Source organism: Phocoena phocoena, chromosome 2 (genome assembly GCF_963924675.1).
Source record: "Phocoena phocoena chromosome 2, mPhoPho1.1, whole genome shotgun sequence".
Lineage (NCBI taxonomy): Eukaryota > Metazoa > Chordata > Mammalia > Artiodactyla > Phocoenidae > Phocoena > Phocoena phocoena.
Genome location: NC_089220.1, coordinates 10,092,219 through 10,161,094, shown reverse-complemented (window position 1 = coordinate 10,161,094; position 68,876 = coordinate 10,092,219). Strand labels below are relative to the sequence as shown.

At 47.1% G+C, this 68,876-nt stretch overlaps 3 protein-coding genes across 3 annotated transcripts; 2 read left to right on the top strand and 1 right to left on the bottom strand.

The window, feature by feature from the left end:
* The first annotated feature begins 10,463 nt into the window (after positions 1 to 10,463).
* LOC136118694 (interferon alpha-inducible protein 27-like protein 2) lies at positions 10,464 to 22,469 on the top strand. The gene is made up of 5 exons (XM_065871952.1): positions 10,464 to 10,536; positions 10,935 to 11,084; positions 20,505 to 20,534; positions 21,558 to 21,719; positions 22,261 to 22,469. The coding sequence occupies exons 1-5, from the start codon at positions 10,464 to 10,466 to the stop codon at positions 22,467 to 22,469; spliced, it is 624 nt and encodes a 207-aa protein (XP_065728024.1).
* A 1,857-nt stretch (positions 22,470 to 24,326) lies between these two features.
* LOC136118322 (interferon alpha-inducible protein 27, mitochondrial-like) lies at positions 24,327 to 29,212 on the top strand. Its single transcript, XM_065871632.1, has 5 exons — positions 24,327 to 24,465; positions 25,365 to 25,502; positions 27,285 to 27,317; positions 28,135 to 28,302; positions 29,136 to 29,212. The coding sequence occupies exons 1-5, from the start codon at positions 24,327 to 24,329 to the stop codon at positions 29,210 to 29,212; spliced, it is 555 nt and encodes a 184-aa protein (XP_065727704.1).
* Positions 29,213 to 39,271: 10,059 nt separating this feature from the next.
* On the bottom strand, positions 39,272 to 40,974 carry IFI27L2 (interferon alpha inducible protein 27 like 2). The gene is made up of 4 exons (XM_065871557.1): positions 40,944 to 40,974; positions 40,763 to 40,792; positions 40,027 to 40,188; positions 39,272 to 39,490 (listed from the first exon to the last, which is right to left on the bottom strand). The coding sequence occupies exons 1-4, from the start codon at positions 40,948 to 40,950 to the stop codon at positions 39,288 to 39,290; spliced, it is 402 nt and encodes a 133-aa protein (XP_065727629.1). The 5' UTR covers positions 40,951 to 40,974; the 3' UTR covers positions 39,272 to 39,287.
* Positions 40,975 to 68,876: the final 27,902 nt, after the last annotated feature.

The window sequence follows — 68,876 nt, the reverse complement described above, 5'->3', positions numbered from 1 at the left end:
TGCAATAAATAACATTATGTAAAGCATGGAGGGTGAAGCCTGCCACACCCAAGCCATTTTGAAGGCTGAATACGTATCTGCAGGGGGTCGCTGGAGGATGGCAGCTTAAGAGTGCATAGAGCTTTCTTCCTTCTCAAGCCTTGCCCCAAGAGGGCAGAGGCCTCTGCCACGACTCTGGCCTTTGCCAAATGGCTTAAAACCCAACCAGCTTTTTCATTACCTTTTAAGTGATTTAAAAACAAGTGATCTATGCACAAGTCGTCAGACTGGAACTCGAGCCACGCTCTCCCTTTTCAGAAAGGCCGAGAAAACTAGATCCTGTGGAAAGACAAAGGGAAATCTTGGTTCAAATCTGAACCCGTCACTGGCCAGCTCTGGGTCTGGGGTGCATGTATTAATCACTGTGAGCCTCAGTTCCTCGTCTGGAAAATGGGGATGATGAGGGTCTGCGTCTCCTTGGAACGTCACGCGAAGACAAAAAGATGACGCAGGTCCAGAACCGCTCAGCATGGCGCCCCGACGGCAAAGCAAGCCAGAGCCAGAGCGCAACGAAGGTTCACCCCCAGCATCGGCTACGCCGCGATCACAAGCAACCCGGATCAACGACGAGGGGGGAGGAGGGAGGCACATGGGGGCGAGGACGCGGACTGCGACCCGCAGAGCAAGCAGGAGGGGTCCCTCCTCCTGGCGCCCGGCCAGGCGCCCGGCGCTGGCGCCTCGTGTCAGGCACGAACCGGCTCACGAAGCTGAGAAACCGAGGGGACCCCGGCGCAGGGTCGGCCAGGCCGCTTGACGAGGCCGGCGGCCGCCCTCTCTGGTCCCGAGAACCCAACGGCCTGGAGAGACCCGCGCTGGGTGGCCGCCTCCAGCTCCTCTCGGGTGCCGGGTCCGGCCCCGGCCCCGCTCCAGCCTTGGTACTCACCGCGTAGGGACGCCGACTAACCGCTTCAGACACCGCTGCTCCAGCCCTCCTCGGCCGCGTCCACCGCAGTTCCGGGGAGGGGCTTGCGCCCACGCACGCGTGCGCATTGGGAAGGAAGTCCCGCCCCCATTCTAGACCCCGCACTTAATTCGCTGCGCGCGGCGGGCTTCCGCAGTGCGGGTACCAAGAGCGCAGACGGTGAGAGCAAGGGGCCGCGCTGATAGGTCCTCCTCTCGGGCTTAGGGAGCGGGAGCAACAGGTGGAGCCCGCCGTACTTCCTCTGAAGGGGCTCTGTTCTAGCTCAGGTATGGGAATGTAAGTTCTTGTATTCTTGCTTTGGTTTTAGTGCAGTGGCTGTTTACGTACTGGCTGTATGCCTGGAGCCTCGCAAAAGTTTTAGCATTTAATTTACAACTCAACCAGCCTGTATTGGAGGTGTTGTTTTCCCTAGGTTTTCATGCCTCGCCTGTTGCTCACTGATGGTTGGGGAAGGTCGGGCTGCCTCCAATAATCAAGCTAAACTGGGTCCTTTGTTATATGCAGAGAAATCAACTTCACGGTAGTTACTCTGTTTTTCGAGGTGGGGATCACCAGACCATCTGGGAAACCTTTCCCATACACTGTCTCTATGTCCGGTGACTTTGGGAAGTCCTAAAGGACAACGGGGGAATTCACCAAGCTTAGGTCGAGTGAGCCTCCCCACCACCCCGGAGCCACCATGGGACACAGCTCAACTCATTTCTTGGAGGAACTTGCCAGTGTGTCCCCAAGAGCCTGGGTGGCATAGTCTGCGCCCACCTGGCGCCTGAAGTCCACGGGGACTGCACTTCCTGTGCTCCGGACTTCCTCATAGGTACTTTTCCATCTGGCTGTTCATTTGTATCCTTTAATATCCTTTGTAATAAATCAGTAATGGTGAGTTAAGTGCTTTCGTGAGATCTGTGAGCCTTTTGGCAAATTATCAAACCAAAGGAAGAGGTCATGTAACTGAACGCAAGTCTGTGTGCCTGACGAACAGTGAGGCCAAACTAATACCAAAACGTCATTTTGGAGCAGAGAAAGGTATATTGCAGGGCCCTGCAAGGAGACGGGTGACTCATGCCTTAAAAACCCAGAACTCCCCAAGCTTTCAGCAAAGCCCTTTTATAGAAAACGTGAGGGAGGGGCGTGGTTAGTGTTTGCAAACTTCTTGGTATCGCATCCTTTGTTCTTGAGGTCAGGTCACGGTCACCATGTTCCTGTAAACCTCCACCAAACAAATGTTATTCTCTGTTCTGACAAGGAAGGGCAAGGTCCCAAGGCACAACTTTCACCTTCCGAGGTCCAGGCAGTGCTTAAGAGGAGGGGGTCTCTGTGCAGACAGGCTACCCTGCCCGGGAGCCTTAGTCCAGCACCCAGTCTGGGTTCTCCCGCGAGTGCCCAGGCCCTGCTAAGGAGGCAGATCTCAGCTGGTGGCGCCCTCTGGGCCAGGTCCCCAAACCCTGCCCAGCCGTCATCACTGAGGTACCCAGGCGCCCAGAACCCCAAGGGTTCGACCAAAACAACCCACAAAACCTGTTCTGCTTAAGTTACCTGGAGTGACTTCTGTTATCTGCAGCCAAACCCTGACTAACAGGTGCATGGAACACACACACACACACACACACATACACACAGAGTTTTCTCTTTTAAAAATTATTTTTAGTATTAGCAGATTGAACACATTTTCAAATATTTATTGGCCATGTATAATTCTTTTTTTAGGAACCACCTCTTCTAGTCTGAGTTCCTTTTTAAAGACAGTTCTTTTGAAAAATTGTTTCATAAGAACTTTCTTTACATTGGGGATTCTAATGATGCAAAGGGTATCGTGTTTTTCTTTCCGCCCTCAGTAGATTACATGTCTCTTACCCTTGTTTGTGGTGTTTTTAATGTCACATGTGGTCTGATGGTACCAGTCTCTCCTGTTCCATAGGTTGTCTTTCTATCTGTCTTCCAGTGACAGGAAATTCACAGAAACCAATAGGCCTGTTTCTCCAGGAGGGGGATGCCTCTCATGCCTTGAATTCCGCCAGGAAAGTAGATTGGATACCAAGTGACGAGGAAGAATGTTGTAGTTTATCTTATGACGGGGCCGAAAGTCAGCTCATCACACGAGATGAACTGTGCCGAAGCCCAGCAGTAGAGGGCTGCCGCTCGCTCAGGCAAAACAGCGCCGTCTGTCCTGCTGTGGTAACTGTTATTAAAGCATTATCTAGGTTTACACTTTAAGACTTGTTTTCTTAACATTTCAGAAGTGCCAACGCAGCAACCTATGTTTTTATTAATTATAGAAGCAATAATTGGCTTTCGTGAGCACCTGCCGTGCTTCGTCCTTGAGCGCAAAAGCAGCACAGGGTTCCCGCCATTATTCTGATTATACTGAAGCAGCACAAGGACATTTCCTCGCGTTCCCACCACTCTGATTATACTGAGGACATCTCATGGATCAGTGCCCAAAGCACTCAGTGCTTCTTCGCAGGCCCCCGGTTTACCGGGGTGGGGGGCGGGGCTCAAAGCAATCAGGACTGTTTGCAGTTCTGGCTTATTCGCCAGCCCCCAGTTTGCTGGTGGGGGTGGGGCTCATGGGTCACGTCCCCTTTCCATGCCCTCAGTTGTTCCACTACATTTCCCCCTTTTTGCTTTGTAATTTTTGTAGCATCAAGGAGAACGGCAGCTTGTTGCGATGTTGCATGGCGGGTAGCTTTCACTCGTCGTCGGGCTACAATTAAACATATGATTATTATTATAATAAGCATTAGCAGTCCTGCAGTAGAAGCTGTTGTGGCTCTAATACCCATGACGCTGCAATCAACATTCCTACAAATCTTTACGTCTTGTTAACGCATCAGCTAAATATTGCAAAACAGCCATAGGAAGAGATTCTTGCCATTCCCTTCCAAGATTGACAGGAAGCCAAAGACCTGTCCGAGCTCATAAGATATACAAACTTTTAGTAGATATGTTAAAAGATATACTAGAGTTAATACAGGTATACAGAGAGCAATTTTTACACATTATAATACCTTGAGTCTCATTCCATACAGCTGGTCCCTTTAACAATATATAAGGTAATTTCATACAGCTACGAGTATACCGAGTAACATCTTTATGAAAAATCAAACTATGATTTTCAGATTTATTAACCATATGCCCTACCCAGGCATTAATCTTTCTCAGAGCTGCCATAAGCTTCCACAAGTCCTTTTGGATAGGATATCCATTTAAATGAGGACCAGGAGGAGAAAACCCTCCAGCATGCCATACTATGGTATCATTAATAGTATCGCTATAAATAGTGTTGTCCTCTTTATGCCAGTATAAATTCTTCAAACCCTTTTTTCCTCGGGCGGAGCCAAAAGGGCTCCAATCAATGACACTTCCCCAAGAAGTATTAACAAGAACCCGAGCCATTTCTCCTCGGCATCGAGTCCAATGGACCCAATCCGATAATCGATCCACAAGAGGCACCTGGCATGGAGGCAAATAAGGTGCAGAAACATTTTCATTAAGAGTGGAATTAGAACTTCTAAAACTATAAGCACTCAAAAGATATAACCCATGATATCTGCTTTCATTTTTGACAATACTTAACCATGCCTGATAATTCATTTTAAGGCAATGATCTCCCTTTCCCATACAAATAGGAGGTCCATTAACACCCACCGTGTAATTCTCTATTACCCTTCCTTCTTCTTCCAGCTTCAAAGGGCCTCTGTCATCAAAAGGACCAGGCAACCATGCAGACTCATTTACGTATACAAAAATTGGGGCATCCCACCAGGTAACCCCCATATTAAGAGGAGGGTTAGGAATATAAGTCCAATAAGTATGGTTAGTACCATTTATCTCATTGGCTGATATGCTTATTACCTGTGCAGACAATATTGCCAACATAGTTACAAAAAGATTGGTGCTAGTGAGGGGTTTACCCTGCGAAATGACAAGATTTTCAGCAGTGCCTGCAAACTTTTTCACTTGCCCCCAGGTCAATGAAGGTGCCTTCTTTGTTCGATCTAATGGCACACGGAATGCTCTCTTGCTCAAATCCATCTCCGCAAATCCCTTCGTCATTCCTGTCACATCAAGGCTACGCTTAGTTGCCATCCCGAAGCTTTATCTTCTTAGCCGGCACCCAATAGGATTCAGCTCCTGCGGAAACAAAAGCATATCCTCGGCCCCAACGAAGAACCTCGCCAGGTTCCCAAGTGTTAGTATTTTTATTTAATATAAAAACAGGCTGTCTAAGTTCTTGTGTACTTATTTTTGTCCAATGTCTGTCAGCTGCACTAAGATCATGTTCTCCATGATTCAAAAAATTAAGAGTAAATAAAGCAAGACTTTGTACCTCATCTCCCTCTTTTTGTTTTATAAGCATTTCTTTCAAAGTGCGGTTTTGTCGTTCAATAACCGCTTGTCCCGTACTGTTTCCTGGGATACCTGTAACATGCCTTATATTATGTGTGACATTTTTGAGAATGATATGCAGAAGCATTAACAGTTTTTATGCTGTCGGGAATTCCCATAACAGCAAAAGCTTCTAATAAATGAGTTATTACAGCATCAGCTTTTTCAGAAGATAATGGAGTTGCCCATGAGAAATGAGAGTAGGTATCTACAGAATGATGAATGTATTTTAACTTTCCAGAACCAGGATATTGAGTTACATCCATTTGCCAGATAGCATTAGCAGATAAGCCTTTAGGGTTAACTCCAATATTCAAACAAGGTTGATTAATAGCAGCACATTGCGGGCATGTACAGAGAATAGTTTTTGTTTGTTTCTAAGTAAGATTAAATTTATTTTTCAATCCTCTGGCATTAGTATGATGTCTATGATGTTCTGCTGTAGCTAATTGTACGGTACCCACTAAAGTATCAATAAAATCATTTCCATCTACCAATGGACCGGGTAAATGAGTGTGAGCACGAATATGAGTAATATAAAGTGGTGCAGTACGTAGTCTAATTGTATATTGTATTTGCAAAAATAAAGAATGCAGCTCTGATCCATTATCTGGGATAAAAGCGGTCTCAATATTTTTAACTGTAAATTCCACATACTGAGAGTCTGTAATTATATTAAGAGCCATTGGATAATCTTGTAACAATAGTATTACAGCAAATAGTTCTGCTTTTTGAACTGAAACATATGGAGATTGTAACACCTTTTGATCATGACTGTTAGCATATCCTGCTCTTCCCGTTTTATTGGCATCAGTAAAAAAAAGTTGGTCTTATAACAGGATCTAATTGAACTATTTTTGTCAAAATCCAATTAGTCTTTTTCAAAAACTGTAAATGTTTATCAGAAGGATAATGATTATGTATTTTACCTGTATAATGGGCACAGGCAATTTGCCAGTTATCCTCTGGTTGAAAAAGAGTTTGTATTTCTTTGTTTGAAAAAGGGACTGTAAGTTCATGTGGGTCCTGACCACATAGTTTGCCTTAATCGTAACCTACCTTTAATAATAATATCAGCTATTTTTTGTACATAAGATTGTAATTTCTTTTGAGCTTTATGAGCTAAAAATATCCATTCTATGAGATTATCTTGTTGTTGTAGTAAACCAGTAGGAGAATGAGGAGTATGAAATACAATAAGTCGTAAATGATCGAGAGATTCAATCCGATCCAATTGTGCATCATGTATATGTTTTTCTATCCATTTAAGTTCTTGTTCAGCCTGGGGAGAAAGTTCACGGTGACTATTTCAAGGTCTTTTATCTAGGTATGCTTTTGAAGACATATTAATTTCTCAACATGTTTTCAGTAGCATAACCAGACAAAAGTCCCCAAACATAATTAGAATGCATTCCATACGCATTAATGGCTTCTTTTAGCATTTAAAAAAATTTTTATATCATGATGGTTATACTCAACATTTACATATCCATTTGGAAATTGATCCTTAGCAGGCATAGCTTGTCTAACAATAGGGAAAGCAAAAAATGATTCAGAATATTGCTTTTCTTGTTTATTCATCTCTTCTTCCAACAAGTCTATTAGATTCAGGTTTTAGAGGAAAGCGAAACTGACGAGAGGCTCCAACAGGATAAGCTGCTAATTCTAAAGGAGGAGCCGAAGGAATAGTAGGACATGGCTCCTGATATGAAGGAGTGGTAGCATTGCTTTTATTTTCTTCCAATTTAGTCATCAAATTTTTTAACTTGGAAAGTATATCAGAAATCTCATTCTGTTGAGAAAGTGGCATCTCATTTTGTTTGCTAGTCTGCTCCTAACCTTTATCATCATCAGAAAAAGCCCCTTCATCACTGGAATCTGAAAAATCCTCTCCTGTCTCAGACACAAGGGGAGGAGGAGGCGGAGGAAGGTCCTCTATAGGAGACTCACTGAGCAGCCGGGCTGTGAGGAGGCCTCGGCGCGGGGGGAGAAAAGTAGCAGAGTGATCCGGAGCAGAATTCGGTCGCTGAGGACGCGCCCCATTCTCACTTTCCGTTTCAGACTGTAATGGTTCCAGGGCAAGGGAAATTAATTTACAAAGAGACCAAACACAGACAGATATAGGGTCTCTATGTTGATGAGCTCTTCTTAAGGCTCGCATAACCTGTTTCCAAACTTTTAAATTCAACTGGTTATGACCAGTAGGTCGAAACCAGTAACAATGTTTACGAACCAGCGCAAACAATTCATCAAAAGATTCTGGTTTCACTTTCACTCCTGAACTCCGTAATAACTGTTTCAGGAGTCTAATGTATTGAAATTCTACTGAATGGGAATTCCCCATTACAGTTACTCTACTGTTGCCGAAGGTTTCGCTTACTCTGAGCGGACCAATTTCCCCTTCGGTCCCGCGATCACGCGATTACTTACCTTCAAGTCCCTGTTCGGGCGCCAAGTGTTGTAGTTTATTCTTATGACGGGGCCGAAAGTCAGCTCATCACACGAGATGAACTGTGCCGAAGCCCAGCAGTAGAGGGCTGCCGCTCGCTCAGGCAAAACAGCGCCGTCTGTCCTGCTGTGGTAACTTTTATTAAAACATTATCTAGGTTTACACTTTAAGACTTGTTTTCTTAACATTTCAGAAGTGCCAACGCAGCAACCTATGTTTTTATTAATTATAGAAGCAATAATTGGCTTTCGTGAGCACCTGCCGTGCTTCGTCCTTGAGCGCAAAAGCAGCACAGGCTTCCCGCCATTATTCTGATTATACTGAAGCAGCACAAGGACATTTCCTCGCGTTCCCACCACTCTGATTATACTGAGGACATCTCATGGATCAGTGCCCAAAGCACTCAGTGCTTCTTCGCAGGCCCCCGGTTTGCCGGGGTGGGGGTGGGGGCTCAAAGCAATCAGGACTGTTTGCAGTTCTGGCTTATTCGCCAGCCCCCAGTTTGCTGGTGGGGGGGGGGGGGGGGCTCATGGGTCACATCTCCTTTCCATGTCCTCAGTTGTTCCACTACAGAAGAGGGGCTCCTGCAACCTTGCTCTGAAAACCTCTCCCCTCTGTGTCCCATGGACAGTGTCACCCAGCATCCCAGGGAAAACTGGAGCAGTTTTTGCTGAGCTGTTTGGGGCTGTTGTCCTAAAGCTAAGCAGGGGTGGGGGTGGGGAACAGACAGGTCATAGGTCTGGTCCCTCATGTCCTTGTCTTGCATGAGGGACAAAGCCTCATTTCCCAGGACATTCAAGCATATTCCAAGCAGAGCCCTCTTCCAGCCCCGATTCTGCCCCTTCTTTCACTTCCTGCTCCTCCTTTTCGCCCCAGCTTCACACTGAGATTCTCACTTCCCCCTTTTTTCTCTGTATTCATTCTTTCATTCAAAACACATTTACTGGGACTTCCCTGGCGGTCCACTGGTTAGGACTTCGCCTTCCAATGCAGGGAGTGCGGGTTTGATCCCTGGTCGGGGAGATAAGATCCCACATGCCTCGCGGTCAGAAAACCAAATCATAAAACAAGAAATATTGTAATAAATTCATTAAAGACTTTGAAAATGGTCCACATCAAAAAAAATCTTTAAAAAAAATATTTACTGAGCTCCTGACCCAGGGGAATAAGACAGACAAATCTACGTTTTTCATGAGACTTAATCCACTAGGGGTAAGGAACAGAAAGAAGTAAATGTAATAATAAAAATAAAAAATAAAATAAATAAAATAAATAAATAAAATAAAAATAAATAAATAAAATAATAAAAATAAAAAATAAAACCCATACTACCTCCTTGGTTATTACAGATATGAGATTAGGGAACAAATCTGGAAGCAGAGTCCTTTTGCTCTCTCCCCTCCCCCACCTCCTACGCCCCTGCCTACCCTGGGAGGTCACTGTCTGGGAAGGAAGAGCAGTGTCAGAAGTTCTGCAGGTAGTGAGGCTGCCGAGGACACCAGCTGGGTGTTAAAGTCCCCTACTATGATTGTGTAACTGTCAATTTCCCCTTTTATGGCTGTTAGCATTTGCCTTATGTATTGAGTTGCCCCTATGTTGGGTGCATAAATATTTACAACTGTTATATCTTCGTCTTGGATTGATCCCTCGGTCATTATGTAGTGTTCTTCTTTGTCTCTTGGAAGAGTCTTTATTTTAAAGTCTATTTTGTCTGATATGAAAATTGCTACTACAGCTTTCTTTTGATTTCCATTTTCATGGAATATCTTTTTCCATCCCCTCCATGCTGCATGACGTCTAAGCCCAAAAGTCCAAGGAGGAAGTGAGTCTATCTCTTCCCAGGTTTGGTGCCAGGTAGAACACACCTTGGCATGCTAATGCAAGGATGAGGCCTGCGTGGGTGAGTCATTCTGCGGGAGCATTATTTTCCCTCTCAAAATCCCTTCTTGGATATGTGAGAAATCCATAGTCCTCCTTTTTTTAAAACTCCACTGCAATTCTTGTGAACTTTATTTTGTATGAGATCATCCTTCCCCTGCCTGCCATGATTTACAAATTTATAGCCCAAAACATTTTACCTTGGCTGACAAATGGCACAGAGCCCTAATCTCATATCTGTAATAACCAAGGAGGCAGTACGGGCTGATGGTTAACAGCATGATCTCTGACCAGTGCGTGGGTTGGAATCCTTAGTTGTGACCTTTGGCAAGTGAATTACCCTTGACGTGCCTTAGTTTGGACGCACATAGGCACTCACAAAATAGGTGCTATTATTACATTTACTTCCCTGCTTCCATCCAGGGCAGCTGTCACTGTGACCAGAGGTGAGTGTGCTGGGAAGGGGCTTGAGCCCACCTTTACCAGGAGACTTTGGGTACCTCCAGTCTTGTATCAACCCAGGTCACTCTGAAGCCCTAAGACTTAGGCTGGCCGGGCAGTGGGTGGGGCAGAGATGGATAACCAAGGAGGCAGTATGGGCAGAGATGGAAGTGCCCACAGGCTCCTATAGGACAGAGGGCAAGGCTGGGGCAACAGACAGGTGCCCCGGCCCTCCCCCCACCAGTCCATCATAAATCAGGCAGAACACTTCCGATTTTCATACTCTGTTTCTCAGAAAGATAGTGGTGTCCTTGGCTCTGCACCTGGTGTTCCCGCACTGCCTCCAAGATGTCAGCTAAAGCCATAGAGAGCGGGGATGGAGATGCCACTGACCTCAGCCCGCTGGAATATCCCTCTGATGGTGAGTGCTCTAGGGAAGCTCCAGAGGGCGGGGTGGCCCAGAGCTTGGGGTGCCTGAACGAGGGCAGAGGGGGTCTTCTAGGTTCTGGCCTGGACCTGCCACCGGGTGCACTGTGCCCCGTCAGGTCTCTAACCTCGTGGGCCTCAGACTCCTGCTCTGTGAAGTCTGGAACCTGCCAGCTCCGCGTTGGTGCTGGGTCTCCCTCTCTCTGTCTTCTCCTTGGGTTCACCTCCAAGCATCTTTGTCGCCTCTTAGCACAGCTGCCGTTGAGGTCCCCTCCCAACATCAGAGTTCTTGGGAGTTTCGGGAGATGGTCGAGGGCGCCGTGTGGGGCCTCTGGTCCCTCAGCTGCCCACCCCGCTGGGAGCTCCCCCTCCTCTTTTTTTTTTTTTTTCCAGAGGAGGACGAACCTTCCCAGTCATCCGACCAGGCCTCTGATGGTTCTCCCGGGAAGCCACCACAGGGGCCACCCCAAGGGCCAGATGGATCTGGCTCTGACCCCAGAGACCCACCCAAGGCTGGAGGCAGCAATTTTGCCCATTACGCAGGTAACTGATCCCTGAGCATCAATCCACGGGCCCTCACCCAACTCCCCACTGCTCAGTTCAGCCTTCTGAGTTGTCAGTGTCAGGCCCACGTTCCTGATAGAATCTCTCTGACACTCACATTGTCAGAAAAAGGGCACAGTGTACATGAGAGATGAAATCAATGATGCTCTAGAATCAGAGGACCCACACTTCAGGACTTGGCTCTGCCTCTGACTTGCTGAGTGACCCAGAACCAGTCACTTGCCCTCTCTGGGCCTTGAATGGTTTGCTTTTAAGAGCAGGGTAGGATGAGGTCCCTCTTAGGGCTTTCCCAGAGCCAGGTCATATTCTGTTAGGAGGGACGGAGTTGCCGCTCAGGTTCCTGGGCAGCTGGCAGGCGCAGGCTCAGGCACGGCTCCTTGCCAGTTAAGTCCACTGGCCGTGCCCGACCTTTTGGCCCCATAGCTCCCAAGGCGGGTGAGTACCATTTCTCCATTTCCGCCCCTCCCGTGACGCCCCAGGGCCTGGTTGCTAAAGTCCACCCAGGACATACCTTCTCAGAGTAATGTGTCGTGTAAGGGTGGGGCTAGCCCGGGCCAGGGCAGCAAAAGACACCAGCTTTTTGGTTTTTTGGTGGGGGGCGGGGAGGGCCGGTGGAATACACATAGCATTAAATTTACCAACATAACCATTTGTCAGCGTGCGGTTCAGTAGTGTTGACTATATTCGCATTACCGTACGACCAACCTCCGGAACTGTCTTCACCTGCCCAAAGTGAAACTCTGTACACATTAAACATTAACTACTCATATCCTCCTGCCCCCAGCTCCTGGCAACCACAGTTCCTTCTGGCTCTATAAATACAACTAATCTAATCTAATATCCATGGAGGTGGTATCATACAGTGTTTGCCTTTTGGTGACTAGTTTATTGTACTTAGCATAAGGTTCCCAAGGTTCATCTATATGTCAGAACTTGCTTTGTAAGGCTGAATGATATTCTGTTGTGTGTATATGTCACATGGTGATCATCCATCCGTTGATGAACACCTGGGTTGCTTCCGCCTCTTGGCAATTGTGATCAATGCTGCTGTGAACACGGGGGTGCAAATATCTCTTCAAGACCCTGCTTTCAATTTCTTTGAATATATATCCAGAAATGGGATTGCTGGACCATATGGTTTTCTATTTTTAATATTCTCAGGAACTGCCATACATTTTCCATAGAGGTGATGGTGACTAGGGTGGCAGTGGTGGAGTCAGAGACAGATTGGAGTCATGCAGCCACAAGCCAAGGATTGTTGGCAACCCCTAGACAATGATGCTAGAAAGAGGCAAGGAAGGATCCTCCCCTAGAGCTTTCAGAGAGAGCCTGGCCCTGCCTACACCTTGATTTTGGACTTCTGACCTCCAGAACTGTGAGGGACCATGAGAGAATCAACACAGTTTGTGGTAACTGGTTACAGCAGCCTCAGGGAACTAACATGGGCAGACCTCATTTTATTGTACTTTGCACATACTGCGTGTTTTACAAGTTGAAGGTTTGTGGCAACCTAGCACTGGCAGATATTGGCTCACATTTTTAGCAATAAAGTATTTTTAAATTAAGGTATACTCCTTGTCTTTTTAAACAAAAGGCTATTGCACATTTAGTAGACTACAGTATAATATAAACGTAACTTTTTTTTTTTTTTTTTTTTGCGGTACGCAAAAACAGTGAGGCCTCTCACTGCTGTGGCCTCTCCCGTTGCGGAGCGCAGCCTCCGGACGCGCAGGCTCACGGGCCTAGCCGCTCCGCAGCATGTGCTATCTTCCCAGACCGGGGCACGAATCCATGTCCCCTGCATCGGCAGGCGGACTCTCAACCACTGCACCACCAGGGAAGCCCCCAGACATAACTTTTATATGCAGTGGAAACCAAAAACTGCACGTGATGTTCGCTTTCTTGTGGTGGTCTGGAACCGAACCCTCAGTATCTCCAAGGACAGAGATTGAAAATCCCATTGTGGTTGAAGGCTGTATTAGAGTCAGAGTCTGTACAAGGAGGAGGTGGGAGTCTCTAGGGGGGTGTGGACATTGGTAATAGAGAGGGGGCAGTTTTTGTTAGTGACAGGGTCTAGGGGCAGCTTTCTGCAGTGATGAGCTTGCCCTCTGCGTGATCCAGTATGGTAGCCACTAGCCACATGTGACTATCGAGTCCCTGAAATGTGGGCCGTGGGACTGAGGAACTGAGTTTTAAATTTTATTTCATTTTAATTAAGATTTAAATAGCACACATGGCTAGTGGTTCCTATAATGGGCAGCGTGGGCCTAGTGTATGACCTTGGGTGTGTGTGGCATAGAGTTGAAGATCCTTGGAAGTGAGGCGTGAGAACTTCAAGGCCAGTTTGTTGGAAATATCATCTGTGCAGAAACGGAAACCCTCAAGACAGGTCAGGGGTACTGATGGAGGGAGAGGTGATGGTGAGCCATGAGCTGCAGCCTTCAAGAAATGACTGGAGGTCTGAGGCTAATTTCGTACCTTCTCTCCCTTGCCTGGGACCAAGGCTCCTCTTCGTGGGGAGCTGGCTGAGCTCACTCCTGCAACTCCTGAAATCTCCGGAACTCCTGGTCCCAGCTGCCCCAGCACCCCAGTCCCTGCCCCTGTCAGATGTCCCTGCCAGCCCCAAGAGCTCTCAGCAATTCGACATGGTCCAGGCATGCTCTGCCCCGTGGTGCCAGGGGCTCCAGCCACAAGGCAGGACACACAGAGGAAGCAGAGTGACTTCTCTCTCTTTTTTTTTTTTTTTTTGAATTTTTGAATTCTATTTTATTTTATTTTTTTATACAGCAGGTTCTTCTTAGTTCTCCATTTTATACATATTAGTGTATACATGTCAATCCCAGTTGCCCAATTCATCCCACCAGCACACCCCCCACCTCTTTCCCCCCCTTGTTCTCTACACCTGTGTCTCTATTTCTGCCCTGTAAACTGGTTTTTCGAGGTTCCACATATATGCGTGAATATATGATATTTGTTTTTCTCTTTCTGACTTACTTCAGTCTGTACGATAGACTCTAGATCCATCCACATCACTACAAATGAGCCAATTTCGTTCCTTTTTATGGCTGAGTAATATTCCATTGTATATATGTACCACATCTTCTTTATCCATTCATCTGCTGATGGGTATTTAGGTTGCTTCCATGTCTTGCCTATTGTAAATAGTGCTGCAGTGAACATTGGGGTGCATGTGTCTTTTTGAATTATGGTTTTCTGTGGGTATATGCCGAGTAGTGGGATTGCTGGGTCGTGTGGTAATTCTATTTTTAGTTTTTTAAGGAGCCTCCATACTGTTCTCCATAGTGGCTGTATCAGTTTACATTCCCACCAACAGTGCAAGAGAGTTCTCTTTTCTCCACACCCTCTCCAGCATTTGTTGTTTGTAGATTTTCTGATCATGGCCATTCTGACCGGCGTAAGGTGATACCTCACTGTAGTTTTGATTGCATGTCTCTAATAATTAGTGATGCTGAGCAGCTTTTCATGTGCTTCTTGGCCATCTGTATGTCTTCTTTGGAGAAATGTCCATTTAGGTCTTCTGCCCATTTTTGGATTGGGTTGTTTGTTTTTTTAATATTGAGCTGCATGAGCTGTTTATATATTTTGGAGATTAATCCTTTGTCCATTGATTCATTTGCAAATATTTTCTCCCATTCTGAGGGTTGTCTTTTTGTCTTGTTTGTAGTTTCCTTTGCTGTGCAAAAGCTTTTAATTTTCATTAGGCCCTATTAGTTTATTTTTGTTTTTATTTCCATTACTCTAGAAGGTGGATCAAAAAAGATCTTGCTGTGATTTATGTCATAGAGTGTTCTTCCTATGTCTCCTCTAAGAGTTTTATAGTGTCCAGTCTTACATTTAGGTCTCTAATCCATTTTGAGTTTATTTTTGTGTATGGTGTTAGGGAGTGTTCTAATTTCATTCTTTTACATGTAGCTGTCCAGTTTTCCCAGCACCACTTATTGAAGAGACTGTCTTTTCTCCATTGTATATCCTTGCCTCCTTTGTCATAGATTAGTTGACCATAGGTGTGTGGGTTTATCTCTGGGCTTTCTGTCCTGTTCCACTGATCTATATTTCTGTTTTTGTGCCAGTACCATATTGTCCTGATTACTGTAGCTTTGTAGTATAGTCTGAAGTCAGGGAGTCTGATTCCTCCAGCTTTTTTTTTTTCCCCTTAAGACTGCTTTGGCTATTCGGGGTCTTTTGTGTCTCCTACAAATTTTAAGGATTTTTCTTCTAGTTCTGTAAATAATGCCACTGGTAATTTGACAGGGATTGCATTGAATCTGTAGATTGCTTTGGGTAGTATAGTCATTTTCACAATATTGATTCTTCCAATCCAAGAGCATGGTATATCTCTCCCTCTGTTTGTGTCATCTTTGATTTCTTTCATCAGTGTCTTATAGTTTTCTGAGTACAGGTCTTTTACCTCCTTAGGTAGGTTTATTCCTAGGTATTTTATTCCTTTTGTTGAAATGGTGAATGGGATTGTTTCCTTAATTTCTCTTTCTGATCTTTCGTTGTTAGTGTATAGGAATACAAGAGATTTCTGTGCATTAATTTTGTATCCTGCAACTTTGCCAAATTCATTGATTAGCTGTAGTAGTTTTCTGGTAGCATCTTTAGGATTCTCTATGTATAGTGTCATGTCATCTGAAAACAGTAACAGTTTTACTTCTTCTTTTCCAATTTGGATTGCTTTTATTTCTTTTTCTTCTCTGATTGCCATGGCTAGGACTTCCAAAACTGTGTTGAATAATAGTGGTGAGAGTGGACATCCTTTTCTTGTTCCTGATCCTAGAGGAAATGCTTTCAGTTTTTCACCATTGAGAATGATGTTTGCTGTGGGTTTGTCATATATGGCCTTTATTATGTTGAGGTAGGTTCCCTCTATGCCCACTTTCTGGAGAGTTTTTATCATAAATGGGTGTTGAATTTTGTCAAAAGCTTTTTCTGCATCTATTGAGATCATCATATGGTTTTTCTTCTTCAATTTGTTAATATGGTGTATCACATTGATTGATTTGGATATATTGAAGAATCCTTGCATCCCTGGGATAGATCCCACTTGATCATGGTGTATGATCCTTTTAATGTGTTCTTGGATTCTGTTTGCTAGTATTTTGTTGAGGATTTTTGCATCTCTATTCATCAGTGATATTGGTCTGTAATTTTCTTTTTTTGTAGTATCTTTGTCTGGTTTTGGTATCAGGGTGATGGTGGCCTCATAGAATAAGTTTGGGAGTGTTCCTTCCTCTGCAATATTTTGGAAGAGTTTGAGAAGGATGGGTATTAGCTCTTCTCTAAATGTTTAATAGAATTCATCTGTGAAGCCGTCTGGTCCTGGACTTTTGTTTGTTGGAAGATTTTTAATCACCGTTTCAATTTCATTACTTGTGATTGGTCTGTCCATATTTTCTGTTTCTTCCTGGTTCACTCTTGGAAGGTTATACCTAAGAATTTGTCCATTTCTTCCAGGTTGTCCATTTTATTGGCATAGAGTTGCTCCTAGTAGTCTCTTAGCATGCTTTGTATTTCTGTGGTGTCCGTTGTAACTTCTCCTTTTTCATCTCTAATTTCATTGATTTGAGTCCTCTCCCTCTTTTTCTTGATGAGTCTGGCTAACGGTTTATCAATTTTGTTTATCTTCTCAAAGAACCAGCTTTTAGTTTTATTGATCTTTGCTATTATTTTCTCTGTTTCTATTTCATTTATTTCTGCTCTGATCTTTATGATTTCTTTACTTCTACTAACTTTGGGTTTTGTTTGTTCTTCTTTCTCTAGTTCCTTTAGGTGTAAGGTTAGATTGTTTATTTGATATTTTTCTTGTTTCTTGAGGTAGGCTTGTATTTCTATTAACTTCCCTCTTAGAACTGCTTTTGCTACATCCCTTAGGTTTTAGATCATCGCATTTTCATTGTAATTTGTCTCTAGGTATTTTTGAATTTCCTCTTTGATTTCTTCACTGATCTCTTGAAGAGATTTAGTAACGTATTGTTTAGCCTCCATGTGTTTGTGTTTCTTACGTTTCCTTTTCCTGTAATTGATTTCTAATATTATAGCATTGTGGTTGGAAGAGATGCTTGATATGATTTCAGTTTTCTTAAATTTACCAAGGCTTGATTTGTGACCCAAGATGGGATCTATCCTGGAGAATGTTCCATGTGCACTTGAGAAGAAAGTGTAATCTGCTGTTTTTGGATGGAATGTCCTATAAATATCAATTAAATCTATCTGGTCTATTGTATCATTTAAAGCTTGTGTTTCCTTATTAATTTTCTGTCTGGATGATCTGTCCATTGGTGTAAGTGAGGTGTTAAAGTCTCCCACTATTATTGTGTTACTGTCGATTTCCTGTTTTATAGCTGTTAGCAGTTGCCTTATGAATTGAGGTGTTCCTGTGTTGGGTGCACGTATATTTATAATTGTTATATCTTCTTCTTGGATTGATCCCTTGATCATTATGTAGTGTCCTTCCTTGTCTCTTGTAACATTCTTTATTTTAAAGAGTATTTTATCTGATATGAGTATTGCTACTCCAGCTTTCTTTTGCTTTCCATTTGCATGGAATATTTTTTTCCATCCCCTCACTTTCAGTCTGTATGTGTCCCTAGGTCTGAAGTGGGTCTCTTGTAGACAGGATATATGTGGGTCTTATTTTTGAATCCATTCAGCGAGCCTGTGTCTTTTGGTTGGAGCATTTAATCCATTTACATTTAAGGTAATTATTGCTATGTATGTTTCTATTACCATTTTCTTAGTTGTTTTGGGTTTGTTTTTGTAGGTCTTTTCCTTCTCTTGTGTTTCCCACTTAGAGAAGTTCCTTTAGCATTTGTTGTATAGAGGGTTTGGTGGTGCTGAATTCTCTTAGCTTTTGCTTGTCTGTAAAGCTTTTGATTTCTCCATCGAATCTGAATGAGATCTTTGCCAGGCAGAGTAATCTTGGTTGTAGGTTCTTCCCTTTCATCACTTTAAGTATATCATGCCACTCTCTTCTGGGTTGTAGAGTTTCTGCTGAGAAATAAGCTGCTAACCTTATGGGAGTTCCCTTGTATGTTATTTGTTGTTCTTCCCTCGCTGCTTTCAATAACTTTTCTTTGTCTTTAATTTTTGCCAATTTGATTACTATGTGTCTCGGCGTGTTTCTCCTTGGGTTTATCCTGTATTGGACTCTCTGTGCTTCCTGAACTTGCATGGCTATTTCCTTTCCCATGTTAGGGAGGTTTTCAACTATAACCTCTTTGAATATTTTCTCAGGTCCTTTCTCTCTCTCTTCTCCTTCTGGGACCCCTGTAATGCGAATGTTGTCATGTTTAATGTTGTCCCAGAGGTCTCTTAGGCTGTCTTCATTTCTTTTCATTCTTTTTTCATTATCCTGTTCTGCGGCAGTGAATCCTACCATTCTGTCTTCCAGGTCACTTATCCGTTCTTCTGCCTCAGTTATTCTGCTATTGATTCCTTCTAGTGTAGTTTTCATTTCAGTTACTGTATTGTTCATCTCTGTTTGTTTGTTCTTTAATTCTTCTAAGTCTTTGATAAACACTTCTTGCATCTGCTCGATCTTTGCCTCCATTGTTTTTCCGAGGTCCTGGATCATCTTCACTATCATTATTCTGAATTCTTTTTCTGGAAGGTTGCCTATCTCCACTTCATTTAGTTGTTTTTCTGGGGTTTTATCTTGTTCCTTCATCTGGTACATAGCCCTCTGCCTTTGCATCTTGTCTATCTTTCTGTGAATGTGGTTTTTGTTCCACAGGCTGCAGGATTGTAGTTCTTCTTGCTTCTGCTGTCTGCCCTCTGGTGGATGAGGCTATCTAAGAGGCTTGTGCAAGGTTCCTGATGGGAGGGACTGGTGGTGGGTAGAGCTGGGTGTTGCTCTGGTGGGCAGGGCTCAGTAAAACTTTATTCTGCTTGTCGGCTGATGGGTGGGGCTGGGTTCCCTCCCTGTTGGTTGTTTGGCCTGAGGTGACCCAAAACTGGAGCCTGCCCGGGCTCTTTGGTGGGGCTAATGGTAGACTCTGGGAGGGCTCACGCCAAGGAGTACTTCCCAGAACTTCTGCTGCCAGTGTCCTTGTCCCCATGGTGAGCCACAGCCTCCCCCGCCTCTGCAGGAGACTCTCCAACAGTAGCAGGTAGGTCTGGTTCAGTCTCCCCTGGGGTCACTGCTCCTTCCCCTGGGTCCCGATATGCACACTACTTTGTGTGTGCCCTGCAAAAGTGAAGTCTCTGGGACTTCCCTGGTGGCGCAGCAGTTAAGAATCCGCCTGCCAATGCAGAGGACACGGGTTCCATCCCTGGTCCGGGAAGATCCCACATGCCGCGGAGCACCCAAGCCCGTGTGCCACAACTACTGAGCCTGCACTCTGGAGCCTGTGAGCCACAACTACTGAGCCTGCGTGCCACAACTACTGAAGCCCGCGCCTAGAGCCCACGCCCTACAACAAGAGAAGCCACCGCAATGAGAAGCCTGCGCACTGCAATGAAGAGTAGCCCCCGCTCGCCACAACTAGAGAAAGCCTGCCTGCAGCAACGAAGACCCAACGCAGCCAAAAATAACTAACTAGATAAATTTATAAAAAAGGAAAAAAGAGCGAAGTCTCTGTTTCCCCCAGTCCTGTCAAAGTCCTGCAATGAAATCCCGCCAGCCTTCAGAGTGATTCTCTAGGAATTCCTCCTCCCGTTGCCGGACCCCCAGGTTGGGAAGCCTGACGTGGGGTTCAGAACCTTCACTCCAGAGGGCGGACTTCTGTGGTACAATTGTTCTCCAGTTTGTGAGTCACCCACCCAGCAGTTATGGGATTTGAGTTTATTGTGATTGCATCTCTCCTACCGTCTCGTTGCACCTTCTCCTTTGTCTTTGGATGTGGGGCACCTTTTTTGGTGAGTTCCAGTGTCTTCCTGGCAATGACTGTCAGGAAGCAGGGTCCCTTCTGGTGGGGGAATTAGAGATGCTTCCTGCAGAAAGTGACAAGTAGGCTGAGCCCTGGAGGACGGGGGGCTTTCACTCCAACTGTAGCCTGAGAAGGGTATAGGGTGTCTGGAAGAGGGAAAGACCAGAAAAGTCAAATTTATTCCATCGCAAATGAAAATAGCATGCTTTTCTTGATTTTGTTTTGTTTTGAGAAAATGATACCAAATGTATTGACTTCACAGAGCAGCATGAAACCTTTTCAAGGCAGGTGCCCCTCGCCATCTGGAGCATAACAGAGCTCCAGACTCTCGTCCATCCACCTCTGCATTCTCAGAAAATCAAACTTCTCAGGAAAAGCAGGAAGAGGCCAGGCAGGGGCTGCTCTCTTCTCTGATCCCAACTCCAGGGAACCCCTCCCACTGTGGCAGCAGCGGGGGTGCAGGGGGAGGCCAGTGCCATACACTCATGGGGGTGCTTTTTGTCTCCAGGTAAGGCCTCTTTAGCTGTGATTGGAGGAGGTGAGTCTCTTTGGGAAGAAACTCAAGCCCTCATCTGACCCTGGGACCACCTGGCCTTGACCAAGCCCAAGATTGCCTTGAGCCCCAGGATATAGGTGGGTAAGGGTGCAGTGGGCAGGGGACAGAGTTGGAACACTCGAGGTGACAGGAACCTTGCCAAGAAGGAACCGAAGCAAAGCCATTCAAAGCACCCAGGTCCAATCTCAGCTTCTCCCAAGTGCAAACCGTGTGACCCAGGCAGGTTGTTACATCTGTCTCAACCCATGATTCCTCCCCAGAAAGCAGGGCCAGTGGTACCTCCAGAGGGTTGTAAGGGATGTGTAAGCTGAGCTGTAGGGATTCCTCAGACTGCTTTACAAACCCTCTAGCTTATCCTGTGAGCCCAGAGGTTTCCAGCTGTGCCCCTGGCCCGCATCTCCTAACACGGTGGCCAGAATTCAAGAAAATGAAAACATTTCTGTCACACCAGCCACAGTCTCAGGTGCTCATTGGCTACAGGCGGCCAGCGTGTTGGACAGCGCAGATTCGGAACGTCTCCTGGTTGCAGAAAGTTCTACGGCTGCACTCTCTGGAGATGTAGGGGACCCCTGGGGGGGACACCCACAGGCAGCTGCAGGGCAGAGGGCAGAAGCCGCCACCCCAGCACCTCTTCAGAAGAGCAGCTCTGTCCTTATTCTGTGGGCCCTGTGATGGGGGAAAGACGCTATTTTCCCTGCCAAAAGGGGGCGCTTGAAGACCACTGCTCCTTTAATCTTATTTCACACAAGGGCGGTTGAGGCGCAGGGAGGATAGGTGAGCCTTCCAGGACCACAGCAAAACAGAGAAATGCACAGGCCTGGGATCCAGCTTCTTGGCAGGGCCCCGTGCACTCGTGTCCACTTCTACAGCCTTCCTTTGCCTCAGGCCCCGTGGCTCTCACGAGAGCGACGTGGACCCCTCACTTCATCCCCCTCAGGAAGGTATCAGGGAGAACTGGGGAGTCTGTCCCCTGTGGCCAACCCTAAAGCTCCTCTCCCGCTACAGCCGTGGCCGTGGGGGCTGTGCCCGTGGTGCTGGGCGCCGCGGGCTTCACCGGGGCAGGAATCGCAGCCTCCTCCTTAGCGGCCAAGATGATGTCAGCGGCCGCCATGGCCAATGGGGGCGGAGTTGCCGCCGGCAGCCTGGTGGCCACTCTCCAGTCCGTGGGTAAGTGTCCGGGCGGGAGGAAGCGGGGAGGGTGTGACACACCAGCACAGGATTCAGCCCAGCGGCTAAGCCGGAGGGAGGGCCTGTCTGCTTCCTCCAGCTTCGTGGGCATCAATGTCCCTGGTCCTTTGACTCTCCCTCACTGTCCCCTCTTCTGGTTGGGGGTGGGTTTGGGGGCGTGCAGTGCAGCAGGTGCGCGTTCCCCATCAGCCCTACAAACCGGCGTAGGGCCCTCCCCTCGCTGGGCCCAGCCTCGTGCTGGGGAGGGAGAGGCAGAGACCCTGTGCCATTTCTCAGAGGGTCTGTCCTGTCGCTGGTGGAGTCACCACCAGAGTGCGTGTCTCCTCTTCGGGCAGCCATGGGCAGCAGCCCCTCCCCAAAGCAGACCTCCTGGGGTTTCAGGAAGTAGAGGAGGGAACAGGACTGGGATGTCTGGGTCTTGGGCCTCCTGTGGGTCCTGGGTTCTCTGACCTCCCCAGTCTTGCCGGGAGCTGCCGGGGCTGCCTGTCCCCTTGTGCTCTAACCCCCTCCTCTCTCCCAGGGGCAGCCGGACTTTCCACGTCATCCAACATCATCCTGGGCTCGGCTGGGTCAGCTCTTGGGGCCTGGCTGTGGGGTGGAAAAAAGAAAGCCCCTTCCTCTCCTCCACAAGGATCCAGTACTGAAGCAGAGAGGGGCGCCCGGGCTGGAGATGACCCTCCAGGGCCTCAGGATGTCAGTCCCCCAAATGACAAGTCCTCTGCCTCCTAAAATCCTTCAAAGAAGCATAGGAAATAAAGAAGAGATGCCGTGACCTTCACGAGTGTCTGCACTGCATTCTTGTCTACCAGGCAGGGCGCAGGGCATCTGCAGAGCCATGGCTTCAGGGTTGGGGGCAGCAGGAAGTCTGTAAGAATGGGCACTGATGTCTGCGACAGGAAGCCAGGTCTGCTGCAGTCCTGCCACCCAGCTGTGATCCTGGGAAGGTCATGTCTCCCCTTTGAGCCTCAGTTCGCTGCTCTTTGGATGGGATCGTGGATCACATGTCTTCAAAGATGTCAGCCAGAGGCAGCAATATAGGATGGCTTGGCCCTGGGGTCAGTTTGAGCCATTGACCCTCAGTTATGAAACACTTTATCCTCGGGGAATATTGACCCCTCCCCTCCCCACCCAGGACTCTGGGTCTGACTGTATCTTGAGTCTAGGAACTCAGCAACACTTGTCTGCTGGCCTGGTGGCCTTTGGAGCTCTTCAGGTAGGTAGAGAATTTGCATTTCTCCAGAGAGCTCTGTCCCGGTTGGTGTAGAGCTCAGGGTCCTTAGGTTCCAAGGGAGACTGGCCAGAACCTGCAAGGACAGACAGGCCTCCCTCCCCTGGTGGGGCTCCCAAGAGGCTTGTCAATGCAGAATACTCATCTGTCTCCTAAGGCCCACTGGCTGCCTGGCCCTGGGTCAGGTGGCAGGCACTCTATGTGCGTTGACCTGGCCTCTGCCACCTGCCTGTCTGCCCATGCAGATAACCCATACCGTTTCTGGCAGCCCTGCTTCCACTTTAGACTTGAGTCTCAGATCTCGTCCTGTTGGCTCCAGGACCCCAGCCCAGGTCCCCACTCTGGCCTTCACCCCCATCTTCCTTCACTGCCCCTCCTCCACCAGGCTCTCTCCCTCAGATGCTGCCCCAGTTCACTCATACAGCTCCCAGCTAGCCTCAAGGGCTCCCAGAACACAGACAAGCTCAAGACGCACAGGTCAGTTCCACATCTTCAGAAAGTCTGCTCCTGTGGGTAAGACAGGCAGGGGTGGGCAGGGGCGGCTCCTTCCTGCCGCCCCTACCCTCGGGGGGCGGGGGGCTCAGCGAGTGGAGGGGAGACCCGTCTGCATCCACTGGAAGAACTGTCTCATGTTTCTCATCTGGGTGGCTGCAGGCAGAGAAGCTGGGTCTTGGGAGGGAAGTGACTTAAGCCCCCAACTGGGCTCTGGGACTCTGGAAGCCATGAGCCTAGTCCGTGCCCGGGTGACCCTCACGCCATGAGCCTGGGTAGGGGGAAGAGACAAGCATTAGGAGGAACCAAATCAGAGCCACTCAAGCCCACGCTTTGGAAGCAGCTGGACCTGGGTCGAGTCCCGCTTTGCCAAGCCAAGCTTTGTGATCTTGGATGAATCTCTTACCCTCTCTGTGCCAGTATTCCCTCATCGTAAAATGGGGATAGTAATCTCATCCTTCTCGTTGAGTTAGTGAGGAAAGTGCATGAGAACAGGAACCCAGAACAACCTGACCGTGGTATAGGCCTTAAAAACGTAATTCGTTCTGATTTCCTAATTCTGGCACATTTTAAATTACTCCATGGAGATCTAAGGGAGTTCTAGAAATCTGTGTTTCAGGAGGAGGGAAGCAGCCCACCTCGGGAAGTAAAATCTCCCTCCAGTCCCCTCCCCACCTTCCCCTCACACAGGTCCTTCTGTAACCCCAGTACCATATTTTGGACCCTTCCCAGGCCTGCATCTTCCACAAGCTCAGAGCAGCCTCTCTACCCCTTGGAGCCCCTGGAGATTTTTAAGGGCAGTGGGTGTGACCCCAGTTCTGGTGTCCTCATCTCCCCATCAAAGCTCCACTGTTTCAGCAGTTTGGATGCCGGTCAATTTCTATGCCATAGAATTTACCAGTGCTGTCCTCTCAGCCTCTAACCTGGCTTCCAAGATACTGTCTGCAGGGAGCCTGGTCAAAGTGGGCGCGGCAGCCTCTGGAGGTGTCTTGGCAGGACTTCTTTGGCTGAGTGTTCCTGGCAGGGACTGGTGGGAGCTGGCTTGGGGGCTAGGGAGGGCACAGGGTCCTGCCCGAGGACCCATGGGAGGGGACAACAGCATCACCTTCAGTCTCTCTCCCTCCCCTGTCCTTCCCCTTGGGTGTCCACCCTGGCTTTCTCTCTGAGAGGGGTCAGAGGGAGGCAGGTCCCTGGGCACAGGGGATCTGGGCCCCCTGCCCTCTCCTTCCTAGAGAGGGGGGACCCTGCGGCTGAGGCCCACTCTCTGGCTCTCACTTCCCCGGGATTCACCACCAGAATTCTCCTCCTTTAGGTTTTTACCTAAGCGTCCAACCAGCCTTTCGTAAGTTTGTCCTGATGGATCTCAGATCCAGAGCGTTGATTTGAACAAAATTCTTCAATTCAGGCCCATTTTCTTCAATTAGCTCTTGAAAGCCCCCTTTCTGACTTTTTAAAATTTATTCTTGCTGTTTATCTTCCCTTTTGCCTGCAATTCCCCCCTCTCATATTAGAAAGTCAGCCTTTCTAACATGTTGAACGTGTATCTGTTTTTCGTATATATTTCTGTAAAATGGGTGTTGCTTTTTGTTTGGATGTGTTTTAATTTACATACAGAAGAGTGTACTGTATATCTCATTTTATTTCTTTTATTCCACACTTGACAGCTATGTTTTTGAGATCCCTCAGGGTCGATAGGTGAGCTTCTAATCCTTGCTTTCAATCGCTGCAAAGTGCTCCCGTGTGCCTCCGCCACCATTCAACTTCCTGCCCCTAGGGTGGACCCCCGGGGTCCTCCCACCTCTGCCAACAGAAACTGTACAGGATGGAATTGGCTGGGGGCTGTGGGCGGTGACACAGCCTCCAACCACTGCCCAACCTCTGACCTCTGACTCCTGTGCCTCACCCTCTGTTCTTACGGCTCACCCTGTCATCCAACGCTTCCCTGGCTGGGGCCACATCTACCCCGGGATCCTTGCTGGGGACACTGAATGGCTCCTACCTGCTAGGATGCCCTGCTGCGGCCCTGACCGCTTTCCCACTAGGAGATAACTGGCCCTGGGTGATAGATACCCATCCTTGGACGCCTACCCAGCACATGGGAGTATGACAAGAAAGTTAAGACCTGGGCCACAACTGGCAGCCTTCCTCATGGTCAGAAATATGAGGACTCCTCAGCTTACGAGAAACGATTCATAAGATGAAAAGAATCAGAACAGCTGAATTTGATCAAACCCTGTGATATCCTAGTCACTAAGTTTAGCAGTTGACATTTATCAATTCATTTAATTCTCATAACAACCCCAGAGAAAGATGATATTGCCCCTTATTTACAAATGAAGGGAGCGTTGTCCATGGGCCCTGGGCTGGGAGGTGAGGTGGGGTGGGTAGCTGTTCCGGAGCCTGGGACAGGAAGTAGAACAGAAATGCAGGCGCCGGGGCCTGGGAGGAAGGCTCAGGGCAGGGCAGGTTCTGAACAGCCCAGAAGGGCCATGCTCCTCCACCCGGAGATGTCCACTGGGGGAGCCCTGCGGGCAGGCCATCAGACAGCAAGCACCCTTTACCCTGGGCCGTCTGTGTGTTGGGGCCCAGGTGCGCCAAGCTGCTGGCCAGCCTGGCATCATCTCTCCTCCCAAACAATAATGCTGAGCCTCAAATACCCTTTAACTGGGCTCTTGATTCTTGAGTCTCTGGTTCCATACCCCAACCAGGTGGCCCACTGGTCACTTAGGGTTTAGCTTTTATACCCCTTAATCTCTTTAATTCCTTTCCTGCGACCCCAAAGCTCTCTTCCTGGGGAGCTGGCTGAGCTCACTCCTGCACACCTTGCTAGTTTTAGAACTACTGGTCCCCACTGGCCCCAAAGATTGCAGTCCTGGCTGCTATGGCTGCTGCAGACCAAGACCTCTGCCAGGGAGTTCCAGGGACTCTCAGTGTTGGGGAGCCAGGCAACTATGGTCCAGTGTTGTGAGTGGCTCCAGCCACAGGGGATCAAGGATGGTTCTGATTGGGAGGGTCAGGGTCAGCTTTCCAGAGGAAGGGGCAACAGGTGGGGCCTCGGAGAATCAGGAACATTCAATGCGTTCCAGCACTGTTCTCAAGCAGCCTTCAAGCCTTCAGCAGTGCTTGCCCTGATTTCAGCCGGGTCCTGCAAAATGAAACACACCTCTCCACAAGGATTTACTGCTGTCGAAGAGGTTTCCCTGGACGAAAGGAGAAGGTTATATAACGCCCGCCCCAGACACACACTCCGAAAACACCAACCCTATTTCAGATGAACTAACATCCCGGTTCAGAGGGCGTGACACTCACTTCGCCTCTTCCTGCCCCGGTCAAACCACCACGCCCTAAATTACTTTGCCAAGAGTCCCGCATTCACTGTGAAGGGGGCTGCAGCTGCATACCTTCTTTCCCAAATCTGTAAGGTTTTTTTTTTTTTTTTTTGACCAAACCTGGCTAGGAAGGCAGAGAGAAAAAAGAACTGTGCTTCCCACAAACAACCCCCAAGCAACCAGTCCGCAGACATTAAAAAACACGCAGCAAAACCCCTGTCTGATGGTTGGATTTTTCTGGAACAAGGCCCTCAAACCCCGTCTCCAGATTACTCTAGGCCAACGCATGCAGGTCCACTCAGGACAGGTCACCCGCGTACCCAGCAGCCCTTGCCAAGCTCAGGGCTGTGGCTCACCTTCTCAGGAAGAAGCAGGCAGGGGTCCTTCCTTCCTGTGTCTCCCAGCCTGGGGAAGCCCCCCCATAGGTGGGCTGTGGGCTCAGGGAGTGGAGGGGCAGCCAGTGTGGATCCACTCACAGAACGTTCTTTCGGTTTCCAGCCAAGGCTGCTGCAGCTGTGGCGGGAGGAGGTAAGTCTCTGCCGCGGAAACCTGCGCCTCGTTCATCCCCAGGCCCTGGGGCTTGGGGAGCCGCTGGCCTTGCACCTGCCCCAGGCTTCCTGTGCGTTGTAGCGGAGGAGGCGCTACAGTGAGGAAATGGCGAGCTTCCGTGTAGCATAGAGGCAGCCCCAGCAGGGGCCCAACCTCCTTGCCGAGCCCCCGCCCCGTGGCTTTGAACTCCTCTGGGTTCAGCTTTCCTCATGAAAATCAGGCCGAGGCTGCCCATTCAGGGTTATTGTGAGGGTTACGTAGGATGAGACACGCGCACAGTCTGGACCCAGGAGGTGTGTTAAGGAGAAGCCACTGGCTCAGCGACTCTGGCTTCCAGTTGCTCTGCGGTGATGCCGTGGAGACCCAGAGTTGGGATCCAAGCCGGGCTCAGAACGTGCTCCTTGCTTTATGCTGGGCCCTGGGTAAGATTTGCTTGTATTAAAGATGTCCTCAGCGAAGACAAGAAGCTTGCAAACCTCCGCCCCGCCCCCAACTCAGTTCCAGGATTTTACTAAGGCAGAAACTGAGGCCTTTCCCGAGGAAGGCCCTGCTGCGGATCAGAGGCCTGACCCCGGTGACCCCGGTGACCCCGGTGACCCCGCGGCCCTCCCCTCCGCTTTCCCCACCAGCTGTGCTGTCCTCGACTCCTGACTGCGGGCCGGGCCTGGAATCTCTCCCAAGCTCAGGCTTTACCCCTTCTCCGGGCACCCTGAAGTCCCCCAAGCTTGATGTGCTCTGCGTGTGAGATGTGGCAGCGTGTCCATTTCCCCTCAACCCAGCTCCTTGCCCCCTACAGCCCTGGCCGTGGGGGCTGTGCCCGTGGTGCTGGGCGCCGCGGGCTTCACCGGGGCAGGAATCACAGCCTCCTCCTTAGCGGCCAAGATGATGTCAGCGGCCGCCATGGCCAATGGGGGTGGAGTTGCCGCCGGCAGCCCGGTGGCGACTCTCCAGTCCGTGGATAAGTGTCCCCGATGGGGCTTGCTGTGGAAGGTGAGGGAGGACAAGAGCTTCAGAGCATCCAGCCCTGACCTTAGCCCTGGTGAGCCCCAGTCTGCCTGTGCCTTAGTCTCACCCTCCGTGGTCATTCTCTCTCTGGGTCTCTGACGCAGGTGCGTTGCGGGAGGAAGGTGCTCTGGCCTAGGGTGTGCTCGGCTCAGGCTGATGTAGGGCGCGGCTGGATAGCCATTGCGCATGCGCTAAGTATGCCGCTAGGGCGCATGCACCTAATATGCTAATCAGGTTTTGAAGCAGTGGCCTATCCAAAGTCCGGCTTGCGAAATGCGATAACCATACGGACGAATCAGGGACTTACACGAGTCCTTAAGCCCTTATATAAGCAGACAGGCTCGAGTGTACGGGGTCTTCCTTCCATCCGCCCGAAACCAAGCTGTACTCCAATAAAGTGTGATGCGAGAAGAATCTAGCGTGTGGTGATTCGTCATTCTGCTGGTCAGAAGCGGCTCGCCGCAGGCTGACTCTGCCCAAAGCAGACTTTCTGAGTTAGCTGGGGCGTCTCTGTCCCACCTGGGGTTCAGCCTTCTTTCCCAGAGAGAGAGGCAGCTCCCTGCTCTCGGTTTCACCACCGGAGTTCATGCCTTTGGGTACCTGCTTGCAGAAGCCTTGCCCAAACAGAGATCCTTGGGGGTTGGGGAAACAGAGAAGGATTCTGGGTGGGATTTCTGGGCCTGAGGCCCTCCTGACAGGCCCTGGAGTCTCAGACCCTATGGTTCTGCCCCACAAGCTGCCCCAGCCTGCCCGTCCCATTCTACTCACCCTCTGCTTCTCCCCCAGGATCAGGTGGACTCTCCCTGTCATCCAAAGTCCTCCTGGGATCCACTGGGTTTGCCCTTGTGTCCCTCGTGGTGGGCTTGTGACAGCTCCCTGTCACTCCCTTTGCAGAGAAGAGGACCAGGTAGTGCCCTGCTCGCCAGCCTGATGCAGGAAGGGACCAAACGCTGCACCCCCAGAGGAAAATAAGAAATAAAAACGAGTTGTTGCAACCCCTCCGGATCCCTTCCTTCTTGTTTGCCTGAAGTCGGGGTGGGGGAAGGCTCACTTCTCTTAGAGCGACATGGTGTCGGGGTGTCCAGAGATGGACTGAGTCAAACGGTGAAGCCTGGAACCTGCCCTTGCCCAGCTTCTGACTCTGTGTGTGACCCCGGGTGGGTCACCTCTGCTCTGGGCCTGCATTCGGCCCTCTCTATATGGGGAGTTGGTCTGAAAGACCTCAAAGGTCCCAGCCAGGGTGGGTGTCCTGGCTCAGTTCCTGTGCAGAGTCAGGAATGGAAGGGGAGAGAGCATCCCGTTGGGGCCTCATTTGCACGCACCCCACTCCTGCCCTCTGCATACGCAATGGCTACTTCCTAAGTGGCCTGGCTGAGGCTCAGAAAGCAACGGCCCCAGGACGTCACTGTTTCCTCCCAAAGTCAAAGTCCAGCGCCCTGGCCTTTTTCCCCCAACAGCTAGAAAGAAAATCTAGTTTGTCAAGGGCTCTGATCTTTCTGCTTCAGGACCGTGGTCCCTAAATATCCTTCTCCCCCCAGTACAAGGTCTTGTAGAAACTTCTCATCACCAGGATGGGATCTATCCCAGAACATCAGAAAATTCGCTTACATGTTGATTCACTCCTCCTTTCCACAAACTCTTTGAGCGTGTGCTGTGGGTCAGGCACTGGGCTGTGTGCCAGGGAACTTGGCCTTTCCTAGGTAGCACTCTTGGTCTGCTGCGTGGGTGGACCAACAGGCAGACAGCCATTGATGTTGCCCTCTGATGACACCAGAGGCCAGCCCAGGGCTTTGGGGGTGCCCAGAGGGAAGGCACATAGCAGCAGTGTCTTAGTCCGTTCAGGCTGCTCTAACAAAAATGCCTTAAAATGGGTGGCTTATAAACAACAGAAATTTATTCCTCACAGTATTGGAGGCTGAGAAGTCAAGAGATCAAGGCTGCAGCACATTTAGCTTCCTAGGTGGCTGTCTTTTCACTGTGTCCTCACATGATGGAAGGGGAAAGAGAGCTCTTTGTGGCCTCTATTAGAAGGACACTAATCCCATTCATGAGGGCTCCACCCTCATGATCTAAGCACCTCCCAGTGTTTCCTCCTCCTTATACCAACACCTTGGGGGTTAATATTTCAACTTCTGAATTCTGGGGGGACACAGACATTCAGACCATAGCAAGCATATTGGGGAAGGAGAGCTTGGATTCTATCCTGAGGGTTTTGGAGAAACACTGAAGGGTTTTCAACATGACCGTGACCCTACCACAGATCCTATTTTGCATGAAGGGGGACCCCTTCCAGGTCCCGAGAGTGGGCTCTTGTCTAACACTTGGAAATGAATTGTCCAAGGAGACACACGTGCTGACAAAGCAAGAGACTTGATTGGGAAGGGGCACCCGGGTGGAGAGCAACAGGGTAAGGGAACCCAGGAGAACTGCTCTGCCACGTGGCTCGCAGTCTCAGGTTTTATGGTAATGGAGTTAGCTTCTGGATTGTCTCTGGCCAATCATTCTGACTCAGGGTCCTTCCTGGTGGTGTGCGCATTGCTCAGCCAAGATGGATTCCAGTGAGAAGGATTCTGGGAGGTTGGCAGGACACATGGACGGGCGAATCCTCTCTCCTTTTGACCTTTCCTGAATTCTTCTGGTTAGTGATATCTTGTTAGTTCTGTGTCCTTACCAGGACCTCCTGTTGTAAGATAACTCGTGCAAATGGCTACTATCTTGCCTGGCCAGGGTGGGCAGTTTTGGTCCGTGGTTCCCCTAACACTACACCCCTGCACACCCTGTCCTAGATGCCATCAGCAGCCTGGCAGGATCTCAGTTCCCAACAAGAACCCAACTTGTGAGTCTGGTTTTATGGACCTTTCAAAAGTTAACTCATCCGTGTGCTCAAGGGGCTCCTGGCGAGATCAGTGAAGCAGCGTTGTACCCAACCATAGGAGTTAACTCCTTAGGGTGGTAATTCATTCAACGCTTAATTCTTTTTCTTTCCCCCATTTTTTTGATGTCTTGGAGAATCTAAGAAAAGCTGTGAACATTTCCCCCCAAAATGCACACATTCCCGAAATAATGCTCTAACTTCAAGTCCTTCATTAGAGCCTCCGAAGGTCCTCCTGGCGCTAAGGGCAAATGCCCCCGCCTTAACTACAAGTCCGAGTCTCCCACAAGAAGGGCACTTGCTCTGATTTGGATCTGGAAGGATGGAGACCACCTTCCTGGAAGGTCAAGACCATCTGAACTTCTGACTGACAGCTATCAGATGATAAAAGCGTGTTATTTTAAGCTGCTAATTGTGTGGTAATTTATTACACAGGACTGGAAACTAATACAGCTTTGATTCCCCCTCTCTCTCTACCCAGCTGAGGTTGTTCACTCAGGAGCTGGCCGAACATACTCTGGCCACCCCAGGATTCCTGAAACTTCTGGCTTCAGCTGGCTCCCACTCTGCCCCTGTGGATCCAGGGGTCCCTGCCTGCTCTCAGGAGTCCCCAGTGTCAGAAGCCAGGCACATCCACTGATCGCCATGTTCCGGCACACAGGGGCCCAGTGTGCTGCAGGGCAGCGAAACAGGAGGGAAGGGGACAGGGCACAACGTTTAAAAGAATGACACAGCCATGGAGGATACAACACAAACTGGTTAGGACCTACTGTTTTGCTGAGAGACTTACACTCAGGTTTCAGGTTCGGAGGATTGTTGGCAAAATAACCACTCTACACTTAATTAAGTAAGAGATAAGAAAGTCTATTAGGTTAGTTATAAATCGTAGCATGAAGATAAGCAAAATAGTAAGAAATAAATGTATTTACAATCACCAAATTGGGGAAATAGCTACATCTAGATCCAAGCAAGGCTGGGAAGTCCCTTGAATAACAATCCGGAGTCCCGATTGGAAGTAGTAAGTTACAGCATAAGGACAAGCAACATAGCAAGAAATAAATGTATATACATCACCAACGTGGGGAAACACCTACATCCAGCTCCAAGCAACACTGGGAAGTCCCTGGAACAGCGATCTGGAGTCCCAGCTGGAAGGTCCCGAGCAGTGCATCCACCCCATGGGTGAGGCTTCAGAGTACTGCTCAAAGGAATCCTGTACTTTTTTTTTTCTTTCTTAAATAAATTTATTTATTTATTTTTGGCTGCATTGGGTCTTTGTTGCTGCGCACAGGCTTTCTCTAGTTGCAATGAGCAGGGGCTATACTTCCTTGTGGTGCATGGGCTTCCCATTGCGGTGGCTTCTCTTATTGCAGAGCATGGGCTCTAAGCACACAGGCTTCAGTAATTGTGGCACGCGGGCTCAGTAGTTGTGGCTCGCTGGCTCTAGAGCTCAGGCTCAGTAGTTGTGGCACATGGGCTTAGTTGCTCCGTGGCATGTGGGATCTTCCCGGACCAGGGCTCGAACCCGTGTCCGCTGCATTGGCAGGTGGATTCTTAACCACTGCACCACCAGGGAAGCCCAGGAGTCCTGCTTTTAATGCCAAGCTGCAAGCTGATAATCACCAGCTTATGTGCAAATATGCAGCTCTGGCTATTATCAGAAATGTTTTGCTCTCTAGTTGTAAGTCTCAGAATGTTCACTGATCCTTGGGAACTGGCCAGATTCCCTAGGCCGAGGGAGCTTTGTGACTTACTCCCTTCCTTATCTGTTGGTTCTGAAGACTTGTTAGCGCCGTTTCTGTTGACCTGCACGTAGTCCAGCAGTTCGGCACGTAGTTCCTTTCAGGGTCTTCTTTTAGTCAAAGGCCTATTAGGGCCTCTGAAGCCTGAACAAGCCTGTTAACTTCCCCAACACCTAATAGGTCCAAAAGGGTGGAAGGTTCGACTTCCAGTAGACCTTGAGCCTCATTATATGCTCACTGTGATGCACCAGCATGCTAAGTGACACACGTACAGGCACCATGACAGTTCTGAGGCCATTAAAGGGCAAATACCGGGCAGTGGCCAACATAGGTGGAATAATCCTCAAAATAGTTGGAATACCGTTGGAGCGATCCTCCCACTCATTAGCCTATGAAATTACCCAGCCCATAAAAACTAACCACCCCGTATTTCAGGGCCTGTCGCCTTCTGAGACGGCCCACACTCTGTCTCTGGAGTGTGCTTCTCCCAGGGCTGCTCTTGCCTTTTGAGACAGACCGCATTCTGTCTATGCAAAGTGTCTCTCTCTAAATAAATCCACTTCTTGCCTATCACTTTGCCTCTCGCTGAATTCCTTCTGTGCTGAAACATAAAGGACCCCAGCTTCATTAAGTCCTGAGACCAGGTGTGCGATCTTAATTAAGATCGTGTGGGTTAGAGTCCCAGCCCGTGGGTTCAAGGCCCAATCTCAGTTGTAGCTGGATTTGAGTCCCACCTGAGTTGTGCAGTTTCAGTAGGACACGGGGAGGCACAGGCAAATTCTCATTGTTCGGAATCTAGGATAGATTCCTGTCTTCATCAGAGTGGCAGAGGCTGCTAGCAGTCACCCGATGCCTACCCTTTCCTTCTGGTGCATATGAAGAGAGCCCTGATTTTTGGCCAGGTGCATGATTCCCAGCCAAGGATTGCATTCCCAGTCCTCTTGCGGGAAGGTGTGCTCACCAGACTGGGTTCTGGCCAGTGGGATGTGAGTGGAACTGAAGTATGCAACGCTCTGGGTATGCACTTAAGGGGAGTGGGTGAGTCCGCCTTGCCCCTTGGCCCTTTCCCATGGGCTCTGCTGCAGGTGGGGGAGTGACCATCTTCCACCCTACAGATGACAGCAGCACCTTAAGGAAGCAGAGCAACAAGACTGCAGGAGCCTGGGCCTCCCTGAGCAGAGCCACCCCTCCAGCTGAGACACTTACACAACCAAGTAACAGAGGAAGAAACTTCTCTTGTTTAAGCCAAGAGGGCGTCTTTTACAACAAGCAAACGTAGATTTTCATGAACATGGGGGGATCTTTTGATTGCAAGCAACAGAAGAATCAATCCAACAAAGAGAGTTGCTTTTACCTGTTCCTTCTCAAAATCCCACTAAAATAACAGTAAAGGACTAAAGAAAGGCTTAAACCCACATCAACAAAGAGACAGGAAGAGAAGATGAGAGTAACACAATTTAGAAGCCAGAAATCACCTGGACACGGGGTTCCACTTAGCAGTCCCAAGAAAGCTGAATCTTAAGGTGTCAGTGGGGAAGGGGAGAAAGAGGCAACTTTGCCCTTAGGACCACCAGAACCTTGGCCATTGGAGTGGCTACTGGAGGTTGGCATTAAGGTGGACTGGCAGCAAGAGGGCTGGCTGGATGTCTGTTTAGGAAGCAGGCAGACCCCCAGGCACCTGGAGGTTTACTTTTGGTGAGGTTGGGTCTCTGGGCCAGGAGGCACCAGGAGCCAGGAGCTGCACAGTAAGAACGACAGTCTCCGTACAAGCGCTGAGACCCTCAGTCTTCTTCACTGATAGGCACCAGAACGCTGCAGCCAGGTTATAACATCCCAAACAGAAGGAGGAAGATTCTTCTTGGGAATCTTACCAGCCCAAGAAAAGAAATGTTCGTAGTCTGATACCTGGGAAGGGGATGCCCGATGAAAGCTTCATCCAGACCACATACGGCCCCGAAGTTGACAAGAGCCGTTCCTGCGGCAGAGCCTGTCATGGGACATCTGTGAAGACCTCAGACATAAATGGGAAGCAGACCAACGCCCCGCGTCTCTGGCCCTCTCCTGCCTTTCACCCTCGGCCCTGGGGCACTCACCCTCTGACAGAAGTGCAGCTTCACCACTGGCTTATCCACCCCCTGAAAGACTCGAGGGACCAAGGGGCCCGCATGGCTGGTCTGAGACTGTGGAAAACAGAGGTGGGGGGAGTGCAGCGGGCCCAGGAGGGATGCAGACCAAGGTGTCACGACATCCATGGCACCTGGGCTGGGGGAGGGAGGAAAGGGCTTCTGTTTCCTAGGAGCCCCACAGCAACTTCCGGGACACCTTTGGGGCACCCTAAATACCCACAGAGCAATTCTGAATGCCCTGGGACAGGAGGATCAAAGTAAATAACATTAAAAATATATTTACTCTGGTTAAGACACTGCCCGTGACTCACCACATAAAATCCACACACTATTTCAAGAAAGGCAACACTGCTGCCCCTCTTTTCATAGACATTGTTGAAAGAACCTATAAGAGATGATCCAAAGTCCCTAACCCCTGCTGCTATTGAAGACGGGAGTCTTTCCATAACTCGCATTTACTTTGCGGGTTATTTCCAGGAGGTTTGGAGTCTTCACCTGGCTTGCTGCCCACCAGCTCTGTCCCAGCTGCCTTCTCAAGCAGTCGGCCTGTGTTCGGGAAGATAAAATAATTTTCATAATGAATCAATTTCAAATTGATGAGATTTGGGGTGGGGGATAGAGTAGTTCAACAATTACAACTCTTGTCCAGCCAGCCCTGGCCAGACTCTCCTGAATGTTGTTGCAGCAGAAATAGAAAAGAGGCTTTTCTGACAAGGAAAATAAGTAAACAGTGAACAGGCTTGAGAAACAGCATAAACAGGCCTGAAAGGGTTAAGCAATCCTAGTTATTCTTTAGCTGTTACTACTAACACACACTTGTAGCTACACGTGTCCTTCCTTCACAAAGCTGATTACTCTCTGACTCCATACGAATTACCCTTTGCACATGGCATTTCTTCTCCCCCTACACTCCCTCAAAGCACTCTTCATTTCAGAAAGGAGGTCATGGGGCTTCCCTGGTGGCACAGTGGTTAAGAATTCCCCTGCCAATGCAGGGGACATGGGTTAGAGCCCTGGTCCGGGAAGATCCCACATGCTGCAGAGCAACTAAGCCCTTGCACCACGGCTACCGAGCCTGTGCGCTAGAGCCCATGAGCCACAGCTACTGAAGCCCGCGTGCCTAGAGCCCGTGCTCTGCAACAAGAGAAGCCAGAGCAATGAGAAGCCAGCACACCGCAACAAAGAGTAGCCCGCGCTTGCCACAACTAAAGAAAGCCCACATGCAGCAACAAAGACCCAGCACAGCCAAAAATAAATAAATAAATTTATTTAAAGAAAAAAGAAAGAAAGAAGGTCGGGGCCGATAACTTCAGGGACACCAGACCCGGTTGCTGAGCTGACACCAGCTTTGGCCATGAATTTGCAGAAGAAAAGGAATGCAAGACCTTCATTACTTTGAGCCTTATCACCTACCCCAGACCACAAACCCTGGGCTATATAACCTTTCCCTATTCCCCAGGGAACGGGGCACAGTTCTTGAGGTGCTAGCCTGTTATGTTACCCCCTTTGCCAGGCAACGATTAAAGCCATTTTCCTCATTCCTCCAAAACTCTGTCTCCGTATTTCTTTTCAGCGTCCTGCACAGAGAGTCAATATTTTTTGGCATCAGTGTCTTTGGTAACAGGGATTTTCCAGCAGAAAAGGAAACTAAGAAGGAACATTTTTCAAACTGAAATTGTGCCGGGCTTTCCCTGACAAATTGCAGAGACTTAGGGATTGTCCACTGGTTTGAGTGATCTCCCTCAAGGCCCTTGGCTTGTGGCTTTGTGCAGGGTAGGCCAGCTGGGGACCAGCCCCAAAGCTGAGCTGTGTTCCCTGCTGGGATTCCAACAGATCTGGGCCCGTCTGGGGTCCTGACCTGGTGGGTCACCATGAGACAGACTGTGGAGCCTCCTGTGTGTGCCTCGTCCTGATGGAAGGAGATGGGTGAAGCCTGAAAATAGGCGGGTTTCAGGTGTAATCTGGGAGCGCTGTGGCTGTCTGGGGTCAGACCCCTGGGCTCCTGAGTGGGGCCTGAGCAGAAGGCAGGAAGCTGTCTTAGGCTGAGACCCCAAGACAAGGATGTGAGCGCAAGTAGTTAATTTGGGAGGTGACCCCAGAGAGCACCAACAGGGAAATGGGGGGTGACAGGGACAGACAGGCAGCTGAGAAATGGCCCATTAGTAAGTTTGCACTGGGGGAAACTGAGGCTGACTCCTGCTGCAGACCTCTGGGGGGGGGTTTATCCCCCAACTAAAATCCATCACTGGCCGAGGGCTATTCTGGGGGGGACCAACACCTGACACCTCCAGCCAGCCTTGTAGGCCTCAGGGGTGGGGCCTGGCAGTGGGAACAGCAGGCAGACACTGGGAGACGACACATGGCCCGGGGACACGGGCTAGGCTCCGACAGTGTCTGTTGCCCAAGTTCAGTAGAGACAGAGGTGAACAGTATTTACGCCAGGACCTGCACATGGGAGGTCGATCTTATCAGGAGTTCATCTGGGTTTGGACTTCGTTGTTGCTATGGCTGCTGTCTGTGATCCACCAGCTTCAAATTCGGGTCCCCTGGGCTTGCGGTGGAGGCTGATTTTTCTCAGTGTCTGCTCAACCCTTGGCTAAAGGCTTCCGTTTGGTCTGTGCATCTTGGAGAGGGTCTCTGCACGCCTGCTCCACCCACAGTGTAAACATCTGTTGCTTGTCACTAGCTAGCCTGGCGGCAAGGGCAAAAGGGTTCTCTGTGGTCCCACCCGGCCTCAGTCTGCGCAGGCGCTGTAGGCCTGGGCCTGGGGGCGGGATTTTCTCAGAAGCGTTCCCCTCCCCCTGCTTCCCTAGTAGTGGACTGATCCTTACTGTGTGAGCCCCGGAAAGTTTAACACCCCAAATTCAGAGGTAGAGGTTTTTTTCCCTTTTTCTTTCCCATCTACACTGATCTTCACGTGTGCTCTGCGGGCTGCAGCGTTTACTGCCCTTCCCCCAACAGCAGGAGGCTTCTGTTCCCTAGGGGGTGGGGCTGCAGCTCCCCTCCGCCAGTCTTGCCTCTGTGAGGGAAGTTTCTCCTGACTCCAGTCTTCCTCAGGAGCACCCAGAGGGTCCTTGGAGAAAAACCTTAAGGTTGGCTTGAAGCATCCATCCTTGTGACTGTAGCTCCCAGAGTTCCCTGCGCTCATGGTAGCCCATCCTTGCCCTTGAGTGATCAGTTAAGGTTTTTAGCTGAACTTGCACTGCCTGCTCTGGCCGCACCTCCCTCCTGTGCTCTGCCCCAGGTGGCTCAGTGCTCTCCTCGGAGGCACCTGACTTCCCTGAGAATTCAGGCTATCTGGTGGCCCTGCCTCTTCAGTTCTCTTAGGGGTTCAAGGAAAGTTACGCTTTTGTAGGTTTTCCGGCTTTTTCTTATTGTCGGGTGGGAGTAATGCTCTCTCCAGCTTCCTGTATCCTAAGCAGCTCTTCCTTCTTGATAGGTCGGCGAGTGGCCCACAGAATGCCGCGCCTGCACGCCGGATGCCTCCTCAAGACTATCTCTTGGGGGTGTAAGCAGAAGTGTTAGAACTGATATCTCATCCTTTAGAAAGACTCCAGAAAATGAGGCCACTCTGGAAGGAAGTGAGACCTCACTCTGAAGGTGAATGGAGTCTTAGGGGACACCAGGAACGCCTGTCGGCCTCGAAGGCACTGGTGAATGCCAGTTGCCTTTCGATTTTCCAGACACAGCATAGTGACCATTCCTGATTCCATCTCCTCCTCTCGAGGTGCCCAGAGCCCCACTGTAACACTGGCACACTGTCCTGTCCTTGCCCTGGTGGTCTGCAGGTCAGCCTCCCCACAGCACTTTGAATAGGGTCCTGCTCACCTCTGGATGTCTGGTGCCCATTAATGAGGAAGGGCAGAGGGCTCTGGGGTCAGTGGCTCGATATGCATCTTGGCTACCCCTCACCTCTGCCTCCCTAGGAAGCTTTGTCGACCCCATCATTGAGTGAGGGGTAAACTGAGACCCACCGATGGTGCGCAAATGGCCCTGGGTTATACAGCCCATCCCCTGTAGGATGGGGACCAACCAGAGCCTCTTGCCAAGTGATTCTGTGTTTGATCAGCCTGCCACCTCCCTCTGCCCCTCTACCACAAGGCAGGTTGGGAGGATGGGGAGAACTGGAAACTTCCAATTCACAACTCACAACCCCCCAGGGCTGCAAGGAACAAAGACAGGAAGGTGCACCTGCAGATGATCTTTATTTCTCATGCTTCTCTGAACCGAGTGGGAGTTTTGGAGGTTCGACTTGGGGTACGTTTTCTCCTGGCTGGTCCCCTTCAGCTCTGGGTCCACCTGGAGGAGAGGAAGAAGGTGCCTTTTTTGCACCTCCAAGCAAAGCCCCAAAAGCTGATCCAACGGAGCCCAGGAGGATGTTGGATGATGTGGAGAGTCCAGCTGCCCCTGCGGGAGACAGAGGGTGAGCACAGGAAGGGTGCAGTGGCCAGTGGCTGGGGCCCCTCAGGAGGCCTGAGGCCCAGAGATCCCACCTGGATGCCTCCCCTGGGTCCTGAATCCCCCAGGGCTCTGCTTTGGACAGAGGGAGGGGGTGAATTCATGGGAAGTGAGAGACAGAGGGAGAGTCAACCACAGACCCCAAGAGCTACAGGTCCCACTGAGGCCTAGAGAGGGGAGGGGACCTACTTAGGTCACCCAGGTGTCAGATTTGGGTAGGGCTAGACTCAGAGCCCAGCTATCACATATCCTGGGCTCCTTCCCTCCTTCTCTTTTCCAGAACACCCTCACCGCTCCGCTTCCCTCCTGCCCCCAAACCTCACCCAGGACTCAGGGAGGACAGTGCGGGAGAGACAAAGGACCAGGGACATTGATGCCCACGAAGCTGGAGGAAGCAGACAGGCCCTCCCTCCGGCTTAGCCGCTGGGCTGAATCCTATGCTGGTATGTCACACCCTCCCCGCTTCCTCCCGCCCGGACACTTACCCACGGACTGGAGAGTGGCCACCAGGCTGCCGGCGGCAACTCCGCCCCCATTGGCCATGGCGGCCGCTGACATCATCTTGGCCGCTAAGGAGGAGGCTGCGATTCCTGCCCCGGTGAAGCCCACGGCGCCCAGCACCACGGGCACAGCCCCCACGGCCAGGGCTGTATGGGGAGAGGAGGTGGGTCGGGGCGTCGGCTCAGGGGAGGGGACTCCCTTAGGAATTCCTTGACAGTTTCTGGGGACTGTCTGCTCGGAGCAGACGGGAGGCAGCCGCTTGGAGAGGGGACCCAAGGTAAAGAAGATGGGGTTGTGGAGCCAGCTTGGGACAGTAGGTTAGAGTAGGCCCCTGGTTGGGTCTCTAACTTGCTGGGTGACTACAGGGAAGTCACTACCCCACCATGGGCTTCAGGTTTGTGTCTGTGTAAATGTAGAGGTGAAATAAACCAATAAACCCCTGCTGTTTTTAGCAGCAAAACCCCGTTTCAAATGAAATCTTCTCTACATGCTCATTACATATAAGGACTAGAGTTGCAGCTACGTCGGGGATCGCGGTGACCTTTTCCGAGCGAGTATGGCTCTCGGCCCCTAAGATTCACCCGCGTGGCTCCGGGAGCGGAGGGGGGCTGGCGGACCAGCTCTCACACGCCCGGCAGCGCCACCTCTCTAAGGCCTCCCTCCCATCCTGGGACCCAGGCCAGCTGAAGGCCTGGCGATGTGGGGATCCAGGAAAGTCACCTCCTCCTATCGCAGCAGCAGCTACCCGTCCTTGAGAGAGAGAGAGAGAGAGAGAGAGAGAGAGAGTTGATTGAGGGAGTGAGGGAAAGAAGCGAGTCCCCTGGCCCTCCGTGGGTTGGGGTCTGGGAGGCCCGCCCGCCCCCTGCCCAGGCCACCAGCCTGATGGGGAAGAGAAACTTACTCATCATGGTGACGCCCTCCTCGCAGCAGCTGAGCTCAGGAAATGACTAAGCTGCGCGAGATGCTGTTATTTCCTGGAGAACCACTAGGGACGCGGCCGGCCCCTCGCAGCATCTCGACCCCGGCAAAACGCAGGAACGCACACTCTGCGCGCCTGCTCGCCTGCCCCCCATCCCGCTTCCCACCGCTACTCGCCGGTCTTACCCGCCTCCCACCTTCATCCCCCTAGTCCTTCTCCTCCCGGCGCCGCCTCTGCTGGCTCCCCCCGGGTGGTCCTCTCTTGTTTGGCGGCTCCACCGAAAGGAAAAGAGCCCTCAAGCACCTGAAAGCCGTTGCAAGCGGACCGGGGTTCCAAGTTGTAACATTTTGCCCCCTGATGACAGAAGAGTTGTTCGCCACAAAGCGAAGCAAAACAAAACAAAAAACAGAACGTAAGGAGAAAATTTAATTTCACTTCCAGAGGGAGACAGTGGTAGATTTTGGTGCATTTCCAGGCTATTTCGCTAGGACCGCCCCATCTCCGTCACTCTCTGAATGTGTAACCTCACCTCCAAGTTCCAATCACACTTGTACACTACCTTGTAAATTACTCATTTTATTTAATCGGCCGTTTTTCTTTCCCCAGGCTGTTTAATATCTTCAACAGGATTTTTTTTAAGTTAAATTTATTGAGATATAATTTACACAGAGAAAAACTCAACATTTTTTTGGCCGCCCTGCTTTCCCTGGACCAGGGATGGAGCCCATACCCCCTGCAATGGAAGGGTGGAGTCTTAACCATTGGACCGCCAGGGAAGTCCCAAAGCTCAACTTTTGAGTGTACTTTTCTAGGAGTTTGGACAAACTTTCACAGGCGTGAAACACCGGCTCAGATACAGAACGTTTTCATCACCCATCTCCCCCATCCCCCAATTCTCTCATGCTCCTTCCTCATCAATCCCTCCCTAAGCTCCGGCCGTAGCGGCCTATGATCAGTTTTCCGTCCCTAAACATTTGCCTTTTTGTATAATTTCAACACGATTTTTGCTTGTCATCAAACATTCTGTCCTGGGGATAAACTATAGTTCAATGTATCAGTCCGCGCCCCCCCCGCACCCCCCCCCCCCCCCCCGCCCCCAGCCTTTTTGTTTTGGCTTTGCAGCGCAGCATGTGGGATCTTAGTTCCCCTACCAGGGATCCAACTGGTGCCCCCTGCATTGGAAGTGCCAGGTCTTAACCACTGGACCACCAGGGAAGACCCCCTTTTTAAGGATTTAAATTCTTATTTTTCCTCTATAAGTTATCCTGGCTTGAAGTGCTTACATCATGGTTCACAAGTATTTTCTGATAATATAGTCCTAGAGGAAGAATTGCTGGGTCAGAAACTGTACATTTCTTATGGCACTTGATACTTTATTGTTAGGTTGTCCTCCAAAAATATTGCATCAGTTTACACTCCCCCCAAAAGTATGAGAGAGGATCTATTTTTCTCTACTCCTAACCAACAATTAGCTTTGTCATTAAAATAAAAAAGACCTTTGCTGATGAAAGGTGAAAGATGATGACACTTTAATTTACATTTCTTTTTTACTTCTAATCAAGCTAAACCATTTTTAAGTTACTTAGGCTTATGCGGTCTTATTTTGTGAATTATCTTCTAGTATTCTTTCTTCCATTGAAGTGTTACTTTTTTTCCTTACAGATATATAGGAATTTATTTATATTTAACTATTTTATAGTTAAATATTTAACTATTTTAATCCTTTCTCATAGATGTTGCAAAGTTTTGTTTCCAGTTCATCACCTTTTATTTTTGAGGGGGTAGGGGGACTTTTTTTTAACACAGAAAAGTTTTTAATATTTATGCAAATGTGCCAACATTTTGCTTTATTATTTTTTCCTTTGTGTGCCTAAAAAGGCTATTTCTGCTAGCTATCAGATACATCATCACCTGTATTTTGGGTTTTTTTTTTTCACTTTTTAAAATTAATTATTTAATCCATATGGAATCTAGTTTGGTACATATAGGGTACTTTACATATCTATGTATGTCTTAGACAACCAGCTCAGATAGAAACACCATTTATTAAATTCCAACACTATTCATTAAATCATCTTCTATTTCCTCTTTGATTTGAAATTCCAACCTTATATTCAATATTCATATAGTTGTATATATGCCAGTATACCTGTTTTGGAATATTCTATTCTGTTCCAATGAGCTATCTTTTCTGGCAACAAGATCACACTGTTTTAGTGTTTATAAATTTAATATTTGATTTAATATCTGTGCGCATTTTCATTTAGGTTTAAAAAAATCTTCTGGCTCTTCCTTCCTATTAGTTCTTCAGATGAAATTTTTTTAATTTCAAAAAATTTTTTTTGCTATTTTGATTGAAATTGAGCTAAATTTTTGAATAAATATTCCGGGAGGAACATTTTTGCAAAAGCGATTTTTTATCGAGGTATATGATAAGTCTTTCTACTTATTCTTTTTCCATATCCCTGTGTAAAGTTTTGTAGTTGTCTTTGTACAAGGACTACATATTTTTAAATAAACTTTATTTTTAAAGAAGATTTTAGATTTAAGGAAAAATTGCAAAGATAGTACAGAGAGTTCAAATATACCCTGCACCCAAGTTCACCTATTATTAACATCTTATATTATAGGGTACATTTGCTACAATTAATGAACCAATGTTGGCATGTTATTATCAAAGTCATACTTTATTCAGATTTCCTTATTTTTAACCTAATGTCCTTCTGTTCCAGGATCCTATCCGGGATAACACATGACATTTAGTCATCATGTCTACTTAGGTTCTTCTTGGCTGTGACAATTTCTCATGCTTTCCTTTGTTTTGATGACCTTAATAATTTTGAGGAATACTGGTCAGGTATCTTGGAGAATGTTACCTCACTGGGATTTGTCTGAATTTTCCCTCTCATGATTAGATGAGTTATGAGTTTTGGGGAGGAAGGTCACAGAGGTAAATTGCCATTCTCATCACAGCATATCAAAGGTACATGCTATCAACTTGACTCACAACTGCTGATGTTGATGGAAGACATTTTCACGTATTGAGATATGGAGAAGTCATTCTGGCTTATATGTGATTTGGCTTGAACTTTATGATGATAACTAGGACGGCCTGTCAAATATCCATTGTACATCTGCCTTAACCACAACAACAAAAAGAATGCAGTTATACCCGATTGTTTAGAATGTCCACCTTGAAGATATAGATGGATGCCTACCCCCTTCCTGTGACATCAGTGCTAGTACTCCTTTGAAGATGAGATTCCCCCACTAGACACCAAGGTCATGTGCATGTGCTAGACTGTCTCTTTTGAAACCTTGAAGCAATGTACCCCTGTTATGTTTCATGTTCGGTCTTTGTTCTGACAAGATGTTGAACTGTGGTTCAGGCATCCAACATGGATCTGGCTGGCCATTGTGGATGTGGTTTCAGACACATTCCTGCATCACTGAGAACTTGACTTTTCTGAAGTGTATCCAACTCAAGGACACCACCAGTCATTCTCAAAACAGTATCTGCTAACAGCTAACAGCTGCCACCTTATGTTCTCAAGGTCTCTCCTGGTAACTATGCAACCATTTTGGACCCCAACCAATTCTTGCTTAAGAAACACCCTTACTTCTTAATTCTTTTTTTTTTTTTTTTTTTTTTTTTTGGCGGTACGCGGGCCTCTCACTGTTGTGGCCTCTCCCACTGCGGAGCACAGGCTCCGGACGCGCAGACTCAGTGTCCATGGCTCACTGGCCCAGCCGCTCCGCAGCATGTGGGATCTTCCTGGACCAGGGCACGAACCCGTGTCCCCTGCATCGGCAGGCAGACTCTCAACCACTGCGCCACCAGGGAAGCCCGTAATTCTTTTTTAACATCTTTATTGGAGTATAATTGCTTTACAATGGTGTGTTAGTTTCTGCTTTATAACAAAGTGAGTCAGCTATACATATACATATATTCCCATATCTCTTCCCTCTTGTGTCTCCCTCCCTCCCACCCTCCCTATCCCACCCTTCTAGGTGGTCACAAAGCACCGAGCTGATCTCCCTGTGCTATGCAGCTGCTTCCCACTAGCTATCTAGTTTACATTTGGTAGTGTATATGTGTCCATGCCACTCTCTCACTTTGTCCCAACTTACCCTTCCCCCTCCCCGTGTCCTCAAGTCCATTCTCTAGTAGGTCTGTGTCTTTATTCCTGTCCTGCCCCTAGGTTCTTCATGACCATGTTGTTTTTTTTTTTTAGATTCCATATATATGTGTTAGCATACGGTATTTGTTTTTCTCTTTCGGACTTACTTCACTCTGTATGACAGACTCTAGGTCCATCCCAATCCTAATTCTCGACAAACAGCTTATGTAACGTCGTGCTTTTTACCTAGATAGGCCTTCCCCATTTTGTAGTCCAGCAGAACACAACTCAAGTGCTTCGTGAATCTGTATTTCCCACACTATAGTCCTTCGTTTGGCTTGAATAGAACTCTTTTCTGCTTCTTGATTATTTCCACTGACAATGTTGAGCTTCATCACCTGGATGAGGTAGTGTTTGTCAGGTGTCTCCACCATAAAGCTACTTTCCCCCATTCCTTTCCATACCATCTTCTAAGGAAGGAAATCACTGCAGCCGACATTTCAGGAATGGGAGTTGATGCCTCACCTCTTTGAGGATGGCGTATCTTCATAAATTATTTGGAATTATGCCCAGGAGATTTGTCTCTTCTCCCCTACTTATTAATTTCATCATTTGTTTATATCAGTATGGACTCATTAATATTTATTTTATACTTTGGTGCATAATCCAATACTACCTTAAATTATCTGGTTGCTCAAGTTTTTCCAGCTTTGGCCACTGGGTGTCTCTCAGTTGACTTCTGTGTCTCTTTGACATACCCTCACCATTGTGTGTGTGTGTGTGTGTGTGTGTGTGTGTGTGTGTGTGTGTGTGTGTAGCACTTCATTATTTTCTGCCACTATAAGATGCTCCAGGAAATATTTCGCATAGTCCTTGGCCCAGTCCTAGAATTGGAGCCCTGGTTTCTTTTATTGGAGCATGGTATTAGACAGCAACATCTGCAAGCTACGTGTGCTCATTGCTGCTGGGGTATCATTGTCTCTACATCCTCTCAGCTGCAGGTCAAAGAAATATAGGTATGTATACTAACCCATATATGTACACATATCCGTAAATACTTCTACGTGTACTGATGTTGAGCCAGACATGAGTTCACACTGATATCTCCAAGTCTAATCCATCACTTCATGCGTCATTCTAACCTCTCTTCCTTTATCTTAATTCCCACTCCAATAGGGAAAAACATTGCTCTCTCCACTTGTCTCCACTTACTTAATTGTTCAGTTCCAGTGTATAGCATAGCAGTATCAGAAGCGTTAAACCAGTGCTATGTATTTTTTGTAAACATTTAAAAAATACTTTGTAATGATCTCTACTGTCCTGAAATGGAATTCATAGGTAACATCATCTAGCTACACACAATACATTGCCAAAAAAGTAATACGAAAGAGAAGTAAAAGGAATCTATTTATAATTAAAAAGTGTATATTTCAATATGTATGTGACCAAGCAGTATTATACCAGAAGATAAAATGAATCAGTTGTTTGCATCCATTTAAGTTTAGATTTAGGTTAATATAATTATTCAACTAAAAATTATTAACACTTTTTAATAGCTGATACTTTGAAGCAAGGGCTTAAGACATATACCTATACATTCCTAGATCTATATCTAATCACCATGCATGGGACAGCTGCACATACAGACTGATTCAAGTACCATGTCAAGTAGTGACATTGCTACTATGATACAACTTTTTGAAGTGGTTAATAACTCTCGGTAAAGTCCAGAACAAATCAAAGTACAATGTCTCCCTGATTAGCAAGATAATTGCAATTCCTAGAAAATTCAATCTATATTAAAATTATGCAAAAAATACTTGCATGTAAAACATGGTGACGTTCTAGGCTTAGATACTTATGAGTTTTTTGCTTATGTGTAGGGACCTTTGAAATTTTTATAGGATAACTTTTAGTTGTGCATTTCTGTCCTGTGTATTTCAGATGTCAGGCATCCCTGGTCCGGGTAGGCTAAATACTAGAACATCCCTCCATCACTATTAAAAACATGCATCAATTTTCCAAAATGTCCCCTAGGCGGCAGTACCATCCCAGTTAAAAACTAACATCTTAGGCAGTAACTTAAAAAAACTGGAATGTTTATAATTATTTAAAGAGAAAATAAAATAAATACAACCAATGTTATTCATATTTTGGGCATTCATTTTAAGAATAATTAGTGCATATTGAACATTTAACTTGTGCATAAGAATTTGATATATGTGCCATTTTAGAGTTATGATCCCAAATTTTTTTCTTTTTTTTTTTAGGTACGCGGGCCTTTCACTGTTGTGGCCTCTCCCGTTGCTGAGCACAGGCTCCGGACGCGCAGGCTCAGCGGCCATGGCTCACGGGCCCAGCCGCTCCACGGCATGTGGGATCTTCCCGGACCCAGGCACGAACCCGTGTCCCCTGCATCGGCAGGCGGACTCTCAACCACTGCGCCACCAGGGAAGCCCATGATCCCAATTTTAATGGTGTGCTTCAGCAAGAGATTTGATCTTGTGATTATAAAGATGAAAATTATTCTATTTTAAACCAATTTTATAAGGAAAACTTAAAGTTCAAAATTGTAAAATTTTATTTTATTAAATTTATAAGATTCACCAACGTTCATGGGATAGCTTTGCTTGTTAGAGACAAATGCAGTGTTTAAAAAGAAAATTGATTACATAATATACACAAACTTAGAAAGAAACTTGGTTATGTTAATATATAGGCAACATAAAATATTTAGGGGAATTTGATCAATAAGTTGTAAAGTTCTTCTTAGATTCATAAATAGAATGTTAAGGTTTTAATTAACCTTAAAAACAGGAATATTAGCTTTTAATTTTGTTATTTTAATAAATTCAATATTAATTAAAAAACCCAAGACACAGATAGTCTTACTGTTTACAAAAGCTGCTTTCAAGGATAACCTAAAACTCACCCTCTTAGTCTCCTTTGAGTAGTGCCAACTGGGTCTTTTCTGATTTCCTGGGATTTGCAAATAAAGACTATAGTTTAATAAGACGATAGTTTAAACAAATGCTGGAGAGGGTGTGGAGAAAAGGGAACCCTCTTGCACTGTTGGTGGGAATGTAAATTGATACAGCCACTATGGAGAACAGTACGGAGGTTCCTTAAAAAACTAAAACTAGAACTACCATATGACCCAGCAATCCCACTACCGGGCATATACCCTGAGAAAACCATAATTCAAAAAGACACACGCACCCCATTGTTCATTGCAGCACTATTTACAATAGTCAGGACATGGAAGCAACCTAAATGCCCATTGACAGATGAATGGATAAAGAAGATGTGGTACATATATACAATGGAATATTACTCAGCCATAAAAAGGAACGAAATTGAGTCATTTGTAGGGATGTGGATGGATCTAGAGACTGTCATACAGAGTGAAGTAAGTCAGAAAGAGAAAAACAAATATCGTATATTAATGCATATATGTGGAACCTAGAAAAATGGTACAGATGAACCGGTTTGCAGGGCAGAAATGGAGACACAGATATAGAGGACAAACGTATGGACACCAAGGGGGAAAAGACACAGGGGGGTGGGGGTGGGGGGTGTGATGAATTGGGGGATTGGGATTGACATGTATACACTGATGTGTATAAAACGGATGACTAATAAGGACCTGCTGTATAAAAAAATAAATTAAAAAGATTGAAAAAGAAAAGACTGTAGTTTAAACCAAGCACAAAAAGCACTTAACCATATAGGATAGGTTATTAATTTGAATACATTAAAATTAAAAGTCTTTATTCAACAAAAGTCACCACTGGAAGAATAAGAAGTCAAGTCACACAGTGGGAGAAAATATTTGCCACACATATAACAAATAACTGATACCCAGAATAGATAAATGACACCCACAAACCAACAGAAAGGCAAACAATCAAATAGAAACACATGCAAGAGGCTTCAAAAGAATCCACGAAATGAGGCTATTCAAATAGCGATTCCTATGTGAGAAGACGTGCATCACCACAAATCCAGGAAATATACATTAAAACCACAATAGAAGGAGTTCTGTTTCTGGCTAAGACGTAGGATGCGAAAAGCCTTTGCTAGTGCTGAAAAACAAGAAGTCAATGGATAAACAGCAACAACAACAGCTATATATATATATATATATATATATATATATATATATATATATTTAAGTAGGTGTTCACAAATATTCTTTAATGGGCCAGAGAGAATATACTTTAGGTTATACACGGCCTCTGTTGCATATTCTTCTTTTTTAAGACAATCCTTTAAAAATATAAAAGCCATTTTTATCTCATGATCTGTACAAAAACAGGTTGTGAGCTGGATTTGGACTGTTAACCAACCCCTGCTTTAAAGTCATCAAAGAGCTGTGGACAAAGATATCTAAAATAAATTTTTAGTTTCTAGAAAAAACCCTAGACACAATACAGAGGCTTAGCTAAAAATTAATTGAATAACTAAATGACATACTAAGTAATACTTAATTCACCCAAAGTAAGCCAGAGAAGGATGTGTGAAGGAAAAAAGAATACATGGGACAAATGGAAAACTAAATCAAGGCGGTAGTCTTAAACCCAACCATACTGATGATTATTTAAGTATCATATTTTAAGTATCATGTATCAAACAGAGATTGTCAGACTATATAAAAAGGCATACAGAATATTCACCAAGATAGACCATATACTGGGCCATAAAGCAAATATTAATAAATTTCCAAAGACTGAAAACATACTGGGACTTCCCTGGTGGTGCAGTGTTTAAGACTCTGAGCTCCCAATGCAGGGGGCCCAGTTTCGATCCCTGGTCAGGGAACTGGATTCCACATGCATGCTGCAACTAAGAGTTCACATGCCACAACTAAGGAGCCCATGTGCTGCAACCAAGGAGCCCGCCTGCCGCAACTAAGACCCAGTGTAACCAAATAAATAAATGAATAAAACAAATATGGAAACCTTCAGAGCACATTATCTGACCATGAAGGTGTTAAATTAGTAATCAATAACAATAAGATATCTAGAAATTTCTCAAATATATGGGAAAAGAGCAACACAATTCTAAGTAATCTATGGAACAGATTAAAAAAATCACAAATAAAATTAGAAAATATTTTGAATTGAATGAAGGTAAAACACTAAAATGTGTGAGATGCAACTGATTAGTACATAGAAATATTTTTTGTACAGCTTTAAATGTTCATATTAGAAAATAAAGATTTAAAATAACAGCAAATTAAATCCAGAGTAAGTGGAAGGAAAGAAATATAGCAGAAACTGATGAAATAGAAAACAAACAGCAGGAAAAAAATGCACAAACCCAACTTTTTTTAGTAAAACATTTTTTAAAACTCTATCTAGAGTTTTCCTTGATCAAGAAAAAAAGGAGAGAAAACAAAAACTGCCATCATCAAGAATGAAAGAATAGTTATCACAACATTAAAAGGATAAGAAGGAAATATTAAAACCAACTTTATGCCTATAAATTTGACAATATAAATAAGACAGACACATTCCCGGAGAAATTAACAAATGGACCCAAGAAGAGATAGAAAACCTGAAAAACTCTATACATTAAATTAATTTAATTCATAACTGAAATTATTCCCACAAAGAAAACTCCCAGCCCAGATAACTTCACTGATGAAGTCTATCAGATGTTTAAAGGAAGAAAAGCTACCAGTTTTGCACAAACACTTTCAGAAAATGGAAAAGAGAATATTTCTAACTCACTTCCTGAGATCCGTATAGCCTCAATATCAAAATCTAATAAAAGCATTTCAGAAATAGAAAACTACAGACCAATATTTCTTTAAAATTAGATGAAAATACCCTGAACAAAATATTAGCAAATGAAATCTACCAATATATAAGAGAGACTGCATCATGACCTAGTGAGGTTTATCCTGGCAAATAAGGTTAGTTCAACATTTGAAAATTAATCAAGGAATTTACCACATATACAGAATAAAGGAAAAAAAATAATCATACTCGTCTCAACAGGTGCTTTGATTTAAAATTCTAAACAATTTAGAAATAAAAAGAAACTTTTGCAATCTTACAAACGTTTTCTAAGAAAAAATCAGCAACAAATATCATTCTTAATGCTGCTGTACTGGGTGCATTCCCCTTCTCATTGGGAGGAGGAAAGGATGCCCACTTTCACCACTTCTATTCAGTATTGCCCTTGGACGTCCTAGCCAGTGCAATGAAGAAAAGGGGGAGTGGGGAGAAAGGCATGAAGATTGAAAAGGATGAAGTAAACCTTTTTCATGCAGAACATGATTGTTTATGTAGCAAGTCCTAAGAAATCCGCACACACAAAAAACGCTAGAACCAACAAGTGAACTTAAAATTTTGCAAAAATCAATTGTATGTATAAATACTAAAAAGAAAAGTAAAAATGACACTTCAGTAGCATCAAAGGATCTTCAAAATGACACATACAATAGCGTCAAAATTGTAAAACAGTTAGGGATATATTAACAAAGTATGTGCAAGACATGTACATTGAAACTAGAAAATATTGCTGAGAGAAATGAAAGGGGACCTAAAAAACGGAAAGATAAACCATATTCATGGGTTGGAAGACTGAATTTTAAGTTGTCAATACTCTACAAATTGACCTATAGATTCAATGCAATCCCTTAATTCCTCTCCCAGGTATTTACTCAAGAGAAATTGAAGACAAATGAAGTCCACACTTGTAGACTTGTACACAATATCCAAAACAGCTTTATTTAGAATAGCCCCATGTGAAAAGAACCCAAAGCGTACAGTAACAAGTGAATTATACAAGCAGTCCATGTTCATGAGAACTTTTAGAAGGTAATGGTATGCAAAGTGGAAAAAAAATTAAAGGTTTCCTACTACTAACCCCTGTTGATGTTTTTGGGTATGGAGCTTTGCTCCCATTTTGCCTGCCTGTCATTTAGTCCTTAGGGCTACCTCTAACTGAGGCTTCCTCCCACTGCTCTTCTGAAAATTCTATTGGGTTTGAGCCAATCATCCAAGACATAATAAAGTGAGTGAATTTGCCTGGGATGTGTCATGCTTCAGAAGATGTGGCAGCGCCGGGTGGCAGGCCAACATTTCTGAGATCCTGGGTCCTACCCTCTCACAGTCTCTGCCAGCCTTGCAGACTGAATACCAACAGCTAACCTAGTTGGGCCTACTGCAGTGGAGATCTGAGGACCAGTCTTTGGGAGACTTAGATTCCTGACTTGGCGCGCCCTCTTGTGGCGGTACCTCAAACCGAAGCACAGTTGCAGGTGGGCTGGGTACCACAGGTACAGCACCCAACTGGGTTGAGATGGAGATTTGTTTTGAGGCCTGGAGCAAACTTGTCATGAATCTCAGACTGAAAAAGCTGCAAGGCTAATTCCCTTTCTTGGAGCAAACTTTTGTATTGGGTGAGGAGAGATCTCTCAATGGAAGAGGTTTTCCAGTACCTTCTTTTTTGGACATCTCCCCAACTCTCACCCATGCCATTAAATGTTGTTTCTTCCCCATTCACAGGGTGGGCTCCCAGAGTCCATGCTCGTGAACATGACCTCGCTTCCCAGACCACATTGATAAGACCAGGGCTGGTCACTTGGCAAAGCTGGACCAACTGGGGATCTTTCCCTGGAAATTTGGAAAGAAAGTGATACAGAGACACTGAGTAGCTGGGTCTATAATAAAGGACATGGGAGTCATGGGGTAGCTGCTCACAGAGTTGTTCTTTGCTATGTCCATGTGGGCTGAGTAGGAGAGAAAGCTGATCCACTGGTAAGGAGAAATGGAGCAAATGTACAGAAAGAAGCCAGAGTGAGGATGGAGAGAGCCCTCCCTGTGTTCTCAATTCTAGACCCCACTGAGGTCTGGCTGCATCCAGCTTTTGGGTTCTGAGATGCTCCTAGGCCTTATTACTTACGGTCTCAGGTCTTAAGCTACTTAAAGTCCTACCACATCCGCCTTGGTGCCGGCTTGTAGTGCTACTCATTCATTCACTCATCCGTTTATTCATTCAGCAAATAATTATAGACCATTTGTATGTATCAGATATTGCTACAGAATCTGGGGAAAGAGCCATGAACAAAAAGAAAAATGTGCTCTCAACTCTGTCATAGCGAGGACAGTAAGTGCAAAGGTCCTGAGGTAGGAGGTGTTTGAAGAACAGTAGGGACGCACGTATGATGAGAGGAGCGAGTGAGGGCTGAGATGAGGTCAGAGTCGCGGAGGGAGTGTGGGGTGAGGGAGACTGCGTGTATATATGTGTGGAGGTGGCACAGGGCCTTTTGGGCATTTGAAAGGACTTTGACTCTTGCTCTGAGTTACATAGGAAACAACTGGAGGGGTTTAAGTACGTGTTATGATCCTACTACCTTTTTTAAAGGTAATACGTAATCAGACATTAGTGTTCATTTCAGAGCCTGGGGAGATCCATTCGAGACTCTGAAATTGCAAAACATCGTAGGGTGTGGGTGGGTGGCTAACACTCCCTGGAGGGCGCAGGTCTGGGTCCTTGGCAGCAATTGGGATGTATTTGTAGGAAGAATGGGGGCTCAAACAGGCTGGGCTTGGGTACCAGCCATTTGACATCTTCAGGTCTTTGCCCATTTGATTCATTCTCTTTTAGGAGTTCCCATCTCTCTTCTCCCATGGGACTGGGAACTGAAATGTGGGCCGGGTCTGGTCTCCTCTTGCTTGGGAGGAGGGACCGCTCACTCTGCCCAGATCTCCCTCAGTAGACAAGGGGGACTGTGGGGCTGAGGGGGAAGGGGAGGCCTGCAGTAGGCAAGACGGATCATGGACCCTCCCAGGTCTTTGCATCTTATTTTATTTTTATTATTATTTTTTTGGCCACACCATGCGTCATGCGGAATCTTAGCTCCCCTGACCAGGGACCGAACCTGCGCCCCCTGCAGTGGAAGCATGGAGTCTATTTTTTTTTTTGACATGATATTTTTCTTTATTTACTTAGGTCTTCTTTAACCCATCTCATTAATGCTTTGTAGTTTTCAGTGTCTTTCACATATTTTATTAGATTTATTTCTAGAGATTTAATTTTATCATATTCTTATAAATAGTATTGTTTTTCAAATTTTATTTTTCAATTGGTTGTTGCTAGAATACATAAATACAATTTACTTCCATGTATTGCCCTCATAATCCAGCAACCCTGATCAATTTACATATTCATTTTAATTGTTTGTAGATTATTTGAGGGTTTTTTTGGTGTATAATCATTTAAAATTTTATTTCTGCTACCATCATTTGTATCTTCCTTTTTTTTAACATCTTTATTGGAGTATAATTGCTTTACAATGGTGTGTTATAACACTGCTTTATAACAAAGTGAATCAGTTATACATATACATATGTCCCCAGATCTCTTCCCTCTTGCGTCTCCCTCCCTCCCACCCTCCCTATCCCACCCCTCTAGGTGGTCACAAAGCACCGAGCTGATCTCCCTGCGCTATGCGGCTGCTTCCCACTAGCTATCTATTTTACATTTGGTAGTGTATATATGTCCATGCCACTCTCTCACTTTGTCCCTGCTTACCCTTCCCCCTCCCCATATCCTCAAGTCCATTCTCAAGTAGGTCTGTGTCTTTATTCCTGTCTTACCCCTAGGTTCTTCGTGACATTTTTTTTTCTTAAATTCCATATATATGTGTTAGCATACGGTATTTGTCTTTCTCTTTCTGACTTACTTCACTCTGTATGACAGACTCTAGGTCCATCCACCTCACTACAAATATCTCAATTTCATTTCTTTTTATGGCTGAGTAATATTCCATTGTATATATGTGCCACATCTTCTTTATCCATTCATCCGACGATGGACACTTAGGTTGCCATGGAGTCTTAACCGCTGGGCGGCCAGGGAAGTTCCGGTCTTTGCGTTTTAAACAATTGGGAATCTTTCTCGAATTCACAATATAAATCCTCTCTCCTATTTCACTGACACACAGGGTTCTCCCAGTGCATCTTTCTTTGTCCCACTTTTGATAGACACGTGTACTGAGAAAGTGTCTTAATACAAGAAAAACTATAGTCCAAATGCCATAATAAATGGCAACAGAGGCTGGAGAGGACTGGGCAACTCAGAGAATCGCCGTCCTGTGCAAAGGAGGGGTCAGATCTGAGATGCTGCCCTGTGGGACGGGGCGTCCAATAAGGCCAGAACTTTTGAATTTTGAAGACAAGTGAAGTCTCCGGACAGTCTTCCATTAAGACAGCATCAGCATCTAGAACAACTACCGCATCCTGGCCATCCCAGCCTTGGGTAGATCCAGCCCACAGGCCACCAGACCTGGGCCCCAGGCCTCTGGAGAAGGGCTTTCCTCCCCCAGCATTAGTCTTTCCCTTTGATGCTCAGTGGGGCCAGGCCTGTGTCCCCCGCTGGAATGACCCACCTCCATCTCTTCTGCATGGGAGGGCGCTAACTTATTTTAGGGTTGCCTTGGTCTGTTCCTTGCCATCCTAGAGTATTAGGCAGAGTGCCTGCCGGTCTGTGGGATAAACTCTCATGGCCCTAAAGTGGGGTTAATGGAGCCTGTATCAATGTGGGGTTTATTTATTCACTCAGCAAATATTTATTTACATTTCCTACATGTCAAACATTGTTTATCCCCAAAGTGGAGTTAGTGGAGCCTCTATCAAAAGCCTTTTCCTGAAGAGCAGGTGCAATGCCATGCAGGTGGTCCTGAATATTCAGTAATGTCCCATTTTCCCACTTTCTCAATCTATTAAAGATGCTGTCACTGGAAAATTAATCCCAAGCCACGAGTCCTCGTTTGCACAACATTGGGACAGCTCTCCTTCAAGTGTTTGTAGTCTCGCTACATAACCACTTACCGCGATGCTTTGAAAGTCTCGTGGCTTCGTGTCTAGCACTTGCACGGTGAGACCACCCTCCCTGGGAAAAATTATGAAACTCCTTTTCACCAGTTCTGCCAAGTGATCTTTACATGCATCTGAAACTAGCTCTGATTGAAGGAGTCCCATGGTGCTCTGCTGTACAAAGTAAACAAGAAGCCACCCCTTAGGATGAGACACTTTATTTATCTCACCAAAGTGACATTGATTTATAATATTATATAAGTTTCATGTGAACAACGTTGTGTTTCTACTTCTATATACCTTACAGCGTGCTCACTACCAAAATTCATTTTCCATCCAACACCATACAGCTAATCCCTTTTCCCATTTCACCCTCCCCTCCTTCTCCTCTGGTAACCACTCCTCTGGTCTCTGTATCTTTGTACCTGTTTATGTTTGATTTGGTTTGTTCACCTTGTTTGTTGGTTGGTTGCTTTTCTATAGTCCACATATGAGTGAAATCATATGGTATTTGTCTTTCTCTGTCTGACTTATTTCATTTAGCATAATACCCTCAGGGTCCATCCACGTTGCTGCAAATGGCAAGACTTCATTAATTTTTATGGCCGAGTAGTATTCTATTGTGTATACACACCATGTCTTCTTTATCCATTCATCCCTTAATGGGCACCTAGGTTGTTTCCATATCTTTGCTATTGGATATAATGCTGCAATGAACATAGGAGTACGTATATCTCTTCAAATTAGAATTTTCATATTTGGATAAATACCCAGAATTGGGAGAGCTGAATCATATAGTTCTAGTCTGAATTTTTGAAGAATTTCCACACTTTTCCACAATGGCAGCACGAATTATTCCCATCAACAGTGTATGAGGGTTCCCTTTTCTCCACATCCTCACCAACGTTTATTATTTCTTGTCTTTTTTAAAAAATTAATTTATTTATGGCTGTGTTGGGTCTTCATTGCTGTGCGTGGGCTTGCTCTAGTTGCGGTGAGCGGGGGCTACTCTTCATTGCAGTGCACGGCCTTCTCATTGTAGTGGCTTCTCTTTTTTGCAGAGCACAGGCTCCAGGCGCACGGGCTTCAGTAGTTGTAGCATGCGGGCTCAGTAGTCGTGGCGCATGGGCTTAGTTGCTCTGTGGCATGTGGGATCTTCCCGGACAAGGGCTCGAACCCGTGTCTCCTGCATTGGCAAGCGGTTTCTTAACCACTGCGTCACCAAGGAAGCCCCTTTCTTGTCTTTTGGATAATAGTCGTTCTGACAGACGTGAGGTGGTATCAGGATGACACACTTTACACTTGCTCATGTATGAAGGGACTTATTTTCTGAGGGATATATTTTTGGGGGAACTCTTCCCTCAGTAGATGATTCTGTGCTGTGAATCAGGGTGAAGGGGTGTATTAGCTTCTGAGAGCTTCCATAACAAATTGCAGAAATCTCATGGCTTTAAAAAGAGATTTATTCTCTTACAGTCTCTGAGACCAAAAGTCTGAAATCAAGGCATTGGCAGGCTCCAGGGGAGAATCTTCTTTGCCTCTTCCAGATTCTGGAGGCTCTAGGTTTGGCTTGTGGCTTCAACACTCTGATCTCTGGCTTTGTCTTTACATGGTCTTCTCCTCTTCTGTCTCTCTTTTTTTAAAATTTTTATTTATTTATAATTTTGGTTGTGCCCTGAGGGATGCGGGATCTTAGTTCCCAGACCAGGGATTGAACCTGGGCCCCCTGCAATGGAAGTGCAGAGTTTTAGTCCCCTGTCTCTTTTAAAACGATGGGTTGTTATTGGAGTTCGTGGATAACCTAGGATGATCTCATCTTGAGATCCTTAACTCAAACATATCTGCAAAGACCTTTTTACTAAATATGGTCACATTCGCAGATTCCAGGTATTAGGACATGGACATATCTTTTGGGGGCCATCATACAACCCACTCTAGTAGGCAAGTACCCCAAACCTGCAAGGTCCCCTAAATGCAACCCCTGGGTGCCCCTGTGTGATGGTTAACTTTATGTGTCAACTTGACTGGGCTAAATGATGCCCAGATAGCTGGTGAAATAATTTCTGGAGGTGTCTGTGAAGGTGTCTCTGGGAGAGATGAGCATTTGAATTGTTAGAGTAAAGAACTTTTACCAATGTGTGTGGGCATCATCTAATCTGCTGGGTGCTTGAATAGAACAAAAGAACAAAATAGAACAAAAAGGCTGGGGAAGGGCATATTCAGTCTCCCTGCTTGAGCTCAGACAGTCATCTTCTCCTGTCCCTGACATTGGCATTCCTGGTTCTCAGGCTTCAGACTCAGAAATGATACCCCCAGCTCTCCTGGGTCTCCAGCTTACAGATGGCAGACCCTGGAGCTTCTTGGCCTCTAAAGTCATGTAAGCCAATTCCTATAATAAATCTATATCTATATCTATCTGCCTATCTATCTATCTATCCAATTGGTTCTGTTTCTCTGGAGAATCCTGACTTATACACCCTCTCTACCCATCTGACTCCTTCCCGCTCTCAAGTCCTGCCTTCTGAAACCTGGCACCTGCCTTGCCCCTGCCCTGCCCCCACCCATAGGAAACAGGCTCAATTCTGGGTCTCCCTTGCCTGCCTTGGCCCGAGGCTAACACTCTGACCAGCCCTGTCCTGCCTTCCAAAGCTGGGCTCGAGTCTCAGTAAGACGTAACTTCTCATTTCCCATCTTCTCTCACCTCAAATGCAGATGTGGGCCTTGTTGATCCTAGGTCCTGGGTGTTCCTAGCTCTGCCATTGCTTTCCTGGCCCCCAGTGAACTCCACTCCTGGTCTTAGGTTCCCAGGATTACATGCAGCTGGTACAACCGGGCTCTGTGGTACCAAGGTGTATGATCACTGTGTGTGCCTGTAGCTGAGAACACCCGACAGCCCAAGTCCATCTTCAGAATAAGCTGACACAGTGTAAGGAGCTCTCACCTTCCCCCTTTTTCCTGCTCTCCTTGTCTCCCTCCTGATTTCTTTTCCTCCCGTTTTATTTTTCCAGTTTCATCACATGGTGTATTGGTTTCCTACAGCCACAAGAATGCCACGTAATAAACCATCCCCAAACGCAGTGGCTTAAAACAACAATCTTTTTTTTCCCCTCTGGCCCTGCAGGCAGCATGCGGCAGTTGTTAGTTTATGCTGGGCTTGGCTGGTTGACTCTGCTTCAAGCTGCGGCATCCGCAGTACCTTTGATTTTCTCTGATGGTCTGTGGGCAGTTGGGGTGGCTCTGATCCAAGTGGGTTCATTCTGGAGTCCAGCTTGGTGGGGCAGCAGCTGCCCAGGGGAAGTTTTTTTTATGGCGATGGCAGAAACATATGAAGCTTCTTTTTTTTTAATTAATTAATCTTTGGCTGCATTGGGTCTTCGTTGCTGCACGCGGGCTTTCTCTAGCTGTGCCGAGCGGGGGCTACTCTTCGTTGCGGTGCACAGGCTTCTCGTTGCGGTGGCTTCTCTTCATTGCGGAGCACGGGCTCTAGGCATGCGGGCTTCAGTAGTTGCAGCATGCGGGCTCAGTAGTTGTGGCTTGTGGGCTCTAGAACGCAGGCTCAGGGGTTGTGGTGCATGGGCTTAGTTGCTCCGTGACATGTGGTCCCGGACCAGGGCTTGAACCCATGTCCCCTGCATTGGCAGGCAGATTCTCAACCACTGCGCCACCGGGGAAGACCCCATATGAAGTTTCTTAAGGCCTAGTCTTGGAACTGACATGCTGTCACTTCTATTCCATTCCATTGGCCAAAGCAAGTCACACAGGCCGAAAATCCGGGACTGTGGAACTACCCTGTCCAAAATGAGGCCATGGCAAGGGTGTGGATATACGGAGGGGTGAAGAATTGGGGCCGGTAAATCAATCTGTCACACCTGGTCAGCGCTCAATCCATGCTATTTATCCCACATGTTGGCTTATATATTCCCTGGGTTTTGAGCGTGCACCCAGGAGCATTTAAAACTATTGTCTGCAAGGACTTCTTTAACATGATTTCCTCAAGGGATCGTTTTTAGCTGCAGAAAGCACAGAGGGCCAGGCTGCCTGTGGTACTTGAAAAAAATAAAAGAGATTTTTCAGAAAAAAACTCCATCAGCCATGAGTCAGGGATTTTAGGATCAGGGCCGGGGACTCCATCACCATGAACTAGAAACATCGATTAGCAGAGCCATTACAATGCAGCCGCCAGGGCTGAGGCCAAGGACGAGGCCTCTGGGGCAGACCAAAGCTTTCAATTCATCTGCAAGATTGCAGGGAAAAAATTAATAACAAGTCCTATGCCAAGAGCAGTCCACACGTTATCTCATTTAATCCTCACCACAGCTCTGTAAAGTTGGTGCTTTGAAACCCACAAAATGGAACACTTACATCTGTGCAATTATAATACCTCTCCCTGGGTAATTGCTTGAATGGAATTTTGTCGAGTGTGACGCAGCCCATTTCCCAGCATTGCTGGAAAATTTTGAAACACGGGTCAAGTCCTCTCACGTTCAGGTTATATCAAGAAGCCTGCTTAATAGAAAATCCAGTGTAATAAGAATGTCACTCATTAAACGCGCAGGCAAGGCCTCCGAGACAGCCTGTGACCCAGAGGATGAGGCTGCTCTGTGTTCCCCCATTCACTTGCTGACCTCAGTCTTGGGTCTCCAGGTACCCTTCATGGGGATGCTCTGTGGTCTGGGAACAAGCTGACAACTCACCAGCTCTCCTGGAGGAACTGGGGACCCTCATAGCCCCAGGCTCCCGGCCTTCTCTTTCCATCTGTGTTGGTTTCCACTTCGGGATACCTGCAAGCAGAGCAGGAACTGCCCACTCTTCAGCCGCCTTTGGTCAACAGGCTTTGGCGACTGGGGAAAATATGGGTGGAGGTGACACAGGGCAGGCAGAAGGAAGCACTGACCTATTTCCTGCTCTTCTCCATCATTTTATCGTCTCCATTTCCCATCTGGCTATATCTGGCTACCCCTTACTTTCCTTTTGCCCTGCCAGGAAAGTGAAAACAGCATGACTGTTTTCTAATTGTAGAAACAAGTCTCCAGCAGCTTTCCCAAGGCCACAAAGGCAGGCAGTGGCAGAACTGAACTTGAATTAAGAGCTGCAGGCTCCACCCGGCACATTCGCGTCCCCACGCCACGCTGAGGTTTGCTTATCACAGCGACTCACACAAGTCACCCGGGGGTCTCGGTAAAAGTCAGATTCCTATTCAGCAGGCCTGGAGAGAGGCCTGGGATCCTGCATTTCTAACAAGCTCCCACGTGATGCTGACACTGCCGGTCCTTGGGCCACCCTTTGAGTAGCCAGAGTGCAGTGTTTTACAGAGAACTTCTATGTGTATTATTCCTCTCTCTTTTTTTTAAGCACAGAAGATCTTTGTATTTAAGCAAGTTGATACTTACGCATTGGCATGGACAACCATGCAATTTACATAATGCCTCCCTTGTTTTAAATGGTGACATATGTAGTTACTGTATCAAAAATTTAGCAGTTTTGCTAAAGAATTTTTAAAGTCTTACCTATTTGTCTAGGTTTTAATGTTTTCCAATATCTCCAACACAGTAAATCGTGTATTATTCCTCTCCATCCTGTTGCAACCCAGCGGGGCTGGGAGGGCAGGAGCTAGTGTATTTATATTTTAAAGGTGAGGAGGCTCAGGTCCAGAGAGTTGGCGTGACGTTTTTGAGGCCTCCTGGGTAGCGGGCAGCATCAAAAAATTCCTTCTGATTAGGAACCTGATGCCTGCTTGGCTAGGCTGCTTGGCTGCTAAGATGTAACCGTGTGAAACTGTGGGCTCCAGCCTGCCAGGTACAGCCCTGCAGCTGCTGCAAACACATTCTATGTGTTTAACGTCACCCACGTCCCTGTCTCTAAGTGCAGCCTTGAAATTGCGGTGATTGTCCTGTTATTCCCAGGTCCCATTGTTCCTGGCCTAGTGAGGTGCCCCGGTAAAGTGAAAGACTTCGCAAAAGTTGTGTGTGGTTATGGGTGGAGAGCGCGCGCATCTCAGAGGACAGAGCTCCCAGTTTCCCTGTGCGGGATCAAGTGTGCTTTGTGGGCTGTCCTTGGCAGTGGAAATGGGCCATATAAATTATGCATTGAAATAATAGAGGCTGCTGCAATCCACCGGAAGGTCTGTGATGGCAGAGAGGGTGGACTTATTTGCTGGGGAACTGGCTGTGCTGAGGGCACCCAGAGAACTCAAGAAGTTAGGCGCCAGGTGTATTCAACTTCTGGATTTCCTGTTAGGAGTGAAATATGCTTTTCTTTACGGTCAAAGCTTGCTGGACTTCGGCAAAGCACCAATATACCCAGAGGTGCATATCTTGGGCAGGAAAAGAAGGACGAAAAGGGTCCAATCAATGAGTTATATGACTTCAGCCCCAATGAATACGAGAATGTCGGTGTTGGAGGGGTGAAAGTGAGAGAGTCTAACATCCCAGCCCATCTGCTGTGGGAGACAGAAGCCCGTAGACAGGGATGCCTGCCCGAGGCCACCCTGTGGGCAACGCGGGTGCCAGGGCGCTGGCTTCTCAACTGTAGTCTTGAATTTTCCCCTCTGCTTCGCCTCTTTGCCTTTTCATGGACCAGATCTTGTGTTACTTTTTTTTTGGCCACACTGTGCGGCTCGCAGAACAATCTTAGTTCCCTGAGCAGGGGTCGAACCCAGTCCCCCTGCAGTGGAAGCACGGAGTCCTAACCACTGGACCGCCAGGGAATTCCCTTGTATGACTTTTCTTAAGCAGGATAAGGTGCTCTGGACTAAAACATGTGGCAGCAGGGCAGCAGCCTGTAGAGACTTGGAGAGAAGGACTGGTTCTGGGGGCACACATGGAAAAAAGGCAAAATCTCAGGCACCAGGGAAAGACACATTCCAACAGGTTGTTACCCCTTTTGGTCCTTGTGCAGGACTCTTTTCTTGGGCCACTACTCAGCTGGCATCTCCATATGGCTTGCCTTAGACTACACTGTTTATTTGTCTGCCCCTCAGTTCGCCAATCCCATGAGTGGATGAACTGTGAGTACAAGTCTTCATCTCCTCCAGCAAACCTGATTTGACATCTCCTGTCTGCCAGCCATGTCCTGTGCCCGGCGCTGGGCACCAGAGATCCATGCCATGGTCTCTGCCTTCAGTGACCATTGTTACAACGTTCTTATGTAAATAACATGGATGTTATTATAGCTACAGTCTCTAGAGCAGTGCTACTCAAAGCACCCACCTGCTTCTACAGAGGGAGCTTGCACCGTAACGTAAATCAACAAGCTGTTAACTCCACGGGGAAAGTCGTCCCGTGAAAAAGAAAACTTGGCTCCAGCCTAAAGAGAGTGTTTCGCAAAGTAACTGATTTATCCTCTAGCGTGAGGCGCTATCTCATCAGGGATCCTAATAGTAATTGTGGGCTGCTGGTCATTGAGTAGAACTGTTCTAGATCACTTTCTGTGCATTGGACGCACAACTAAACACTAGAGCTGTATATATACACACACGCGTACACATATACATATATGCGTGTGTGGAGTAATTTTACTCTTTAGGTTATGCAGTAAAATTGACTTTTCCCCCGTTTTGGTGTACAGTTCTATGAATTTTAACACATGTATATGTTCATGTAACCCCCACCATAATCAAGATACAGAACAGATCCATCACCCCAATAAATTCCTGCCTGCTATCTCTTTCCAGTGACCTTCATCCCCCGTCCCAAGGCTCAGGCAACCACTGGCATGCAGACATAAATGGGGAGACAACTCAGACCCCGTAGAAGAAGGCAATATCTTAGGGCTAGAAGGAGCATGGGCCCCTGAGACTTCACAGAACAGAGTGAGAATAACCTCCTATCATCATGCCCCTCCCCTTAAGGGCAGGACCTGGAAATTCTGCTCACCAATCTGCAAAGGATTCTGGGAATTAAGGCCTTTCTTCTGGGTGGCCATCATCACAAGCTTCTCCTACAAAATAGGAGGGGTGACAATTAGTCTCTCCTCTAACGTTGAGGTTCAAGAAATGTCTCGTTTCTTTATTTTTTTAAAATAAATCGAGTCTGGCTTGGAGCTGCCATTGTCAAGGTCTGGGGCAGCCTGACTGTCTACTGTGGGGCTCCCTGCAGCACAGCCTGGCTCCACGGTCTAGAGAGACCCCTGGTATTGTGCACCGCTCCCTCTGCAGCCCAGCGCAGCTGCCCAGGGCGCTGCCTTTGTTCTCTGAGGGGCACTACGGCTCCAAGGAGGGGACAGAAGACACCTCTTCCTGAGGACTCGGCCACGGGGACTCATGCCCCAGCCATGAAGGTCATGGACTTCACAGCGTGGCTCCTTGGCATCTCCTCAGCCACCCTCATCCAGGGCATTGCCTTAGTGCTTTGCATGGCATTCTCAAGGAACCTCCAGATCCCAGGGGTTTCTGACATAGTCTCAGGGAGTCTTATGGTTAAATCTTTAAAATAAGTATGAATTCTTAAATTCATCCTAAAAATAATGATCTTAAAAATACACATATATTTCAAGTCATCTTTAAAAGAGAAATTCAGAAGAGCCTCAGGGAACCTGACCGACCTATGACATTTGACTAAACCTAACAGTGTTAGGTACAATATTTAGAAAGGAGGTGTCTCAAACAGGAGCCTGGAAAGAAACAGATGACATAGTCAATTTGGGTGATTTCAGGAGAATTTAATAAAGGGACCACGCAGTACTTTGGGGCTAGTAACATGAGGGGGCCTGAGGGGGTTTGGGGAGGAGCTGTTACCAGAACTTGGAGGGGGAGAGAGCTGTGGGGAGGGGCCTTCTGTGGCCTCGCCCTCAGCAGCCTCAGGGAAAGAGATGGGAGAAAACTATACCCTGACAACGCTCTCCTCCCTCCCCTCCTCTGGGTTCCTCATTAGCTGAGCCCAAAGGGAAGCTAGAAGCAAGGATCCAGGTCCTGCATCCTTGGGCATCAGCCTCCATGGACAGAGACTGGGTCTGGAGAGGCACACGGAATGAAGGACTGACGGCATCCAGCACAGTACGTGATGGAGGACGAGCGTAATAGTAATAAAAACCAATACAGTAAGTCCCCTGCGTACGTAACTTCAAGTTGCGAACTTTCAAACATGCGAACATGCGTCCCATCAAAGTCAGGTGTGAGTGAAACTGCAGCTTGCCCTCGTCTCCTATTTTTTTTTTTTTTTTTTTCTCTGTACGCGGGCCTCTCACTGTTGCGGCCTCTCCCGTTGTGCAGCACAGACTCCGGACGCGCAGGCTCAGTGGCCATGGCTTAAGGGTCCACCCGCTCCGCGGCATGTGGGATCTTCCCAGACCGGGGCACGAACCCGCGTCCCCTGCATCGGCAGGCGGACTCTCAACCACTGCGCCACCAGGAAGCCCCATCCAGCTCTCTTTAATCACACCCTCTGAGAAGGCAGGCCAGAAGAAGGAGGCCTTGGAGATCATTGATACTGAAGGTAGCCATCATCATGAAGCTCCCTGTATGCCAGATATGTTTCTGCCCATTTCCTGTAAAAATCACCACAATCCTGCAAAGTAGATACTATTGTCCTTTTTTTATAGATGAGGAAACTAGGTCCAGAGAGGGTTAGTAACTTGCCCAAGGCCACACAGCTAATAGGTGACAGAGCCGAGGCTCAATTTCAAATCCAATGCACTTCCAACTAGACAATGTTGCCTTCTATCTCTGAAACAGAAACATGAAACACATGAAAGTGTAGAAAACTGGACAAGACCATGTGCATAAACGATGGGGGTATCGGGATTGAGGAGGAGAGGAGAGTTAAGATTATCTGGGATCATTTCCAGAAAGAAAGCAGGCATAAATTGAACTTTGAAGGACAAGGTAGATTACTACTAGTGGAGAAAAGGGAAAGAGTATTCATGGTGGGGGAAATGCGTAACCAAGTGTTTGGAGGCAGGAATGAGCATGGTTTCCAGCACAAGCAGAGGCAGCAAACCTGGTGAGAGCAGGCAGCTGAACTGTGGAAGGACTTTACAATAGAAAATATGGGGGCTGAGACTTTGGACAGGCTTCAGTGGGACTTAGGCATCAGTTCAAGTTGGGTTTTTTTTGTTTGTTTGTTGTGGTTTTTTTGCGGTATGCGGACCTCTCACTGCCGTGGCCTCTCCCGTTGCGGAGCACAGCCTCTGGACGCACAGGCTCAGCGGCCATGGCTCACAGGCCCAGCCGCTCCACGGCACGTGGGATCTTCCTGGACCGGGGCACGAACCTGCGTTCCCTGCACCGGCAGGCGGACTCTCAACCACTGCGCCACCAGGGAAGCCCCAGTTCAAGTACTTGAACAGAAAAGTGACACCATTAAAGCAGTGATTAAGGAAGATTAAAATCTAAGGTACACAATTCCCACCCCCCCGCAGACAGGACTTTGAAGAATGCACATGATACAGCGATATGAGTTAGGTTTTTGTTTTTTTTTTTAACATCTTTACTGGAGTATAATTGCTTTACAATGGTGTGTTAGTTTCTCCTTTATAACAAAATGAATCAGTTATACATATACATATACATATATCCCCATATCTCTTCCCTTTTGCATCTCCCTCCCTCCCACCCTCCCTATCCCACCCTTCTAGCTGGTCACAAAGCACCGAGTTGATCTCCCTGTGCTATGCGACTGCTTCCAACTAGACAATGGTTGGAAGACATATGTCTTCCAACTAGACAATGGTTGGAAGATATATGTCCATATTATGAGTTAGGTTTTAATAGCAAGTGGCTTTTAAGCACAGTCATTGTCTAAGTTTCCCCTCTAGCACTGGGTATGTTTTTTAAAAGGCTGTCATTCAAAATGCAGCTAACATATGAAGTAGGTGTTTTTTCCTTTTTCTGACTTAATGAATTTAACTGATACTTGTTTTACTACTTTTCTGGAAAACTACTGCCCCCAACCACAACCTATGTGTGTGTGTGCCCACACAGCTGTGTGAAAAGCCCTGTTATTTGACAATGGAGATGGTGGGCACTGGTCACTAGAGCCCTGCCATCTGCCCCCTCACTTGCCCGAACCCTCAGCAGGTGCTGAATAGGAGGGCTTGCTCTGGGGAGTCTCAGGGCTTTGATGTCTAGAATGGGCCTGGCCTGCCTGACCCTGCTTAGACCCTTAGTGGAAGAGCTCCTCTTCCAAGACACAGTAAGAGTTGGAAGCTGGCATTGAGTTGGTTTTTATAAAATTGTCAAATCAAAGTTAAGCAAATATAAATGAAATTTCCCTGGGGCCCAAAGAATGAGCAAGTGAGAGAAAGGTGCGACCAATGGCTGAGATGATAAGTGGTCATCTGAGATGCCTAAGTAGGTGACAGCCCAAGGCCATGGTCATGGCACACCCACCAAGTGTGAGGCTCTGTGCTAGGCACAGGGTAGATGCAAAAACGACTAAGGCCAGGTATCTGCCCTCAAGTGGAGAAGCCACAGTTGTGGGTTCTCAGATGCCACTTCTTCAAGGACCCCTTCTCTGACACACACACACCTGTCCCATTCAGGAACAGGCGCCTTCTCTGGGGTCCACAGCCTTGTGTGTTTACCCTGATCACGTTGCTCACCACACCAAATGGTTGTTTGCTAACTTATCTGTCTCCCATGCACCATCGCTTGGATCAATGTCTTAAAAAGTTGACTGTCCAGTAAAACGGGGTAAGAAAATTGAAATCCAGCCAGGGGAGTGGAGGAATAATTTTGAGTTCTCTTGAGACCATTTGCTCTCCTAAGAGAAGTGATTTATGAAACGTCTTCTCCAAGCTCAGAAAGAAACCATCTCATGTGCTGCTGGGCTCCAGAGTAATTGTGGAATTCTGGGAAACTGCAGCCACCCACAGGCTAAAGGATGCTCAGCCAGCTGGGATGGGCTGGACGTTGGGGCAGGGCTACTAGGAGGAAATGCCAGTCACCTTTGACCCTTTCACTCGCAGGGGGAAGATGCAGCCATGTTTCCACCAATCTTTGTTCTCCTACAAGAGAAGTGGCTTAGGGTGACAATGACCATCACTGTGGGAATATTGCCCCTCATTCTTCTGGTTCACTTACACCATGGCATCCAGGCCTGGGTGTCCATGCTTGACCAGCATGACAGCACAGTATTTGAAAGGAAAAAAAGGACAGCTAATGAAAGGCCACCACGCAGTTGTTAGGCCTTTGTGGATTGTCACGTGAAGAATCATATTTCCTTCCTCCCTCCCTCCACATGATCTCAATTCTTCCTTGACTTCTCTGTTCTTTCACCTGGTTCTGGAAAATATTCTTTAGGCCTCTGGACAATAATAGACTAACTATAGTTGATGAAAAACACAATCCCGCATTCCATTCTCCAATGTTAAGTTCACTCTAATTATGTGGGCATAATGAGTTGACACAAGACACAGAGTGGCCACACGCATACCAGGCAGTCGTGGTTTCTTAGCAACAAGCTAGAAACTTTGTTAAGTAGGTCTTGTTTGTGTCTGGGTTCATGTGCATTCAGAGCTGTAGTGACTGTTGAATGTAATGGACATTTCGTATGTGGCTGATTTCTTCTTGAGACTCTATTTCAATGCAATCACCTAACAACGAGTTTGAAAGGCTGTAGTATTCTTGAAATTGCTTTATGGGTCTGGAGCTAATTTTAAGAGGAATTAATCTTATCTGTTTATGCTTACCATTTTTTTTTCTTTTTTCACGGTACACCGGCCTCTCACTGTCGTGGCCTCTCCCATTGTGGAGCACAGGCTCCGGACGCGCAGGCTCAGCGGCCATGGCTCACGGGCCCAGCCGCTCCGCGGCATGTGGGATCTTCCCGGACCGGGGCACGAACCCGCGTCCCCTGCATCGGCAGGCGGACTCTCAACCACTGCGCCACCAGGGAAGCCCTATGCTTACCATTTAATGTGTGCTGTGCTCTGAGTTATAACGATTTGCCTGAAGTGGCAAAGAATATTTGTTCTTAAGAGCCATCAATCCGTCCCATGTCCTGTTGCTTGAATGATCTTAAGCA

What these genes read in the sequence shown, in the direction of transcription:
- LOC136118694 (XM_065871952.1), top strand. Translation starts at nt 10,464, where the DNA reads ATGTCAGCTAAAGCCATAGAGAGCGGGGATGGAGATGCCACTGACCTC. An exon ending in GCTGGAATATCCCTCTGATG is followed by an intron (nt 10,537 to 10,934) that starts GTGAGTGCTCTA and finishes TTTTTTTTCCAG; the next exon opens with AGGAGGACGAACCTTCCCAG. An exon ending in CAATTTTGCCCATTACGCAG is followed by an intron (nt 11,085 to 20,504) that starts GTAACTGATCCC and finishes TTTTGTCTCCAG; the next exon opens with GTAAGGCCTCTTTAGCTGTG.
- LOC136118322 (XM_065871632.1), top strand. Translation starts at nt 24,327, where the DNA reads ATGCCGGTCAATTTCTATGCCATAGAATTTACCAGTGCTGTCCTCTCA. An exon ending in TGTCTTGGCAGGACTTCTTT is followed by an intron (nt 24,466 to 25,364) that starts GGCTGAGTGTTC and finishes CTGTGCCTCACC; the next exon opens with CTCTGTTCTTACGGCTCACC. An exon ending in TGCAGCTGTGGCGGGAGGAG is followed by an intron (nt 27,318 to 28,134) that starts GTAAGTCTCTGC and finishes TGCCCCCTACAG; the next exon opens with CCCTGGCCGTGGGGGCTGTG.
- IFI27L2 (XM_065871557.1), bottom strand. An exon ending in TGCTGCTGCGATAGGAGGAG is followed by an intron (nt 40,189 to 40,762) that starts GTGACTTTCCTG and finishes CTCCCCATACAG; the next exon opens with CCCTGGCCGTGGGGGCTGTG. An exon ending in GGCCACTCTCCAGTCCGTGG is followed by an intron (nt 39,491 to 40,026) that starts GTAAGTGTCCGG and finishes TGTCTCCCGCAG; the next exon opens with GGGCAGCTGGACTCTCCACA.